Source organism: Silurus aristotelis, assembly GCF_946808225.1.
Source record: "Silurus aristotelis genome assembly, chromosome: 5".
NCBI classification, from domain to species: Eukaryota; Metazoa; Chordata; class Actinopteri; order Siluriformes; family Siluridae; genus Silurus; species Silurus aristotelis.
In genome coordinates, this window is record NC_139578.1 from 10,696,194 (window position 1) to 10,768,282 (window position 72,089).

The 72,089-nt window shown below is 36.0% G+C and overlaps 4 protein-coding genes across 5 annotated transcripts; 2 read left to right on the plus strand and 2 right to left on the minus strand.

The window, feature by feature from the left end:
• Positions 1–1,619: 1,619 nt before the first annotated feature.
• Positions 1,620–9,184, minus strand: LOC310726132 (delta-type opioid receptor-like). Its single transcript, XM_083541392.1, has 4 exons — positions 9,073–9,184; positions 8,656–8,858; positions 4,078–4,430; positions 1,620–3,493 (listed from the first exon to the last, which is right to left on the minus strand). The coding sequence occupies exons 2-4, from the start codon at positions 8,847–8,849 to the stop codon at positions 2,961–2,963; spliced, it is 1,080 nt and encodes a 359-aa protein (XP_083397518.1). The 5' UTR covers positions 8,850–8,858; positions 9,073–9,184; the 3' UTR covers positions 1,620–2,960.
• Positions 9,185–43,177: 33,993 nt separating this feature from the next.
• Positions 43,178–48,717, plus strand: LOC310725989 (regulator of G-protein signaling 20-like). Of its 2 annotated transcripts, none has more exons than XM_083541124.1 (6): positions 43,178–43,355; positions 44,462–44,649; positions 45,233–45,313; positions 46,370–46,604; positions 46,697–47,478; positions 47,614–48,717. In XM_083541124.1, exons 1-5 carry the CDS (start codon positions 43,230–43,232, stop codon positions 46,889–46,891), a joined length of 825 nt encoding a protein of 274 aa, XP_083397250.1. In that variant the 5' UTR covers positions 43,178–43,229; the 3' UTR covers positions 46,892–47,478; positions 47,614–48,717. The 2 variants fall into 2 exon arrangements, with proteins under 2 accessions (XP_083397250.1, XP_083397251.1); XM_083541125.1 differs by having other exon boundaries at positions 43,218–43,355; positions 44,462–44,574.
• Positions 48,718–49,338: 621 nt separating this feature from the next.
• lypla1 (lysophospholipase 1) lies at positions 49,339–54,008 on the minus strand. Its single transcript, XM_083541126.1, has 10 exons — positions 53,736–54,008; positions 51,867–51,898; positions 51,710–51,775; positions 51,559–51,606; positions 51,394–51,464; positions 51,245–51,318; positions 50,331–50,432; positions 50,041–50,214; positions 49,751–49,951; positions 49,339–49,481 (listed from the first exon to the last, which is right to left on the minus strand). Exons 1-9 carry the CDS (start codon positions 53,802–53,804, stop codon positions 49,898–49,900), a joined length of 690 nt encoding a protein of 229 aa, XP_083397252.1. The 5' UTR covers positions 53,805–54,008; the 3' UTR covers positions 49,339–49,481; positions 49,751–49,897.
• A 2,266-nt stretch (positions 54,009–56,274) lies between these two features.
• Positions 56,275–60,006, plus strand: mrpl15 (mitochondrial ribosomal protein L15). Its single transcript, XM_083540949.1, has 5 exons — positions 56,275–56,449; positions 57,357–57,514; positions 57,623–57,788; positions 58,553–58,676; positions 59,560–60,006. Exons 1-5 carry the CDS (start codon positions 56,345–56,347, stop codon positions 59,895–59,897), a joined length of 891 nt encoding a protein of 296 aa, XP_083397075.1. The 5' UTR covers positions 56,275–56,344; the 3' UTR covers positions 59,898–60,006.
• The last annotated feature ends 12,083 nt before the right edge of the window (positions 60,007–72,089 follow it).

Genomic DNA, 72,089 nt, shown 5'->3' on the forward strand with positions numbered 1-72,089 from the left:
CTATACAAATTTACACACATCTCAAAACAACGAAGTCAGTATAATGTTTGCTGCCTGACCTGGAATTCTCCAGCATGTCAAGACTAAGCCCTCTGCCCAATTAAAAAAAAAAGGTTTTACTGCAGGTGGAGGCAGTAATAGAGAACGGTACATAAACGCTGTGGTAAGCAGCGTAATAAAATAGCCATCATCAGGTAAACATGATTAGTAAGTTATTTTGAATAGACACATATACATGAAGAAAGGATTAAAGGGAGAACAGTAAGTTTGTGGTATAGTACAGGGTTTTACTCGTCACCAGCTTTTAGAAGTCCATTACTAATATCTGTTCAACGGTGGTCTGAAATGTGGGAATTGAAAGGATAAAACTTGCTTAGGAAGTTCTTGAGCCACCACAAGCCATTAGAACAGTTTCAGTGCACCTTGGCATAGATGATGAAAAGTCGCTGGAACAATACTTCAGCAACAAGCACCATTCATCCAAGCAAAATTCCATTAATTAGTGTTTTGTGCTGGTTTACTGTCTAATACATTGGTCCAAAGTCTTTCATAGACATTCCACAGAGTTGAGATCTGGTGATTGTAAAAGCCATAACATGTGATTTACATATGATCATTTTTATATCCATCAAAATATTTACCAAACCCTTGTGCCCTATATAGAGGCCACTACATTCCTGGAAAAGAACACACTCATCAAGAGGTTAAAATGATCAGTCAAAATAACCTGATTTGCAGTAATCAAGCCCTTTAAGCTGACCAGTGGACCCAAACTACAAAATGCCAACCATACATCAGAGCATTTTTTCCTTTGTCATTTCATGTAAAAATAATTTCTGCACAATGAGCGAAACATGCTGATACAAAAAAAATTTTAATTCAATTCAATTACTGACAAAAGAAAATATCTGGGATTCATAAATCATTTCAAAACAATTTAGGCCAAAATGGATGACAAATATGAAGAAATTACATTTGAGTGTCAATTTTCAAAAAGAGAAGGTCGTGGGAATAAAATTAAATTCAAGTGAAACAATGTGCTGAGATATTAAAACTCCTACTAGTTTATGTTATTCGTTTATACCAGTTGTGCTTGAGGTTACAGATCATATTGTGTCATTTAACGTACACAGGTAGTGCAGGAAAGAAGAAAAAGGACTATATTATACTAATTTATTATATTATCATATATTATTACTTGTAAAATGCAGTCTGATCTCAATTTATGTTAATTAAAACAGATTGTCTGCTCAAACTTTTAAACCCATAAGACAATTATACTTTTGGTGGTTTTTGGTTTGGGGTGTCCTTTTTAGTGTTGTACAACCCTGCATTTAATGGCTAGTAGAACCTTCCCTACTGGCAAAAACCAAATATTGTCTGTAGCTGTTGATCAGACCTGACCACCAGTATGGAAGTACTACCTATTTCCTGTTTCTGTTCAATAGTTCTCAGATTTCTTGAACAAAAAGTCCTCTTCAAGTCAAGTCAAGTCAATGCATGAGACCGATGCTACATTAAACCATGCATTTTCTTCCATTTTGATGGTTGTTTGGGTCACCATCGCTTTGCATTATTCAAAATGTATGAAGCATAAGAATTATGGACTGCATTGGATATTTTTCTGTAAAACTCATTGTTAACCCAGTGATTGCCAGCTGTTCGGAACCTCGAAGCAAAACAGCCAAAGAAATACTCATACTGCACCCTTCATCATGTTGAAGATCTAGAAGGTGCTTTTGTCTCTTCTGTCTGCAGGATATTGCCCCAAAGGTTTTTTATGTTGGCATTAAACATCCTGATAGACTTTTGAAATCTTAAGATGTATAGCAAGACTCCATGGATTCCTTGTATTAACACCATTCTTGCTCTGTGTGTTTGTTAGTGTGGTCACGCACACAGAGAACAGCTAGTTCTAGAGATTTTTATTGATAACATTGGATTTTCTTTTCACATTTTTTAACACTACACGCTGTACACTTGGTGTAATCTGCTGAATGGCAATGCCTTAGGAGAGAGCCAGCAGTAACGAATTTCCTCTATTTTGTAGGTAGTTTGTCTTATTGTGACAAACATCTGCAAATCACCCCTTAAATCTTATCTCGCTACTTGGAACACCCAAAGCCAATTAGCCTAGGAGAAGCCTAGGAGACGTTGTTCGCCCAGAGTTTCACATAGTTTATTGATTCAAACCTACACTGTGAACATTTATGCAGTTTAATCAGAATTAGAAGAATAAGTACCATTGAATGTTTCAAATATATTTGATTAGAATTGTGACTTAAAAGCAGACGTAACAGCATCTTATAAGTAATAATGGCAGATAATACCTGTGGTTTCTTCATGTTCTCTATTTTTTCCTGGCTATGCTTAATGAACTGTAAACTGGCTATGCTTAATTTTCCCAAGGTGTTAAATGAGTTTGTAAATGTGTGATGCCCTGTGATGAACTGATATCCCTTTCTGGGTGTATTTCCAATACTTCCAGTATTTCTATAAAAAGCTCCAAATCCCTGTGATCAATAAGGCCAAGATAAAATGGTAGTAAAATATTTTCGAACAAAATAAAGTAACTGCAGTATATCCAAATCATTAGTGTATAGAAGCTTGGGTGAGACTCTCTGAATAAAACGAGATGAGAGATCAAAGCAGCTTTTTTTTAAAAGTCAGCTAAACTAAATTAGATTTACACGTATATATCCATTTATGCCAAAGCAAAACCTTTGCTGGCAACTAATGATATAATTCTCAGCAGACTTCACATCATCACACTATATTCAGGGTCGTAATATAGCAAGTCTTGTCACAGTGCTCCATTTCTTCGAGTGTCACAGTCACACCAACATTCACACCAACTGTAAGGTGCATTATGATCAGAGCGCAGGAGAGACCTGCGTTAGTCCCATTGTGTTGGAGTCCTCCTTTCCAGATTGGGTGATGAAGGACAATTCCACGGCTAGTCATGCTGGCTTTGCTGTTCTTGGGGCACTCTCGGCAGCCTGGGGAGACTGTCTGGATGCAATCCTTCCTAGCCTGCTTCCTCCAACCCCTTTATCTCCCTTTCGCCTTGCCGGCAAACAAAAGTCCTTAAAGCACCTCTTAAAATTCTCATCGAGAAATGCGTAGAGGATGGGGTTGAGGCTGCTGTTGGTGTAACCAAGAGCAACACACAGAAAATAGGCAGCCATTAGTGGTGTGGTCTCAGGAATGGCCACTACAGCTTTTAGAAGAATGAAGATGTGTATAGGGGTCCAGCAAATGATAAAAGCCGCGACGACAACTAGGACCAAGCGGGTGATGCGGCGAAGGTTGCGGTCTTTCTCTCGAGAACCGGAGAGTATGCGAACACTACGTAGTCGCAGAAGCATGAGCGAGTAGCAGATGCTAATGATGAGGACGGGAGCAACAAAAGCAAAGACGAACACACAGATCTTCATTAGAGTGTCCCAGTACTCGTAAGGGTCAGGAAACTGCAGGGCACACTCTGTGGTGCCTGCAAGAAAAACAATGGAAATTGTTACTAAATGAAGAATGAGGATCGTTGGTTTAGAAACAGAAAGAGCAGAACATGACAAGAGTAGTCATTGGAGGTAGACTAGATGAAGTAGGACATGCTTAAAATATAAATCCACTATTGGCAACTTAGCACTTTGGAACTTCCTTTTTAAATATGTACCATGAATTTTTATGAACAGTGATGTCCATTAATACTTAATATAATTGGTAGCAACCTATTAGATTGACCATAGCTGATGCTTTCACTCAATTTAATTTGCAGCTGTTACATATAATAAAATGTAAAGATTTTTTAGTAAAAAATCTTCTGTTGGATTTGCCCAGAAAGAGAAACCAGAGAACAAAATGTTCACAATGAGCTCAGAGAATATGGAGGAGATTATTAAATGTCCTGCTGCTCACCCACTATTAGCTAGTATCGATCTGTAGTAAGAAAAGTATATTAATCTCCTATTCCATTACAGCATAATGGCACCATCATTACAGTCCAAACTTGATTTACTTGGTTGAGTTACCTGAAAGTTTAACCCTGGGTAACTGCGATCCTCGAACACAACTCACCATTATTGGTCTGTGTTCCCCCCAGCACCATGGCAGGCACTCCTGCTGCTGAGGACAGTACCCATATGCCTACATTGATGGTCTTGGCCATGACTGGTGTACGGAAGTCTAGTGCCTTTACAGGATGGCACACAGCCACGTAACGATCCACGCTCATCATGGTTAGTGTGAAAATGCTGGTAAACATGTTGTAGTAGTCAATCGAGATGAACACTTTGCATACTATTTCACCAAATGGCCAGGAGTTCAACAAGTAATCTGTGCTCTGAAATGGCATTGTAGTGGTAACCAAAGCATCAGCCAAAGCCAGGTTGAAGATGTAGATGTTGGTTGCTGTCTTCATTTTAGTGTATCTGTAGAGGATCACAGCAAAAGAAAAAAGAATACATTCAGAATAACGATAGATTCACAGGGCTTCTCAAATATAAAGTTCACAGCAACATTTTACGTCACACAGTTCTACACAATTTCCTTCTGCGTTCTCATTTCGTCGAGGTCTTTTTCACATCCTTTTCGAAAAAAGCACAAAGGGCAAAGCTTTAATCTGAAGTCTCTAAATGGATAAATATATCTCACAGCAATTATGAGACAGAGCAGAGGGTTTGAGTGTGAGAAATAGAGACTAATTGAGAAACAAGATCCCTGATTAGATCTTCAAGTGAAAGTCAAAGTGACAGATGCACCTGTTTGTGACTTCTTTTCTCTTTGCACTCATTCATTTCTCTCAAACTTGACAAAGACGTCAGTAGCAGAGCAAGGGCTTTTAGAATCTTCAGTGGGTATCATATATATTCTGGGTGGGCTTGATTATTTGATAGCAGGCAAACCAGAAAGTTACTCTTCTTACATTTTAGCTGACTGTGTCCAGCTAGGTGCAAGTGCTAGTAAGATATAGCTGTGCAAATGTACAAGATATGAAGTGTCAAGTGAGGTGTTTCTTAAATAGCCTCTCAAACCCATAGCTTCAACCTGACTATTATACTATTATTACTCTGTTATAGGGCTGAAACAATTTCTTGAATAACTTGAGTAATTTGAATATTATTTTTTGCCAATTTAAAAACTTGGATTTCACAGTAAAACAAGACCTTAGCACTTACACTGCCTCTTAACTATTCATTCAGTTTTTATCCAAATCAAGTTTTTTGACCATCAATTTTGTTGATTTAATACAAAATGGCTTATACTTTATCACCAAAAATGCACTCAAAGAATTAGACATAGACTAAATTATATCTGACGTTCCTGTCATTATGTAAATCAAAAGCCGTGGAATTTTCTTTTAAATACAGAAAATGAAATAAATAAACAAAATAATATAATTAATTCATAAAATAATGAAATGCCATTTGTGAGTGCCATTATATGTTATACTCAAGTGGCACTGGTGATTTGTTTCCAAGGTTTTATTATTGTTGGATAAAAGAAAGCGTGGATATTCACTCACATCAAGTAGCTGGAACTCGATTGTTCTTATCTTTTACTGCTGTTTTAACTATAAAATCCGAACCCTGTCCTTCATGTGTTTAATATTTCGGGCCAGTATTAAAAGTACTGTTTACAGCTATTATTTCAAATGAAACAACTCCAAATCATATTTATAATTAAAGTTTACATAGAAACTATGACAATCTTACCATATTCATTTATATATTTACTCGTTTGGTAGCTGTTTATCCAAAAATGGCTTATAATTAAGATGAGCAGATTAGATTTAATGGCTCAACAGTGCCAGTCTGAAAGACCAGGATTTGAATTTACAACCTACCAATCACTTGATACAAGCTCTAAATTCTGAGCCATCACTCTATAATTAGTTGTTTGGCAGATGATTTTTTACAGCACAACCAGGGAGGAATATATTATACAATCTAAGCATATTGTGTACATTGATACATTGCCGGTACAGCTCTGACCCAGACGTTTGCAGCAGATCGTTTAAGTACTGAGAGTTGTGTAGTGTGGCCTTCATGGATTGGACTTGTTTGTTATTCACATTGTACAGATCCTCAGATTGAGAGGAATTTAGAGACCAAGTAAAAGAAAAATGTGCAGTACGGCTGCTGTAATTAGGGAATATTTTTGCCATAAAGAACTGTCCTTGGTCTACAACAAAGTTTAGGTAGGTGGTATGTGATAATGTTACATCCACATGAATGCTAGGACCCAAACAGAACATTCCCAGCAGAACATTGCCCAGAGCATCACACTGCCAACTTGCCTTTGTCCCGTAATGCATCATGATGGCATCTCTTCCCCAGGTAAGTGACTCACATACACCCGGTCATCCACATGATGTAAAAGAACATGTGATTCATTAGACCAGGAGAGCTTCTTCCATTTTTTCACACTCACCTGTCCAATGCAGTCCTTTTAAGCTTTTAACCTGGGCACTCTGACCACTGTGACTGTGCTTCCCTATTCACTGCAATGTAATGTGTGTGCTGACACCTTCTATCATAGCCTGCATTAACTTTTTCATTAATTTCTGATGTAGTAGTTCTTTAGTTGGACTGAATCAGACATACTGGCTTTCACACACCACACACACACACACACACACACACACACACACACACACACACACACACACACACACCACACACACACACCAGTAAGCTTTGGGCTTCCATGAGCCTGTCACAGGTTTATACATTTTTAGTTCTGGAGCCAAGTCTTGCTCGGAACAATGAACCTCATAAAAGGATCACTTCACCAAAGACCTGCCACTTTGGTCTGACTCAGGCATCTAGTCAGCACATTTCAGGCATTGTCAAAGATGCTCTAATCTTTTAACATTTGCCTATTTTTCCTGATTCCAACTGACTTTTCAACTTGCTGCCATAATAGATCGCACCCCATGAAAGCTGTCACTGTAAAATGACAGTCAGTGTTGTTCACTTTAGCCGTCAGTGGTTTTGAAGTTACTTAGAACAGAGTAAGTGCTTCACAAATAACATTACATATAAGCCCAACTGTGGTGCACTTGAAGGTCTGGGAATAAAAGTTAAAACCTCCAGTTCACTAGAGCGAAAAATTCCACAAGGAGGAGTAAGATTAAGCAGCATCTGAATCTGCCCAGTTAAGACTTAAAAATAGACTTAATTTTGAGGATGAATAGGAGGAAAATAACATTCATCCCAGAGAGACAGATCAATAAAGGCCCGGTAGATGGCTTATGCCTTTAATATTGATAGGTGACGCTGGATCTATAAAGGATGAGTAACATTAGGGTGACTCGGGGGAAATCGGAAAAATAATCTCTCTCTAACCCACTTTCTCGTGGTCTGAGTGTTGATATATCTCAGCTATTACTCGTAAATAGAACTCCAGCTTCACTCTTCTGCAGCAGCGCTATTAAAAACTTCTATATCAGCATTTTGTGAACCTCAGAAGAGAACCACAGGCAGTTTAAATCACACACTCTCTTACTTTCACACATGCACAAGTTTGTCTTTCTATCCCTGTGAGGACCTTCCATTGACATAAATATTAATGAAATTTGATACGCAGCTTTACCCTAACCTTGGTAACCAATGGTTATTTAACGGAAACCATATAGTTTGTCTGATTGTAGGTGTTGCTGGTTTTTGGTAATCAAAACTAGATATTGATATGAAAAATATATTTGTTGGGTTCCCACCATAATATATAATATAATATAATATAAAACCACATACATGCTCTCTCACACACACACACACACACACACACACACACACACACACACACACACACACACACACCATTACAAATTCAGGTTCTTGCATGCCTGCTCAAAATATTCTATTAAAATTAATTAAAACTAGCCTATGGCAAAAGCTTGACTTTATTAATATGAACAAATCGATATTGAGTCATATGCAATGAGATTCCTTCCTGATTTCCGGAATTCTTCGACGATTTCCTTCATTCTGTGTAATTACAAATTGCGCAGATACTCCGAAGTGGTGGGATTTTTCACAGCTGAATAGTTTTCAAACCTTTTTACAATTGTACAAAGGTTTATTAAGTCTTCTCGTGGAGGGAATTCAAGACCGTTTCGATTTTAATGGGTGTGTGCTGCATCCACACTGTGGTACACCAACCTGGAACTATAGGTCTGTGTCGTTGTAGGATTTGGTACGGCAGAGATGAAACCCAAATGTACAGAGGACACAACATGCATTAATGTCACACATCTATGAATAAGCAAATGGGTTGAGCCCCGAGGGGCAAAAATTAGGCCTCCTGCGAGAGCTGAGACTTGCAGTAAACTGTTATGGGGAAAATCTAGAAATAGGGAAATTCAGTTATATAGTGTTTTTGTAGAAACAAGTAAAATATGATATGATATGAACAAGTCGGAAAATATCTTCTAGGGTGCTTGTTTTTAGATTACTAATTGTTTGATTAGGTGTTACACCTGATGCAACTCATCAGGGGGCCTGATACCAATCTCATCAATGCAACCCAAAATGAAGTGTGGAGATCTGCAGGATTCAATTGTAGCTTAATTCCTTGTAAAGCTTCATATTTTGCCCTGGAATACATTTTCAAAGAAAATTCATCCCTGAATGAGAAGACTGCGAATCCTACCTGATAATGACATACATCACGAGGCAGTTCCCCACCAGCCCCACCACGAACACTACGGAGTACACGGCGGTGATGACCGGAAGGAGAGGCGACATGCGCTCAGGCGGCACATTGCGCGGATCCGCAGACGCGTTAAGCTCACACTCAGACACGCATTTCTCATCCCTCAGCATGTCCACCAGGTCCAAGTCCATGTTTCCGCGCTGCCAAAGAAGACACAAAGTCAATATGGAAAACGCAAAATTAAAAATGGAAGAAAGCTTTGCCACGCGCAAAGTTGCACGGAGAAAAAGAAACCCGCAAACCTCGCTCTCTAACCTAATCACAACCCCTTCATACAATGCCGCAATAGCTCTATTTTATGCAAACTTCGCAATAAAAAGATCTCACAACTACAAAATGCACACACATCATTACCTGGATGGCAGAGGGAAAGCGGGAAGAGTGAAAATAGGGCAGGAAGATGCAGGGCTGATGCTCCTGACGCGCGCGACAGGGAAACTTTACCACTATCTGACTGCACGAGTGGAGTGTGGAGGGTTCAGTGTGCGCCTGTTCTCTCTCTCTCTCTCTCTCTTTTTCTCTCTCTCTCTCTCTCTCTCTCTCTCTCCTTTTCTCTCCCTCACCTCATCCACTCTTTCCCCCCGATCTGTGATTTTTGAAGAGTGGAAAGTCGTTTGGACCAGATGACATACCGGTAGAAGCATGAAGATGTTTAGGAGAGATGCAGTGGAGTTTTTAACCAGATTGTTTAACAAGATTTTGGAAGGTGTGAGGATGCCTGAGGAATGGAGAAGGAGTGTGCTGGTACCGGGGAATTAAGTTGATCAGTCACACCATGAAGTTATGAGAAAGAGTAGTGGAAGCCAGGCTGAGAGAAGAGGTGACCATCTGTGAGCAACAGTATGGTTTCATGCCATATTATTTGCTTTGAGAATGTTAATGGAGAATGTGGATGGAGAATAGAGAAGGTCAGAAGGAGCTGCATTGTGCATTTGTGGATTTAGAGAAAGCGTATGACAGGGTGCCGTGAGAGGAGTTGTGGTATTGTATGAGGAATTCAGGTGTGTCAGAGAAGTATGTGAGGGTGGTGCAGGACATGTATAAGGACAGTGTGACGGCAGTGAAGTGTGCAGTAGGAACGACAGACTGGTTCAAGGTGGAGGTTGGACTGCATCAAGGATCGGCTCTGAGCCCTTTCCTGTTTGCAGTGGTGATAGACAGGTTGACGGACGAGGTCAGACGGAGAAGGTGAAGGAGTTTAGGTACCTGGGGTCAACAGTGCAAACTAATGGACAGTGTGTTAGAGAAGTGAAGAAAAGAGTGAAGGCAGGGTGGAGTGGGTGGAGAAGAGTGGCAGGAGAAATTTGTGATAGAAGGGTATCTGTAAGAGTAAAAGGGAAAGTTTATAGGACTGTGGTGAGACCTGCGATGTTGTATGGTTTAGAGACAGTGGCATTAAGTAAAAGACAGGATGTGGAGCTGGAGGTAGCAGAGCTGAAGATGTTGAGTTTTTTGTTGGGAGTGACAGTTTTGGAGACAAGGTGAGGGGGGCAAGGTTGAGATGGTTTGGACATGTGCAGAGGAGGGACATGGGGTATATCGGTAGGAGAATGCTGAGAATGGAGCCACCAGGAAGGAGGAAAAAAGAAAAACCAAAGAGGAGGTTTGATGTGGTGAGGGAGGACATGCAGGTAGTTGGTTAAAAAAGAGGCAGATGTAGAGGACAGGGAGGTATGGAGACGGATGATCCGCTGTGGAGACCCCTAATGGGAGAAGCCGAACGAAGAAATAGAAGATCGAATTTCTAATCTAAATTCAACCCACTCATCTTAAATACCATTACATGCCCTCAAAAGCCCTCATAAGGTAGTTACCAATTAAGGCTGGATCTGATCAGAAATCTGCTGTAGAATTTGTATACTGTGCATTTCTCTCAGGACTGTGTTTTTTTTTTTACTGATTTTCTGATTTACAGGACAAACTATTGTTTGTCATTAAACCTTAGCAATCCTTAATCAATTTAAATACTGTTTTTCATACTGTGTACTTTTAGATTGAAATTAAGTGCTTTCTGGAAATGTATGTTATGTTATCATCTAAATTTATATGTAAAATGTTGAGTTATTGAATTAAGATATAAATGTAGATAACAGATTTTAATAACGCAAAACCTTTTCCAATTTTTTGTTCATCCAGTTGAATGCCCTATGGAATGGAATGTAAATGTCCCACTTTAGTCCCACCTTCTTGCTGTACAGTAGCTGCTTCTTGGCAGCAACCATGTAAATGAAAAAGATATTTTGATGCAAATTAAGAGTAAAATACTGCTGGCTATGTACTCCGTATTTACAGGATTACAATCATAATCAACTTTTACAGTAAAACACTGTTTTTAATAAATACAACATCCTATTGCAATGTCATGTCATTTTGCAGTTTGTAAACGATTTTGCTTACAGCAGTTCCTTTATTGTATTAATATTTATTTATTTGTAAACAGTAAAATAGTATTAAAAACAACTTGCTGTACATACATAACAAAGCTAAAAAGCACTCAGATGCCAGCTACCATCCGAGCCTGGATATACTGTATGTTTAGAAATCTGTTGTAGGGTTTTTATACAGTGCATTTCTCTCAGGAGCGTGTTTTTAGCTGGTTTCCTGATTCTCAGGACAAACAAGTGTTTGTCATTAAACCTCAGACATCCTTGATTAAATGAATTACTGCTTATCATACTGTAAACATTTAAATTGAAATTAAGTGATTTCTGGACCTTTATGTTTAATCTGATATAGTTATATCTGAAGTGTTTAATCATCTAAATTTTTATCTAAAATCAATAAAAACAATTATGACACATTCCTGTACCAGTTTTCTGTTCATACAGTGAAATTCTCTCTGGAATGTAAATGTCTCACCCTCAGTCCCACCTTCTTGATATACAGTAGCTGCTCCTTATCAGCAACCATAATATGTATGTAAGTAAATGAGAAAGACTTTTTGGTGTAAATGTAAAAGATACTGCTGGCTATGTACACTATATTTACAGGATTATAATCATAAGAAATATTTACAGTACAGACACAACATCCTATTGCAATGTCACATATTTTTGCAGTTTTAAACTGTTTAGTTCACAGCGGTTGCTTTATTAAATTTTTTTTTTTTAAAACAACTCACTGAACACAACATGGATAAAAAAAAAGCACTTACATACCAGCTACTGTACCATTCAATCCTGGATATTTAAATTGACATTTAGCAGACATCCAGATCGACGTACAAAAGTGCTTTGAGTCTCTAGGATATGGAGATGATCAGAAATCTGTTGTAGGATGTTAATGCAGTTATATGTAGTATGTTTATACAATTTATACTGTGCATTTATTTTAGTACATAGTTTTTTGCTGGGTTTTTTGTTTCAGATTGAAACTAGGGTCTGTTATTAAAACCAAGACATCATTAAGTTAATTACTGCTTTTAATGCTGTACACATTTAGATAGAAATTACAGTGTGCTTTTTAAGCCTGTACATGAGTGATCCGACAGTATATCTAGTAACAACAAATGTTAATCATCATTATATTTTAAATTAATAAAGACTTTTGATGAAACATGTACCACTCTTCTGTTCACCCAGTTAAATGCTCTCAGGAATGTTAATTTCCCATGTCCAAGGGTGTCTTCTATAGTAGCTGCTCCTTAGCAGGTATGTATTTAAGCAAATTTTACATACTAAGTGCAGGACTACAATTATGATTAACATTTACAGTATAGCAATGTTATTACCAATTACAATATTCGAATTCAATGGCATGTATTTTTAAAGGGGAATAGTTAAAACCAAATCAGTGTATATACATAACATGGCTAGCTACCACCCAAGTCTAAATATGTTCAGAAATCTGTTGTAGGATTTTTAAAATGTGCATTTTCTAAGGTAAGTCTTTTTTTTTACTGGTTTTCTGCTTGACAGGCAATTAGTGTCTGTCATTAAAAGCCGGACATACTTGATTAATGTAATTACTGGTTTTCATACTGTACACAGTTAGATTGTCATTTTGTCATTAAACATTAAAAAGCATTATCTGGCATTTTTTTTATAACAATAAAAGAAATGGAAAATGTATAGCAAACATTTCTCATTTTTAAAGAGCAGACAGCAGACAGTTTTATATATATATACACACACAGTATATATACAGTATATATATATATATATATATATATATATATATATATATATATATATATATATATATATATATATATATATATATATATATATATATACAGTATATAAAACTTAATAGTGCAATTAACAATGCAATTTTGAAAAAATACAGTGAATTGACAATGAGCAATTTATTAAAGAAATATATTTTTTTATGACCAGAAACAGAAATTAAGTGGATCTTCATCAGATAATTTATCTTGAAATGACAGAAAAGAAAAAAGAAAACAAAAGTAAAAATAATTACCCAAACATTTTCCAGAGCATGTAGTACACATTCACCAGGCTGTACAAATGATATATGGTAACTTTTGCAATAGAACATGAAGTATCAGAGCTCTCCACATCTCTGGTTAAAGAGCTGGGAACAGAGTGTTCTCTTTGCTCAGGAATACAATATTATAAATAAATTAAATTAATCATTTCCATCAGGAAACAGGTTCCAAAGCATTTGGGCTTTACATCCAGATTTAAAATACTCTGGTAAAAGCTAAAGTACTGACTATACTTTTTTTTCTCAAGTTAAAGTAAAGAAGTGTCTTGGCTCTGACATGTACTTAAGTAAAATGTTGCCATTACTACCTGTTTTAGTGTCACAGTGGTAACTGGGCCTCACGTCATATTAATGTTAGGGCTGAAAATCTGTTCTAAATGTCCCTTAAATGAATACTTTTTAGGTTTTTAATACTCTAATTAACATGGGCATGGACAAACATAGATGCTTTATGCAAATGTATGTTTATTATTAGTGAAACCCAATTCAACGTAGAGCATGAAGATAAAATATTCTTCTAAATGTTTTTAAGAAATTATAGTGTTTTCAATTACGTAAATCATCAGGACACCAAACGGAAACTTTGCTATGCTTCCACACGGACAGTTAATTAAATAATACAGGGGAAGCTGTAGATCATCTAAGTTTCATACGGGTTACATAATCAGAGAATTTTTGCTTAAAATATTCTTTTTAAGGCAAGTATTTACTGAAATTCAGGTTGTTTCATTTATATAAATAGAGAGGGCAGAGATTGCAGAGCGCACACCCAGTTTGTTTTCTTTATTTTACAAAAGCACAGTGTTGTATGTATGCATGCATGTATACATGCATGTATACAAAAAAAATTGGACCCTCTTCAGATTCAAATGATGTTTTGCTCTTATTTGTACGATCAAAAAAGACAGAGTAATTTATGTTCGTTTTTGCAAAATTCCACAAAACGCAGTGGCACGTTTGTCGACCCCAGAGGGTTTTATTGTTTGCATCATGGAGGATTTTGGTGATGATTTGAGACTTCAATACCAATTCCAATTCAATGCCAAAAAAACAATATCTACTGATTAAAAATGTATTTTCGGTGGAGTTTATTTATTGATTCATTTTTGGATATCTGAATAAAGAAAGGATGTTGTGAATAAACATGTTGCACTGAAGTCTTTAAATTGTGTTGCGCTGTCTTGTGTTGTCTTTTTGCACTGTTTGCACCAGGTTGCACACATGCACTTTATGTGGCAAGGATTTTTCTATTAGTTCTTGGCCCTGTGTTGTTTTGTTTCTGTGATTGTTGTTTTATGTTCTTGTATGTAGCATCAGGGTTCTGAAGGAACGTTGTTTCATTTCACTGTGTACTGCATCAGCTGTATTTGGTTGAAATGACAATAAAAGCTTCTTGACTTGACTTGACTTGAAATTAGCCTCTTTTATATGTATTTATTTATATTTGTTATAAAAATGGTCAAACATAAATGCGCGTGTTAAAAAAAATGTATACATTAAAATTAATTTGTGTTAATGCATTATTAATGCGTTCATTTTGGTAGCCCTAATTCATATATTAATATAAAACGAATTTCACATTTTGTTACCTATTGAAAGTATCCAGGCTGAACATCCACCATTTAGAACACAAGCAGACAAACGATGATGATCAGGTGATCAGGAATGTCTCTGTTCTCAGTATTTACATCACTGACCCCCTCTGTCTCATTTAGGTTAACCCCAGACTTCTTGTTGCCTTCTGCCTTGTTTATTGTTGGCTTTATAAACTAGTCTACGTCTGTGATGTGTGAGAGGCAGAAAATAATAAACCAGTGGTGGATTAAAAAAAGCCACGCAATGACAGGAAATAGGCTGATGGGCTTAAAATGGAACAATGAGAAGAAAGAATATTGATCATGTCACCAAATAGATTAAAACTGAAGTAACGAACCTGTTTTGAAAATGCAAGAAGTAGAAAGTACAGATATTTGTGTAAAAATGTAATCAGTTAAAGTAAAAAGTTGTCATATCTTCCACTTCTGAGCACCACCCGTATTGTATCAATCATATTATGCTGTTTACATGCTGTTCTTTTATTCTTTTATTTGTTCTGTTATTGCTGTTTTTGCACAACATCATGTTCATGTAGTTCTCTCTTTAGCACGCTGTACTGTAGAACACATTATACAGTAGATGCATTGGTCAGCGCTATTTTGTCTATATTTTGTTTTGTCTATCTGTTCTAGGAAAACAGTAAATTACAATCAAAAATTACCTACAAACATTACAGTAATGTGTGTCATGATGCACAATATTCTCTTTCAAGCCACTTGTTCTCTTTCAAAATAAATGTTCACAATCCTGAACCTGCATATTTTTAGTGTTTTCCCTGCTCTTATGTAACCTGATTTAACTAATAAGTTCATGCATGTCTTTGGGTGTGATTACATCAGGAAAAACTAAAACATCAGGGTTGGGGGGGGGGGTGTTACTCTAAGACCATGTTTGAGAAACAATGGTTGGAAATAATTTACTAGAGCATAAAGAGAGTGAAATGTGTACTAGTTTGCAGTTACAAAGAAAATGCATGTTAGCTTTAGATTGCACTTGTTGCAGTTCCATTTCTAAAATCCTACACTTGTGGCTTCATCATGGGTAGTAGTGTAGTAATAGTACCATAAATGAACACAATGTTCTTCTTCACTAATCTATATTCCTTTTTGCTGTTCTCCATATTAAGGTAGATAGCTAAGTTTAGTTTGTTTAGGCTGTTCAATGCTATTGGGTGTTTCTAATTTGTAAATCAATTACGTACTGTAACATGCCATCACTCTAACATCCTGTTTTAAAAAATGTGTCAACATACAGAATCAAATCACACCTTTTAAACTGTTATGGGGATTTTAACCTGATATGTACTGAAAATATCGTTAAATTGCTCATTTATTCTTTATCAGATTCTTTATTTCTGAGCTACAAGCCTAATAGAGAGGAATGGGTCCACTTAGATATGGCAAGTGTAGAACTAGCAAGCGTAGGCCAAGCAGTCAGGCCAAACTCTTTTGTCATCCAGGTTGAGAATTCACATCCTTAATTCTGTGCAGCTTTCAGAAATTCACTCATCTGGGTTTCAAAAGTTGTTTTTAACATATGAAACTTATGCATGAGGTTCTTTTAAATCTCTTATAAGGACAAAATCTGAAAGTCTCCTATGGAAACATGGTGGCAGAGCAGATGTTGTCAGTCCCTCATGCAGCTCTGGGTTTTATATTCCCCTGGTATGCCATTTTTGTGAACAAACTTGGTTTTGGGCTATCGATCCAAAAGTTTAAAGAGTATAAAACCCACTCACTGCAGATCCCAGAACATGGATAAGACATCACTCTGATGCCAGCTACCATCCGAGTTGGACATGATTAGAAATCTGTTGTAAGATTTTTATACCGTTTATTTCTCTCAGGACTGTGTTTTTTACTTGTTTTCTGATTGACAGGGAAGTTGTAATTGTCATCAAACCCCAGACAGCCTTGATTAATTTAATGACTATAACTCAGGGGAGCTCCTAAGTTGATATTTAATGTGCTTGTTCGGTGGTCTTTATACATGAAAGTTCTTTCTTGATAAAATTGGGTTAAATCAATGGCTGTGATTTTCTGTATAGACTCCACAGAATGAACAATAATTTCAATGCATCAGCCAAAATGGTGAAAAATGTCTAAAAAATTATTTTAAGTTATTAAGACAGACACACACTTGAAGTGAAAAGGGAGAGAGAGAGAGAGAGAGAGAGAGAGAGAGAGAGAGAGAGAGAGAGAGAGAGATGCAGCTGCATTTAATATTTCTCATTCATTTAAATGTTTCAAATTTATAATAATTTATAGCATGTATCCTTTAAATACAAAACATGGTGCACAGACAAGTTGTAACCCTCTTGTTCAAGCCAAAAACAGCTTTAACACATGGTTCTCTTGTGTAATTTATTCTTTGATTGTACAATGTGTGCATAAATTATCTACTTTTTAGTTTTTTTTTTTACTAAATAAGGTTCATGTGCATTATACCCATGGTTAAATTTCCACATGCACTTTCTTGATTACAGATGATGACATGCTTTGATTGTGCTAGTGAATTAAACTGAAATATATTAACACTAATACACATACAAGTTTATTTGTTAGCAGCTACAAATCTTGCGTGTGTGTGGGGGAGGGGGGGGGGCTGTGTTGGAGGATTTTTAAACAAAGATGCTTTATTTATTTTATATTTTGTTAAAATAGGAGATTATCCCTGCTTGGCCATTTAATCAAGCTGCCTGTGGTGTGTTCTCATATTTGCGCTGCGTGTGTGTGTGTGTGTGTGTGTGTGTGTGTGTGTGTGTGTGTGTGTGTGTGTGTGTGTGTGTGTGTGTGTGTGTGTGTGTGTGGTGTCTTTGTGCTTTTTTCACATTTGTATGTTGTCCCACTATAATGAGTAGCCATGGAAAACTCTGACATAGGACCACTAATCGAGAGATGCACACAATTTGGTAGTGTTCCTTCTATTTTGTCACTGTGTTCAACACAGGGTGTGAGTGCAAAGAACAAGCAGCTATGTACATATTACAGCACAGTAAAATCCTTCTCTTTGCATATTGCAGCTTGTTGGCAAGCTGGGGTCAGAACACAAGGTCAGTTATGATACAGCAACTCTGTAGGGAGTGCAGTTAAAGGTCTTGCTTAAGGGCCCAACAATAGCAGTTTGGTTGTGCTGGGGTTTGACCCCCTCAGCCTGATGAGTAACCCAGAGCCTTAACCAGTGAGCCACCAAATGCTATATATTTCTAATATGTAAAAGTGTTCAATAAATGATGCTGCATACTGTAGCTGAGCAAAAATATAATTTTATACAAAATCAGCTGGAATCATAGCCAAATTCAAGATGCAAAACTATATTGATTTTATATATATATATATATATATATATATATATATATATATATATATATATATATATATATATATATATATATATATATATAGGGTTAGGGTTAGGGTTAGGGTATATATATACTGTATGTAATCAATATAGGTTTGCATCTAGACTTTGGCTATGATTCCAGCTATAAAGAAGTTTTAGGAAAAACACATGAGCTCATTATTTCCAAAGGTTAAGGTGTGTAACTTCCTAAAAGGGTTCTAGTTTGAAAGTTTGGCAAATTCACTTTTGTAAGCGTCAGCACAAAACTCTTTAGGAAATAATATTAACAAATACAAACAAAAACAGGCATTGAAAAAAACAAAGGGATAGACAGGGATATGCTGTAAAGCTTAAACATTTTGCAAGGGCAAACGATGGAGGGTATAGGGACTGATTAAAATTAAACAAGGCATAGTTGAAACCAGTGGTGGGCGGTCAGGGACAGCAAAGCCTTCTCTGCTGGCCTAAACAGCCGGCCTATCAGAAGCACTGACCTACATTTACAACCTAAATTCTAATATTTGTTCCATGAAATTGTATCAATTTATTCCCAACAGTCTTCAGTCATCAGTCCCAATATTCATTTTATAGCGTAACTCTTGGCTGCACTGCTTCCAGTACGTGTATGTGGCTGTTAGATTTTTTGTCCAATCAGATTTCAGCCTCTATGTGCTGCCATGTCAATCTAATCTGCCCAGGGCTTTTAAAGTCTAATTATGAGTCTGCATCTCTGGTGAGTAGGTTGTATTTTATTTAAAATTGTAATGTTTTTGCCATGTTATTAGACACACATTGATTCTAAACTGCTCCAGATGATGTAGGTGCACAGTTGCAGTTGTAGTGTAGAGGTTTGGAGTTGTCTTAATTGGGTATAGTCTAAAATGGTATTCACCCTCCACATGTGAACTGCCTCTCTCTTTGTAATGCCACGCGTTGTTATACTGCGTTTTTGTATAGTATCGATGGTTAGTAGGATCGTTTCTATAATTGTGACGTGATAGTGGTGGTATTAAGAGGTGGATTAAGTCAGGTAAGTCCCCACTGAAGGCCCAGGTACCAGATGCACGGCCCGCCACAGGTTGAAACAGGAACTAAGAACAGAGGAACAGAAAGCTTCGATTACACCAAATTCTAAATAACAGTGGAATTACAAATCAGCAAATACAGCTAGAAACATGCAAAGCGTGGATTACTGGCAAGGTTCTAAAATTAAATTAGTTAAAATGCCCCCAAGAATTATTGGCACCCTTACATGAAAATGAGCAAAGAAATGATAGGAAATGAAGCAACACATGCAAGTGGGTAGAAAAAGTTGTTTGAATTTATTTATTAAATTTTCTTAAGGTTGTTAATAATTGTTGCACATGTATATTTTTGACAGAAAATTTTTCTTTGACCAAAAGTTTCTTATTAGTTACTTTCTAATGACTATTATTTAGGTGGAACGCATTATATTGAGTCTGATGTCAATGCCATAATGTAATTTCTTTTTAATAAACGGATAATGTAATGTAATGTAATTTGGTATTTTGAAATAAACGGATGCTAACACATTTAAATAGCAGTTTGTATGTTTGTTATTTGTATTGATTAATTCATGAGTGCAAAATTGTGCATGCCTGTGTTTATTTATATAGATTACATACAATGGTAGGGACCAAATGTCATAAGGATATTAATATCTGTACGTGTGTCTGTACTTCATGTCATTCATAACATATCTTCCAGGCACACTCATCTTTCATTCATCATAGAGTCTCTCAATCACATTTCACTCCCTCAATCACACACCCATACATGACTCAATTTTTTGTCACACATGTTAATATATATGTAAATTAGGGTGGTGGAAAGGATGGGTGATGTCCGCAGGTGTGTGTGTGTGTGTGTGTGTGTGTGTGTGTGTTTGGGTGAGAGTGAAAGAGAGATACATTCTACATTCCATGCTTGTAAATGTAAATTCTTAAAGCAATAATTCTTAATGGATAACATTTTCTATAGGCCTTTGGACATCTCTCTTCCTTCTCTCTCTCTCTCTCTCTCTCTCTCTCTCTCTCTCTCTCTCTCTCTCTCTCTCTCTCTCTCTCTCTCTCTCTCAGAGTAATTTAGGTACGCTTGACTAGTCTCACATGCTTTAATGAACTCTGTATGTAGTCTTAGTGTTTGTGTGCTACACAGAATCCATGCTGCTTGAAACACTGTTTTTTATGAGCACACAAGAAGACTTTGGATTTCTCCCTCTTGTTGCAAGATTTATCTTTTTCTACCGGCAATAACCTGGCAACGTTTCCAGGCTAGTGCTGTAGCTGTCGAAATTGCACCACCATTCTGTGATTAAATTCACATCCCTCTTTCGTGATTTCTGTTAACCTCTGCAGGAGAGAAATTTATGATAACATTTATAGGCATATAGTGTACAACAATGTGCCGAAAGTCTTATAAATGTTCGATGTGCTTCAGGCTTTTACAGTGAGGTGACAGTGTGGAGTATCCAGAGATAAACTGCATGCGAAAGTGTGTGTGCATACATTATGGATAAAAGAAAGTTTTCTAGGTGGATCTTTCATAACATCATGAGTAAATCATAAAACACACTTATACTGTATATTCAGTGGCATGTGTGGTGTGTTGTGATGAGACGTCCTGTGATGGTCCATGCTATACGCGTTTTGACTGTGATGATATCCTCCTTTGATCGTACTGTATAAATCTGCTCTAAGAGAACCGATTTGCATTTCCATAAAATATATAAAGAAATCTTATGTATATGGTTGACTCAAGACTTCTGCTTGTGTACTGCTGACTTTGCAAGTGATAGAAAAAAAGGGAAATACTGGATGTTGATTTATGTTATGAAATGATTTATAGAACTGCTGTGAAACTTAAGTGAAGCAGTGGAAATGAAAGAAAACAGACTGAGGGATCTTTCATCCTTCTGAGTGAATGATGCCTGACCCTGAGGACTTGGATCGAACGTCTTCAGCTGAGGAGTAGAGCGGCTAAGACTTTGGCATCACAACGCACATCAGCAATATAAAAACTACACACACACACACACACACACACACACACACACACACACACACACACACACACACACACACACACACACACACAGGTAATAATGCTCAAATTACTGATTAGCCAGATTAATTATGGGAGTGGTAGCTCAGTGGTTAATGATCAGAAGGTCGGTGGTTCAAGCCCCGGTATTGCCAAGCTACCTATCTTGGGCCCTTGAGCAAGGCCCTTAACAATTTGTGTTCCAGGGGTGCCGTATCATGTTTGACCCCAGCTTCTGAGCAAGCTGGGATATCCGACGAAGAATGAATTTCGCTGTAATGTTTATGTGACAAATAAAGTCTATTCTTCTTCTGATTAATAAATGTGTACCAGGAGTTAAAATAAATCATACTGACATTGTTTGTAAGTTAAATGGAGCATGTGAATCTTTCAGCTTGAAACAATGTTCTATAGGTACTCAAATTTTGTATTTGATTTTCTATATTTCGACCTGGCTGGCAGTATATAACAGTATATAACCCATTAAGAGTCATGCAGATGTGTGATTTGGGAGTCAATCTGAATTATGTATCACACAACTAAAATTATGTACATTAGAAACACTGAGAAACACTGACCTCAGCAATGAGCTACCGAAAAAAGGCTTGGCACCCTTTTTGAATTCACATAGTATAGATCAACAACATATGGCATGTCATTTTTTATTTTTTCTAAATGCTCTTGATTAACTGATCATGCCAAAGTTTTAACAGTTTGCTGGTCTGGAGAATTCAGGTTGATGTCAACACAACACCAAGGAAGAAAGACATTAGCAATGATCTGCTGCTCATCAATTCAATAAGGGTTATGAAACCATTTTTAAGCAATTTGAAGAGCAAAGAACATTGTTTATGTGGAAAACATTCAACACAGTTGCCAACGATCAGTTGCCTAGATTTTCTCGCAAATTCAACCAAAGATCAGACATTGCAATCTTGCACTGCACAGAGAAAGTGACAGCAAAAACTACCAAGATATATATATACATACAGCTCATTACTTTCAACTAATCTACTCTCAACTCAATATGTTCTTCGTCTTTGTAGGTCTGAAAGTCTATTGTGTATTTCTGTGCTACTGTGTTAATGCATCAGCCTCACAGTCTGCCGTCTTTTCCCTTTTATATGCGCTGTGTGCACATGCTCCAGTGTCATACAGCATGAACACAATAGAAATTTATTATAGCTTTTCTTGTACCGTTGAGTATAGTCAGACATTTTATTGACCTGAAATGTCATCAGCAGTGACAGAGCTTAGATTTAATAGAAAAGGGACTCTATTCAGTCGTTGCTCGAATGTTTGTCAGGACTGTGAGCATTAATCATAAGATTTGCACAATTTTGCACAATGACAGCTGTTAGCACATAAACAACACCACCTTTCATTATTATTACTGTACACTACATTAGTGTATACTGACATCCCAGTCCTGGCAACATACTGGCAGACAGAAGGCACACTTTTTACGGGTTCAGGCAAAAACGCAGTAACAGATGGAGATCTGGCATTTAGCATCTCCCACAAACCTAAAAAACACACCACTATAACAGAACTGCTCTGACTCACTGTTTTGCTCTCATTGTGAGTGTGCATGTGTTGTTACGGAGGGTAGAGGAGAGCATATATTCAAACAACAAGAGCAAAAATTTATTATTTATGCACAAATGGATGAATTGAGACCTAGATATTTATACTTCTAAATCAACCTATAAGAGATTGATTATAAAAAACCAAAGCTTTTACAAGCAGAAGCAGCAGCAGTAATAGTAAAATAATAGTTTTTCACAGCAAAACAATTACAATTACAAAAACAATTATTTTGTCTGCACATTGCCATGGCAACATGCAGCACTGTCAATTTGGACATAATGTGTCTGACATGTCAGTTACTTAATGTTTATTTCTCAATATTAATTTCTTCCCTGCTTGTCTAATCAGGTCTAATCACCTAAATGTTCTTCAAGATGCTTAGTTTGTGTAATCCATTTATTAAAGATTGAATTTGGTGTTTGTTTAATTTTAATAGATAGAATTACATAAGAATAATATGAACTTGCATTGTTCATTGTCAGTTGTTATGTACCAGTGATTACAGTGTGTGATGAACAGTTGCATTCTTTTTTTTCTAGCAGCATCCTAGAACCCATTTCTCTAAGTTTGTATTAATTTTCCTATCTTTCTCTGCTAAAATAATGCAAGACCTCTCTCATAAATCAATCCTCATTTAAGAGATTTTTCTTAAACAAAGCCTTTAGACAGCAGTGCTCATCCTGCAATATATAATATTTATCAACACATATCACTGCCTCCTTTCCATGCCAAAATGATGATTATGTAAAAGTCAATTGAGAATGGCCAAAATGCTAAAATGATGTCTATGGAAGTTGCAATCAAGCCTTTTATGTGTATAATGAAATCTGTTTTGGTATCTCCTTATAACTTATATACTATATATACTATTTCATTAGTTTGATGTTGAAAAGCAAAATTTGTAAAGCGCCTTTTTTAATGGGTTTTGTGGAACTTCATGCTGTAAGACAAATAAAGTAACTATTTTAAAAGAGTATGATGTTTTTCTATAGGATATACTGTATATATATATATATATATATATATATATATATATATATATATATATATATATATATATATATATATATATATATATGGCACAAATTTAATTAATGCAGAAAGCATTTATTTTCTGCCTTTTTTAGTAAAGAATATATATATATAAATAAATATAAAAGAGGTGAAATTAAAACTTTCAACACACCACACATTTAAGATGCACACATCTGCCACACATCTGCCACACATTTAAGATGCGCCAAACATAAAATATGCACACATCTGCCAATAAACTGTCTGTGTGGAAACATAGCAAAAGTTCTGTTTGGTGTCCTGATGATTTACATAATTTTAAACTATTTGCCCATGTTGATTAGAGTATTACAAATTTGGAAAGTGTTTATTCAATGTACATTTAAAACAGAAAATAAAATGCGATTAAGTTGCGACATGATGACAATCATGCGATTAATCGCAATTAAATGTTTTAATCATTTGACAGCCCTAATAATAATAATTATATATATATTTATTTATTTATTTATTTATTTATTTATTTATTTCATTTTTTATTTTTATTTTTTTTTCCGGACAGTTAATTGCCAGATGCGTGCATCATGGAGGTTTTTCGTATTTGATTGGTGCTTGATCACAGATTTTGACGGATCAGGATTTTTTTTTATATACGTGTAAATAAAGGATGTCATGATCCTTTATCATGTGTGGTGCATTGAAAATTTTTATTTAATCTCTTTTATATTTATTGATATATATTTTATAGACTTTAAGTTATATTGAAAAGGTAAGAAATCATGTTCAAATAATTTCTGAATGTCTATATGTCAAAAGATATTTACGTTTATAAAGACGTTTATTCATTAAATGTTAATTAAACTGTTAATACTCTTTTCGGATAAAGGTAGGAGCCTTTTGCACACTAATGCATGCAGATGCCTGATTTTACATTAAAGAAGCTTTTTGAAATATTTTGCTGTTGGAGCAGTACTAATGCTTATTCATTATTCAATGTCATGAAATCACGAGATAAGTCAGAATTGCCTGTCATAATGGCCTGTGATTTAATGCTGTCCTAAAAGCTGTGTTGTAAGTATAAAGAGAGAGCAATTGGAAAACTTTATCACACGAATCACAAAGAGCTTTGGTACTGAAAGAACAAATGAAAAAGAATGGCTTATTTCTCCATGTTCTTTTCATTCCTCATGTTGAGGGTGTTATAACCTTTATTTTTTGCAACTAGAAAGCTGTTTGAAAATTGACTAAATAGAATGTAAAAAAATAAGTGTGCAACTGACTGTTCATTTTTTATAGTGAAGTACCCTGCCCCCAAACCACATATTACTGTATAACATTATAATGTAAATATAAATGTAGTACACTAAAAGATAATATGAGTTTTGGGGCAAAACCTGTTTGATAATTGAGTTGTTTGTTAGCTTCAGCTGTAGTCCAATTGCAGAAAATGATTTCAATGAATTACACTTGTTTTTGTCACTATTATGACTGTGTTATATTTAGATTTTATATTTCCTCGATTTTGCTTTTACAAAATTACAAACCCCACAGACAGATGCATAAACACACAAAAGGAAAGCAGTTTTCACAATAGAGGCCCCTTAAAAGCCATTTAATTAGTGAGAGCTTTTTTATGTATGCATCTCATTTTCAGTTCTCAGCTAGAGTGAGCATTTGTTTGCTGTGTTTCAATAGCCTTCATTTAAAATCTGTGTGCAGACAGTACTTCAGTCACAGGTCAAAGCCATGACAGCAGGCATTTGTCTTCCTAATGAACTCTGTCGGACCGGAAAAGCACACACTATGGTATCTTTTGAGAAAACAAGAAATAGGTGTCACGCTAGGTGTTATTTTGCATTCCAGTCTATCTAGTCTATCTTTGGTTAGCAAAAAAAAAAAGGACAAATTACACCCCCTACTGAAAGATTCAATGGGACATTTTGTTTGAGTTTTTTTTTTTTTTTTTTTTAAACAAGAGCCATAAAATGAGAGAACCCAATGAACCGTAGACGACAAGGTTAAGAAAAGTTTTATTTTCTGAAATACAATTCATCATCCCTCACAAAACTTGCAACTGCATTTGAGACAGTCTAAGATAAGCCTCAGTACAAGTTGCTCTTAACCCTTTCATGCATAGTGCACACACATTCTGAATATTTCTTTTTCTCACTTGAGAATATTTCTGTATCTCACCTGAGATTTGACTTGTAATTGAATAATCGTGATCCTGATTTCTTTTGCTCTCCAGGCTATATGCAGTGCAGCATGTGTCTGACTCTACACACTTGCAAAAAAAAATAAAATTAAATTAAAAAAGCATAAATCCAGAAAAGATAAGACATTTTTTATTACATCAAGGATATTGATAGATTTTCTTCAAAAAAATATTTTTGAGAATTTGAGTCAAATTTCACATCTGAATATTAACATTGTTTATAAACATATTGGAAGAATTAGTTTTTCTTTTCTTTTTAATTCATTGTGTACTTCTTCTTTTGGCTTCTCCCTTTAGGGGTCGCCACAGCGGATCATCTGTCTCCATACCCCCTGTCCTCTACATTTGTCTCTTTTAAATTAACTACCTGCATGTCTTCCCTCACCACATCCATAAACCTCCACTTTGGCCTTCCTCTTTTCCTCCTTCCTGGCAGCTCCATCCTCAGCATTATTCTGCCATAAGTTTCTTTTTTAATATAAGGGACACAGAGAAAAATTAATATGGCATTCAACTATAAAACACTTCTAAAGAAACTGGATATGTTTTAAATATTTTATGCATTGAAAAGTATACTGATCATTTCAAAACTGTCAAATAAATTATGTTTCAGCTCAATATAATATTCATCATAGTCATAGGGATACATAAGGGATAGAGCATAAAGCTCACCTCGGGATTTTCTTCTGGGTTTGTAAATGTGACAGATGAAAAAGCTAAAATCTTATATCTAGCAGTAGCACGACAATATAAGTTTTAGGTTTGCACAATGCACTTGTGGTCTCATTGATAACATAGAAAGAATTTCATGACAAAATATTACACACATACACTTGAGAGATTCTTATTGTATGAGTGAAGTGTGCTTAAAAATATCCTCACAAATGGAGAGAAAATTGAGGGGGTGTTTCACCATGTATCTAATCGCTCTCACTGATGGGCAGCAGCACTTTACAGCAGTGGTCTCCAACATGAAGCTCGCGGGCACCTGGTAGCCTGAATGAAGTCTGTGAGTCGCCTGCCAGGCACAAGGCACAGTCTAGAAATAGCCTAAATGTAAATCATTAATATATATATATTTTTTTTTTAAATGCTTACATAACATAAGAAAAAGAACTACTTTAAAATTTCATATAACATTAAAGCATTATTATGCATTATAAATGATATATATTTATATATTATATAATCATTATACCTATTTTATATACAGTATATCATAATAATAATAATAATAATAATAATAATAATAATAATAATAATAATAATAAACTGCTACCACAAAGTTAAAGGCGCATAATTGTACAGTATAGGATGTATCTGGATGCAGTAGCATAAAATTTTCCCTTCACTTTAACTAGTAGACTTGAACCTGTTCAAGCATGACATTGCCCCTGTGCACACAGTAAGCTCCAAAGAAATATGGTTTACATGGTTTTGGAGTGGAAGATCTTGACATCATTGACCTGCTATAGAGCTTTGACCTCAACCCTGCTGAACCTCTTTGGGATGAATTGGAATGCTAACTGTACCCCAGGCCTCCTCACGATACATCAGTAGTTGACCTTACTAAGATTCTTCGAGCTGAATAAGCACATAATAAGGATTGATTGTTGAATAAAAATATCTTTGCTAGAAATCATTAATATTTATTAAACCATTATATGAGGATATTTCATTTTTGCTTTGCAGGATGCTGCATTTCTTTGCTGTGTTGTGTACCGTTTTTAATGCAAATACATAATGATTTAATACATATTACATACGGGTTCCTCTCTAGATGATTTTATCGCTTCAGTAAGCCCTCATTTACACATCTACTGTGTGAATTAGAAAAAAAAATAATTTTCTCAGTCTTTCTGTGTGTTTTACATCCAAATACTTGACTTTAAGGTCACAATTTTTATAGATCTTTTTAAATTGGTGTTATATTCATGTTACTGGGATTTTTCTTTACCTTAAATAAACATAGATTTGAGAAAGACCCATAGAAATATTTCATGCTGGCTTCATGCAGCTCGAATCCCTATGCCTCTCCTCACATACTTACGTCCTGGCAGTAATCAACACATACACACACCTGCATATCTCTGGTTGACTTGGTGTAAGTGTGTATCAGTAATACCTTCCTGAAGCAGCAAGGTATGACTGATAGACTGTCTGGATGGAATTCATCCTCTTATTACCTTCAGATGGAAGGTAGCACCTACATTTTTCTCTCTTTCTGTCAACACTACCAAGCCAAAAGATACTTTTGGCTTATTTTTTGTCAAATTTAATGACAGTTCTGTCACATTAAATAAGGGTTCTTAAGCATGTGTAATTATTCAAACCTGGGTCGATTAAGCTTTTATATGTTAAGCTTTTGTTAAAAGTTCACAACTACACAGATCAGGCATAACGTTTTGGCCCCCGATCAGGCATATGACCATTATCATGCTTATTAGCATTATGACCACCTACCTAATTTTGTGTTGGTCCCCCTTTTGCTGCCAATACAGTCCAAACCCTTCTAGCATTAACAGCATTAACTTCTTCAGCAATTTGTGCTACAGTAGCTTGTCTTTCAAACTAGACCACACAGGTCAGCCTTCACTCCCCACGTGCATCACTGAGCCTTGGCCGCCCATGACCCTGTCGCTGGTTCACCACTTTTCCTTCCTTGGACCACCTTTGAAAGATTCTGAGCACTGCAGCCTGGGAACAACCCACAAGTGCTGCAGTTTTGGAGATTCTCTGACCCAGTCGTCTAGACATCACAATTTAGCCCTTGTCAAACTCAAATCCTTATGCGTGCCAATTTTGAAGACAAATTGTTTACTTGCTGCTTAATATATCCCATCCACAAACATGTGCCATGATGAAGAGTTAATCAGTGTTATATACTCACCAGTCATAATGGTAAAATGGCATAATATTATGCCTGATCAGTGTATATTGCAGTTACTCTGATGTATTTTATTACTAATAATTTTATTTGCTTTTGTAAAAGATTTATATACAGTACATAAGGTTTTGGTTTCAAGTCTCAGCAAACAAACAACTCCATCTCCCAGAGAACACTATCTTCTTCTTCTTTTTCTTCTTCTTTTGGCTTCTCCCATTAGGGGTCATGACAGCGGATAATCTGTCTCCATACCCCCCAGTCCTCTACATCTGCCTCTTTCAAACTAACTACCTGCATGTCTTCCCTCACCACATCCATGAACCTCCTCCTTGGTCTTCCTCTTTTCCTCCTTCCTAGTGGTTCCATTCTCAGCATGCTCCTACCGATATACCCCATGTCAAGCTGCACATGTCCAAACCATCTTAATCGAGCCTCTCTCATATTTTCTCCAAAACGTCCCACATTTACTGTCCCCCTAATAAACTCATTTCTGAACCTGTCCATCCTTGTCACTCCCAACGAAAATCTCAACATCTTCAGCTCTGCTACCTCCAGCTCCACCTCTTGTCTTTTACTCAATGCCACTGTCTCTAACCCATACAACATCGCATGTCTCACCACAGTCCTATAAACTTTCCCTTTCATTCTTGCAGATACTTTTCTATCACAAATCACTCCTGCCACTCTTCTCCACCCTGTCTGCACTCTTTTCTTCACTCCTCTAACACACTGTCCATTAGTTTGCACTGTTGACCTTCAGGTACCTAAACTCCTCCACCTTCTCCACTTCTTCTCCCTGCAACCGCACCACTCCAGTGCCCTCCCTCTCATTCACACACATGTACTCTGTCTTACTCCTACTGACTTCCCCTTCTCTCCAGCACATACCTCCACCTCTCCAGGCTCTTCTCAACCTGCTCCCTACTCTCACCACAAATCACAATATCATCCGCAAACATCATAGTCCACAAAGACTTCTGTCTAACCTCGTCCGTCAACCTGTCCATCACCACTGCAAACAACAAAGGGCTCAGAGCCGATCCTTTATGCAGTCCAACCTCCACCTTGATCCAGTCTGTCGTTCCTATTGCTGTCACACTGTCCTCATACATGTCCTGCACGACCCTTACATACTTCTTTGACACACCTGACTTCCTCATACAATACCACAACTCCTCTCTCGGCACCCTATCGTATGCTTTCTCTAAATCCACAATGAAACTCCTTCTGACCTTCTCGATATTTCTTCATCAACATTCTCAAAGCAAATAATTCTCTGTGGTGCTCTTTCTCGACATGAAATCATACTGTTGCTCACAGATGGTCACCTCTTCTCTCAGCCTGGCTTCCACTACTCTTAACCATAACTTCATGGTGTGACTGATCAACTTTATTCCCCTGTAGTTACTGCAGGTCTGCACATATCCTTTATTCTTATAGATTGGTACCAACACACTCCTTCTCCATTCCTCAGGCATCTTCTTCCAAGATCTTGTTGAACCACCTAACAATCTTGTTGAAATTTCCCACAGAACACTATAACAATTTTTAATGGTTGCCACTAACCAGGTTTCCCTTCTTTTCACTCTGCAGTGCTCAACAAGTTTCTGATTGAGCAGAAAGACAGAGCACACCTAAACAGAACACACCTGTCCAACACAGCCTGAGGGGGTTGCTATATTGCAGCGTTTACATTTTGCCCTATATCTACATGATAAGATAAACATGAGCAATCCACTCTTGCTGTTGTTTCTGTTTATTTATTTGCATCAACCTCAGACAACCCATTATCTTGAATTAATTAAAATTAATTTTATACTCTAATGACTGCTTTCATTTTATTGGTTCACTGCTGCAACATCGGAATCCATTGGTGTGTTTAATGTACATGTATATGTAAATGTGTGTCTTGCCCCCACACAGCTGAAGCTAATCATTTGCCCTCAAATCTCTTTCAGATTTAATGTTGTACTACATTTCTGATTCAGGATTCACATTCCGTTAATTCACTCATTCATCTTTGAAGTTCATGTCTGCACTCAGTTCTGCTCAACTTTGACAAATAAAGACTACTTTACCAAAACTGAAAATGGATGTGTTAGTTTTTAACTTTAACATCATTTTATCATATTAATCATTTTTATTCACAGTGTGAACATTACAGAACAACCCGAACAGATATGAACAAAGAAAGTGAAAAGTGCTCACTGAGCCAGTGTGGCTAAAAGCTCAAAAGCATGTAGTTAATTTGACTGGGTAAAATGCACCCTGAACAAGTACAGAGTCTGGTTTGAGCTCCGAAACTAGACTTAATTAATTCACTATTATAAGCAGCATTCAGGAACATTGTGAAAGCTACACTGGACTAGCGAAAGTAGCCCATGTTTATGTTTATTTTTTGTGTTTACTAAGATATAAATTTGATACATATTTTAGAGACCATTAATAATGAAAAGTAATGAAATAATTGCAGACTACCCGCAAACTGTGGTAAAAAAAATTATTTACTAAATACTGTGGCTTGGAATTAAGGAGAATAAAAGAACACCACAATAGCACATATTCTTATAACCTGTTGTTATGCCTGAACAAATGAATTGGCAGATATGTCCTAATGTGAAATACCCTGCTATATACAAAATATGGTACATATTCATATAATGTTTAGTAGCTAAAAAGCCAATTGAAACTCTCTGAGCCAACAACTGTAAGCTTTCTTGAGGTACAGTCTGTTTGCTTATTTCTAATACTTTTGAAAAAGAATATAGAAAAATATTTGTGATAAAAATACCACAGCTGTTAATATTCCCTATGGTCCAATAGAAAGATAAAATTTTTCAGTGTAATCTTTTATTATTATCTCAGTCAATGACATTTGTCATCAGTTTCAACCGTTTGTAATATAGATATATTCTCTGTGTGTGTGTGTGTGTGTGTGTGTGTGTGTGTGTGTGTGTGTGTGTGTGTGTGTGTGTGTGTGTGTGTGTGTGTGTGTGTGCATGTGTTCAGGGATTTTGTAGGATCAGAGTCAGGTGTATGATTAACCAATTATACCAAGCAGGTGCTAAAGATCTTAAATTTCATATAAAGGTTGAAACTCAGTTGTTAACTAAAGGAGGCCTAAAACTGTTTGCTAATCAACTAAACTCTGTTACTCACTATGGTGAGACTGTGGAATACAGTTTTATGTTACTAGCCATGCACCTTGGCAAGACTAAGCAACATGATACAAGGTAGGAATACTGCATCAGCAAGATCTTTCCCAGACAAAGATTTGAAAGCAGACTGGGGTTAGCAGGATGTGCTGTTCAAGCTATTTTTAAGAAGCCCAAATAAACAAGCAATGTTGAGGACCATAGACCGACAGGAAAGTGGTCAGCCAAGGCAACAAATGGAATAGATATCATGCTTAATTCTCTTTGACATTGGAAAATGCCCTGCAGTTCCATTGGTAACAGATTTGAGGAAATCGGTGGGACACAGGTACACCCATCTACTATCTGAATTAATCTGGCCAAAAGTGGTCTTCATGGAAGAATTGTGACCAAAAAGCCATACCTCTGACATAAAAAAAAGGTTGAAATGACTCAACTATGCATGAAATCATAAGAACTAGGGTGCAAAAAAAAGGCAGCAGGTGCTGTGGAATGATGAGTTTTTAAATATTAGGCTGAAGCATTAAACAAGTTGTTTGCTGAAGGGCTAGAAAGCATAAAGAGAGTGCAAGCAAGAGTGAAGCATGAGGTTTCATGCAAGTTTGGGGCTGCATTTTTGTAAATGGAGTTGGTCAAGATTAATGGTGTGCTCGATGCTGAGAAATACAGGTAGATACTAATCAATCATGCAATACCACTCAGGGAGGTGTCTGATTATCCCCAAATTGAGTCTGCTGCAGGACAATGACCCCAAACATACAGCTAATATCAACATTATCTTTAGCATAAAGTAGAAAGTTTGGCCCCCACAGAGCCCTGATCTTAATGCCATCGAGTCTTTCTGGGATAACATAAAGAAACAGAAGGATTTGAAGCAGCCTACATCCTTAGAAGATCTATGGTTAGTTCTTGAAGATTTTTGGAACAATATACACATCAAGTTCCTTAAAAAACTGTACCTAGAAGAACTGATGCTGCTTTGCAAACAAAGGATGGTCTTCTGTTCATTTGCGTTTGAATTTTGTTAATTAAAAAAAAGTTCATTAGGAACACATGTATTTTAAAGCATTCTTACTTTACAGCGTTTTTCATCAACTTGAATATTTATATAGTTGTTATATTTTCATTGAGATATCCATCCATATTGCATGGCACCCCAACACACATACACCAATAATGCATAACCATTCCACCCACTAGCATGTTTTGGACACCAGCACAAAACCCACATAGGCATTTATAGAACATGCAAAGAAACTACACAAACAGTGGTGTAAACTCAAGATTGATTTACGGACCTTGAAGCTGTGAGTCAACAAATAGAAAAAACAAGATAATACAGCTTTAGCAAAGACAAACTGCTAGTTCCTCTTAAAAAGGGGTGGGGTTTGGGGTCAGAGCTCAGTCCACTGAGGTTCATCCACACCAGCCTTTGATAACAATGTCTGTATGGACATTACATTATGTTTAAGGGAATGGACATCCTGGATTAGGTTTGGGCCCTTGAGCTTATGTAAAGGGAAATCAAAGACATACAAAGACTACATACAAACACTACAAACACATTTTAATGCGTGCTTCCAACTTGATCGGAGAAGAACCATATACGGGTTTGATGGGCAGGTCATAAATTGTGTTTATTTTTGTGTTTCAGGTTTTTGTTCTTGAAAAAAAAGTAGATTTAAAAAATGACTTCCAAATTTTTTGTATGCCTTGAAAGGATGGTGATAAATGCACAGCATACACCTAAAATCTAATATTCCCTCATACATATTCAGTGTACATTTGAAATAAAATAAAATTCTATTAAGTTTTTGCTTGACTTTTATTAGATAAAAGCCTAGTTTTTATATATTCAAGACATATAACAGCCAGCATAAAAAAGTATGACAACTAACCTACAGTAGCGTCCCCAACATCAACATGATTTATATTTATATTTTCCCAAAATGAAAGTTTAAAATGTAGAAAAATAACTTCATTACAGATCCTTGTGTAGCATGTTTATAACCTATCAGTTCTTTCCATTTAATTTACGCTGGCTTCACTGACAGATGAAACAAAATGGCGTTTAAATCAAGGCAAAGAATACATATGCATTTTTTGCATGCTCCCTTCTATCCTATTATGTTGGCCAGATAAATCTAGACCAGAACTCTACATCACTCATTTGCTTTCTGGCTGTCCTGCATTGATAAAAAAAAAAAGAAAAAGCTGCTCTGCCATCCAGCTCTTGAACAGCAGTGATCTGATTGCCCTATTCATGAGCATTTGTCATGTTTCAATATGGCTCAGCCAAAATAGCTCAGCCATTTTTATTCTTTTTTAGCTTCAACATTCCTAAGTAAAAAGAGTTTCTTAGGGTTATTATCTTACTGCAAATGGCTTTACTTGGAACCCTATCTGATTGGGAAGACATTTAGCCTGTATAACTGCACTAATAGCTGTAATAATTTTAACACTTGATCAAAAATAGGTTTTATGGAAGTTATAGACAATAGCAAACATAACACAAACTATTCCTTGGCACCCTTAAAGTATTTTCTATTAACCTACTTCTAGATGACTTTGACATCTAAATGAGCAATTCTATTTAATTATTATAGCTATATAATGTCTTATTTAAGGACAAGAATCATCCACAGTAAGGAATTTGGAGATATGGCGTAGTCAAATGCCATAGACAAATATCTAAAGGCAGACTTTTGTTAACCATCGGTAATTAAAATGCTTTTGCTGTTTCAAGGGAAGGTGTATTTGTATAAAAGGCTTTAATAAAAAGAGAAAACACCAAAGAGACACACAGGCTTTTGTAAATGCAGTTTCTCTAGTAATGAAACTACTAGCTAATCAAATTACACTGTGACACCCAAAGACTCTTGGGAATTGCCCTGACATAAACACTGTGACAGAATCAGGAACAGTGAGCTGATGCTGAGCATTGAGGGGATTTGAAGCGAGATTCAGGTTTCATTTTAACAACAATGAAACTAATCATCTGTCACATCATCATAGCCTTAATGCCCCTGAGGTTGTATAGTTAGATGGCTTGTGTGCTCATTTATAAAACCTTATGCCATTATGGCTCACATCTTGCAGTGGTCTTGTTTCTGAAATACAATAGTGTCTGTTTTTCTTTTAATGAGAGTTTTAATTAACCTACCAGTCAGGTGCCAAACTGCTGTTTCTTGTGGCGTTCACTGGTCATAGTTTAATGTGAATAAAAATTTTTCCTCTTGTTGGATGTTTAAACAAATAGAGAGATCATGTTTTCTAATTAAAATCTAATATGAAAGCAGAGTGATTGTTATATCTGAGTGATAGATTAAGTTTGACTGAGTGTTTTACGGCTGATGTTTTACTCTTATTATTAGCACTCACTCCAACTCTTTTGTCTCCTCCTGTTCTTTGTATGTGATTTTGAATATGGTAGAAACACATAAAAATGTATAGAAGCTTTTGGTGAGTTTTTTTTTTTAGATTGCAATCTAAGTCATAAGTTATGTTCTATGTAATTACTGCGTAGTATTAACTAAAAAACAACTTGTGTTACAATAGCTCTTCTATGGGATTGGACCAAATAGCCTTCTTTCCCCACACACAACAATGAGCCTTGAGCCCCACTACCTCCACTATTGCAGGTTCACCACTTATCCTTCCTTGGACCACTTTTGTCTGCCTAACAAGATGCCCCACAAGACCTGCTGTTTTGGAAATGTTCTAAGCCAATAAACCATCACTATTTGGCCCTTGTCAATGTCACAAATATCCTTACTCTTTGCCCATTTTCCTGCTTTTGAATACTCACCTTGAAGAATTTAGCTTTTACTTGCTAGCTAATATATTCCACCCTTTGAGAGTAGCCATTGCAATGAGTCATATAGTAGAAATGGTTTTAATATCATGGTTGATTAATGTAGAGTATTTGATACAATTACTAGAATATTTTTTGTCCAAAGTTATAACTTATATATAAGTTATATATATGTAAATAATAAGATGGCAAAATCAGGGGGACTAAATATTTAGCTGAAAAACAAATATAATAAAAACCAACATGTGAATTCATATATAGATTTAATAGATTTAATCCAAGTATCAATAAACATAAACTGATAGTTACTAAACTGCATTCAATGCATGCAAGAGCAAAACAACAGGTTGTGGCAAAGCTGATTTAGTGTTGCAAATGGCACGAGTAAACAGATTTTATCTATCAGCAGATAATGGAATTCAACAGTGCCTACAAACAGAAAGAGTGAGACAAGAGCGGGATGCTGATTTATGCTGCTCAGCACTGTGACATACATCTGTGGTGTAAAGTGGACATGATAATAATACGCTAAATCTTAATTCTGTCAAATTAAATAGCCTACTTCATTTTCTCTCACGTGTTTCAATGACACTGCGCATCCAAAACATGGCTCACAAATAAAAATGAAGTATTGTATATATATCATTCCAAGACATGTATTTTAGGGACATTTTTAATGTGGCATTCATTCCAATTTGCCAAAAAAAAAAAGGGACTCACAATGACAACAATTTTCAACTTGTAAGAAGGTCACCAGTTAAATTGCATCTTGGTTTATTTCAGCTTTCAATTAGTTTTTAAATCTATGACTGCTTTAATTTACTACAAACATTATGTGTGATGCAAATGTCTACAAATGACCTTTCAGTTATTTAACTATCTGCTATATTTACTGGCAGTGAAATTGTCACTAATGAATCAGACTGAAAGAGGAAATGCCTTGGCATGGCCTCCTAAAAGAGAACAATACACCTTCTAGCACAGTTCATTGAATAGTACATGGGATCAGATACACAGCAGCACACAAACAACAGTTTTAAACATTTATAGAGTTGTAGGGCTGCTGGGTAGAAATCCAGTCATCCTAGCTGTAGTGCATATTTTTTGTTAGCTTTTATTTTTCTTCAATCCAGTGCTCTCTATATGGGCAGACAAATCGCCAATATGTCTGGCAACTGTATTTTTCTGAAAGAGATATTTTTTTCTCATTCTTTTTCAGCATCCTGACCTAAAGTGTGGCTTTGAATGCAGGCAAGATTAATAATACATTGTATAAGTTGCAAATATATATACTATAAATATATAGTAGTGTTGATTGTTTTAAACGGTTGTTAATAGCAATTTAAAGAATAATAACACCCAAGCCATTCATTTTACAATAATGTTTCTTGTTGTGTACTTCCAACCTTGAGGATTGCATACGAATTGAGCATTATTGTGCAGGATACTATCTTGAACTTGTTATCAATTCTGAAATCTGGTCCCATATGATAGGGAGCAACTGAAAACTGTCTTCTGTGGACGACCAGCCTTCTTGGCGGACTTGAATGAGTTTGTAATGTTGTAAAGATTCAGTATTCTTGAAATCACAGATTTGGAACGACCAACTTGTCTTGCTATGGCTGATAGGGTCATCCCTTTGGCCTTCATCTGGACAACCTGCTGCCTGAGGCTTTCAGTCACTTTAGAACGGCCCACCATCTTGCAGAGTCAGTGAAACTGGAAGTTAGGCTGCCAGTTAAATAGGGGTTGACAGATAATCAAGGATTGATTAGCACCAGGTGCCAGATTAACACCAATAACTGGGAGGTATCTGAAAGCTTTCTCAAATTTTGATCAGTGTGTTTTCTGCAAAATAATGTTTTTTTTTTTTTTTTTAATGCCTTAGTTAATTTGTGGAAAAAGTGTTCTGGTAGCATGGTATAGACAGGACAAAAACACCTTCAACAATTAAGCAGTGAAGATGACATTATTTCAGAATTGTTCAATTGTTTATAAATTGTTCTCTAATTTTGATCGCCAGTATATGTATATATATGTATATATATATATATATATATATATATATATATATATATATATATATATATATATATATATATATATATATATATATATATATATATATATATATTCTTTCAAAGGCAAAGATCTTTCTTGTATTGACAGAGAACAGAGTTTGGAAATGAATAAACTGAAATGTTCCCCTGCCCCAACCCCAAAAAACACACACACACAACCTTCATTGTATATTTATCACTTTTAATTTACATCTGTACAGCTGTTTGTATATGAGACTGATGTATATCTTTCCCCAAGTTCTTTTATGATTGCATTTTTATTTTGTACTAAATGCAACGTACTCAGACTGATCTTAATGCATGTCCTTGAGAGGCTTCAGTGTCAGACTGTGTGCATTCATTCTATCAGGCTCTATTATATCTTAAGTTATTATCTCTTTTATAAATCTGATACTGTGCAGTCTCAACCTATTATAGATTTAAATTTAATGTCATAATGACATACACATGTCCTGCTTTTCTCCATGCTTCGAGGTGGTTGGGATTTTTTTGTGGGGTGTTTTGTTACAATGCATTATGACATTGTCTTCCTTTTGTTTCACATTGGTTATTTTGCACTTTATATCTGAGTTCATCCTTGAATATACAGAATTCAGTTACATGTAAAACAAATGTCATGTTTTCCATACAGTTCACACATGTGCAAACAAAAAAAATCATAATCAGCAAGTTATGACTGTCATTTCATGTTAACAACTGGCATCATCACCTTCTGAACAAGTATTGATACAATGGTGGTGCGGTGATTGTCTATTTAGAGCATTGTGCAATGAGGTACAGGTAGAATAAATAAAAACAAAAAATAAAGGAAATCCTATCAATAAAATGAATATTAAATGTGACTGAATAAATAACTTACTCCAATAGTGGCAGAACCGCCTAAAACTCTTATCACTGCAGGAAAACTTTGGCTGTCATCGCAGTTGACCCTCGGGAGCAGCCTTGTAGGTGCCTACAACCAGTAAGCCTGGATGTTATGATCACAATGTGTTGGATTGCTCTCCTTCACTGGCAAAAAGAGCACCATGACAGAGAGAGAAAACAGAGAGAAGAGATCTGACAGGTCATTAGTACAGTTTCAGTGTTTCTCCCCATGTTCTCACTCACTCTGTGCATGTTCCTGTCTGGAGAGCACAGCAGAGCCCAGAGACTTCGTCATGGTTCCTCTGCTGCAGAGCTGATTAGGTAAAGTAGCTATTAATGAGCTTTCAGAAAGCTTCAGCAGACTGCCAGAGTACACTTACCCACTGAGGGTCCATTAAAAGTGCACATTCATAACGCTAAGGTGGTTTACTACATTGAGTGTCATAACTAAACATCAAGGATGCCTTTGTGTAGTCCTACAATAAAAAACATTTCATACTGAAGATTACATCTGTTCAGTCTTTCCGTGTTGCTGTTCATAGGTCTATCTAAATGCTAATGACTCTACTTTTTCTTGTTTCTCTGCTTATAATGGGATACAAAAACATGAAAAGCCTCACGAACCTTTGAAACTAAAAGTGTTTTTATTTTATGACACCTGGGTTCACCCCAAAGAGCATAAGATGTATATAAGATGAGCAGGTCATTCAAGGCATCAATAGAAGCTATGCACTGACAGAGATTGCTCTCTTCAGGGCTCTGACCCATGGAAAATAAATCTTCCATTAAAGTGACAGCCAAGGAATGAGCACACTGTAATGTCACTGTACTTGCATTCCACTGCAGCATTTTTGGCACTCTTGGTAAAGATGCGTATAAATGGGATTATGCCATAATGTTTTTTGTGGTTAGTTAGGTTAATCCCTCAATAAGATTATAAAAGATATGTATTTATTTGAACAAAACCATATATTAGAAATATTAACATCTCCCAGTTTAATATGTTGTGCAACTTCACTCTTCCAATGTAACAGCACTGAGCGTTCTCTTACAATGCTTAATAAGAGTCAAGAATACAGAGAAGAGAGTCTGATACTCTGAAAACACAATCTCGCCAAACCCTCCAGGTTCTTATGACTTTAGTTCAAGCCACATGATTTCAGTGTGGTCAGGAGACAGTAATGACCATGTGATCAGGCTTGCAACTATAAATGTGTGAATCGGTTGTACTATATGTTATGAGTTATTGCTCTTTTTGATAAAATGTAAAACCATGACCCATATTGTGCCTATTGCTAGAGGCAGACAGATTCATTTCAAGTCTCCTGTTACCTCATGGAATCTGCAACGCAAAGTTGCCAAAAGCAGACCCACACTACAAATACTTAATTTTGTTCTTGTATAACCGTAAAACCTGTTTTCAATCTCTGATACAATTTATGAAATATGTGCTTGTGTTTGTGGATTTTCAAAAAAATGCGCCTTTAACCATCAATGTGTCTTTGGAGAAAATACATGAGCATTTTGTTTCAGAGAGTTTAATTATTGTTCTGGTTGTTTTACACATTTTAATTCTTGCCTCATAGCTACGTACATACGGTCGATTAGCCATTGCTTGAAAAGCAAAACAGATGTGTATGATTTTGATATTAATCTGATTGTGAGGAAAGATATTTTTTCTTCTGTGTATTTATATGCTATTAGAACAGGAATTTATAAATGGCTGCTTAGTAGAACCTAAACACTAAGATGCGTCTAATGTACATCATGAGAAAATCTTTACTCTAAAAAGCAAACTGCATTGCTCATGTTTTAGGTAAAACCCTTTTGATGTATTTTTTTAATATTAGGTCATAGCAAATGGTGGATAAAAATATTTTCTTATTTAACTACATTGCAAAGGTGATGAAAGTCCCTTCCACTGGCTGGACATTGCTGTTAAAATTGGCGATGAAGAGGGAAAAAAAATATCAAGCCAGAAAAGCCTACCATTAGAAGGGCTACTTTACATTTCTTGCACCTCTCCAACGTCTTTGTTAAATCTCTACCGTGACAACTCTAGAGAAGTATCTAGCTTTGCTTTACAAAAGAGAAAATGCTAAATGGGCTCTGTAAGAGCTGCAAAGTGTCTATTGTTCCCTCCTGAAGGATTTCAATAGAGATACATAGCAATTCTGTGTGATCTGGCTGCACGCCATTAGCACTTCAACATTTTTAAAGTTGTGTACCATCTGGTGTTCTCTAACGGTCCCAAAACATCTCATGTGGTCAGTTTGCATCTTACCGCACATTTAATCGAATGTACTAAGTAAGATGTTTTATATGTCATTCTTTAATGGTTGAGAAAAATTAAAAAATTTGATTTTGTTTTTAACACTTAGTGGGTCAACAAATAATAGTGTTTTAAATATTGAAACATTTGTATGTAATATTGAAAATGACTAAAAGGTGAGAGGTAGATTTTGACAAAAAAGTCTAGCATAAACTTTTTGTTTAAAAAAAGGTCATTTGTTCTATCGACATTGGCAAAATCATTTACAATTACATATTTTAAATATGAAGGACTTGTAAATGAAAACAAACACTGACCAAGAAACACCAGCAACTGACTAGTCAGTATAATTTAGAGTAAAATGAAGAAAAACAAGTGAGAAACAGCAGGAAGGTTTATTTCAGACATCAGTAGAGGCACAATCTGTTCAAAACAGAATCATCAGACATGGTTAGAGAGAGAAAAGAGAGAGAGAGAGAGAGAGAGAGAGAGAGAGAGAGAGAGAGAGAGAGAGAGAGAGAGAGAGAGAGAGAGAGAGAGAGTAAAGCAGTGGAAACCATTTATCAACTGTAAGAGCAAGGAAACTGCAAAATAACATGCAGAGAAATACAGCAGCATCCGGAAAACTGCCTTATCTTCAGATGAATCCAAATGTAACCTCCAGGTATGTGTTTGTGTGGTGAACGCCAAAAGAGAAATTCCTATCAAACAGCAGGTGGATATGTCAAAGCCTGGGGCTGTATCTCCTGCAGTTTGTGTTGGTGAACTTGTGTTCATTAATAGCATTATGAACTGAAGTGCAAGGAGGCAGTCACAGAGGTCACAGAAATCAGCGAAGAAATTAAGCGAGCAACAGACGCGTTTTCTTCAGCAGGATAATGATCCAAAGCATACCAGCTGCCCCATCTTTGCCAAAAAGAAATTTAGACTTAGATTACCCCAATTCACCCTCACCCTCTCCTAAAGTGCAGTGGATAAAACTGAGCAGATTGTTGATGCACTAGTATGGATGAGCTGACTGTTTTGTTGGTTGAAACTTGGAGATTTTTTTCAACAACCCTATTACAGAGAGTAGCTGAAGCATGTAGAAGCCATGTCAGTTCAGAGTAAAACAAAGGATAGAAAACTAAACACTCATACACCATAACTGATCTTAAATGAAGCCATAATTGATCACAGACTGTTTAAAAACGATAGTTTTGTCTCATCGTTAGAAGAGTAGATATTATTTGGATTTTTTTTAACATGTTTTTAAACAGAAACGTTTGCCTGAAAGGGTTCTTGTAGCTTGTTTCCTAAATGTATGTTCCGTTCAGTGTATGTACACTTTCAAAGGCTATTTAAGCATGTCTGTACATCTAAGCATTCATCAGACAGTCATGGCCAGAATGGTTCAAGCTTAAAAAGAAGAAGTGCTCAAGAGACAGAGACAGAGAGAGAGAGAGAGAGAGAGAGAGAGAGAGAGAGAGAGAGAGAGAGAGAGAGAGAGAGAGAGAGAGAGAGAGAAAGGCAGGCACATTTCCTCTCGGTTTAGATGTTCTCTCTGATTGTGTTTCCTAATCTTTATAGAAACAGTGCTAGTGCCCCCTTGTGTTAATGACCTGTCATTGCACGGAATCCCTGGACCTGTATCATTCTTTCACAGTCACGGGGACAGTTTAGGGCGGCGATCCCCAAACCTTTAATGGTTGTTGGGTTTTTTTTTTTGTTGTTGTTTTTTTACTCGACAATTTTTAAAAACAATTTGGCATATTATTTACGTTATATGATTTAATTTTAAATGTAATTACCTATATAATGAAAATGTAACTTACCATAATGCAGAATCATTGGGAGCTTAATTTATTAATACATATAAAAAACAATTCAACAAGTTTATAAACTTAAACTTAAAAATATTTTATTTTATTTTCTATATTTTTTTATTTTATTTTATATATATTTTTTTTTATATATTATTTTTTTTCATAAAACACGCTGCAGACCGTGAAATTCAATACAATTCTAATAAAATACGTTTTTATTTCATATAATAAATTTTTTTTTTATTTTACTGATACTTTAAAAGCTTTATTTCAACCAGCGTTAGAGAATATTGCTCGTCGTCACGCGCCCGTCAGAAGAGCGCGCGCTCTCGTACGCGCGGAAGAAGGACGGAACTGCGCGCGCATGCGCACTGGGGCGGGAGCGCGCAGACCGGAGCGCAGCGCAGCGCGGAGAGCCGAAGATGGGCGTGTGAGCAGCAGCGCCGCCGCGATTATTTATCCACGCCAGGGGGGGACCAGCGGTAATGCGGTAAGCAGAGCTCGAGTGGACACGATTCACGCGTTTAAACCGTTCGGATTGCTCTTTTCGGACGTGTGCCGGAATTGTGCTTGGATGTAACACGTTTGGCGTGAATAGACCTGCGTGTCGATGACGCTCGCGCTTGGACAGATTGCTCCAGCTGTGCGGGGATGTGAGGATGCACTGGTGGAGGAGAGAAAAAGTGACGCGACGCTCTTCGGTGTCTGTATATGTGCAATGTTCGCTTTACAATAATCAAATACTGTGCATTGCATTTTATTTCAATTGCATTAGAAAACAAAAGCAAAATCGGCAGGAATAGTTTCACACACAGCTTTACAAGCTTACACAGAGGGCCATTTAGTATATATATATATATATATATATATATATATATATATATATATATATATATATATATATATATATATATATATATATATATATATATATGCTGGTGTCCTAGAAACGTAGGCCCTACATCCTATACATCCTCAATGCAATTTCTACTTCAAGCATTTAATTTATACTTGTATACTTTATAATGTGGAATTAAAAATACTACTACTACTATTACTCCTAATAATAATAATAATAATAACAGCAACAATAATGGTAATAATAACATGCAGCTCATTCAGTCACAAAACTATAATTGTATAATTTGCTTTTTTTTTTTTATCTTGGATAATAACATGCCATTATTTTATGGAAATCACTGTAAGAGCCATGCATATGTATGTGTATGTTGTGGTGGTGCTCAGGTGTTGTGCTGTAATTGATCTCAGTGGATTTTCATTATTTGCTAAATGCCTGCTGTGTATTCTGGCATGCAGGCTTTTTTTCCGGACTAGTCCCAGTGGACAGCTGCTTAAATGAATTAAGAGTGTTACAGCTTGCAGAGATTCTCCCTCACGTTATTGTGTTTTCATTGCAGTGCATTCGCCTGCACAGTCAGACTCTAGCCTACCACCGAAGTCTGATTACACGTTCTGATTATATTCAGTAAGGTGATGTCTGATTTAATCAGATGAAAAGATTGAATGTATCTTTCTTTTCTTTTCTTTTTTTTTTTTTTTTTTTGATACCATGTGTGTGATGTTATGATGTTGTAGCGAATGGGGTCTGAGCGGGCGGAGATGGGGAAATGTCCAGAACAGGACACTGGAAATTCTGTCCAGACGCATATCACTCCTTCCAGCAAAGATTTACAGGACAATGTAAACAGGTACACTCTTGGCTGGCTGAACGCTCCACCAAATGCTTGCTGCTTCTGCTGGTGCTGTTGCTGTAGCTGCTCCTGGTAAGAAACTTAATCATTCTAAATGTACTCTACATAACAAGACATGCTGGGCATGCATACATAAAAATCTGTTGTGGTTGTGCATTGAACCTGCACTCGAATCAGCTCACTTCTTAAAACTTCAAAGCATCCAGACAATCATCTTTTTTGCTTAATCCTGCATAGATTGCAGCTAGCCGAATAAATATTTGTGCATATTGTAATGCGTGAGCTTTTGCCACTGTTTTTGTTTTGAAGTCATAATAATTGTTGGTCTCTGGGGGTTTTTTTTTGTCTAATATGTAGACCAGTTTACCTAATTTACTGTATACCCTATTGTGAACAATGTTTTTATTTGTGTGTGTGTGTGTGTGTGTGTGTGTGTGTATGTGTGAGTGCTAGGGAGTGAGTCAGAATTAGGTCCAGGTGTGCTGGGAGCCTTTATTACGCTTATTGGAAGGGGTATTTGTTTACATGATATTCCCAGTGGACATGTGCATGCACAAACCCGTATACACAGCGGAATACTGCGTATACTAATGTATTGTACAGTGTAGAAAAAAGAGGAAAAAAGCAAGTTGTTACATCGTATGCATGTACATAGTCTTACAGTAAGAGCTTCGAAAGCAGAGAAGATTCAAGAGACGATACAAGAAAAGCAAAACGAAGCTACAGCTGAGGAACCGTAAGTACTATTGCATTATACATGTATGAATGTATAATATATATGTGTGCATGATTGCAATATAGCTTCGTTTGACCTACATTTTAGCTCTAATGCTTAAACATTGTGCATACAGTATATAAGGGTTTAACACTTTCAACCTACAGTGGGTACCGGATTTTTGATGGAGAGAAATTAAAGCCAATATAAAACATGGCAGAATTTTTTTTTTAGCCTCGATGTGAAATTATTACATATTAAAAAAAATGAAGTGGAAAAAACTGTGAAATTGACAGAAATGTTTTAAGGGGGAAAAGGAAAAGAAAAGAAAATTAACTTTGGATCTTTTGATTTTATTATACAGTTCAGCCCTTTTGGATAAGAGTCAGTGTGGCACATCTTTACAATATTTTTCTATTTTTCTTTGCTAATCAGTTAATGGAAATCAGTGTAGCAGATCATCAGGAAATCATTTTATTAATGAAAGCTGTATGATAATTACTAATGGACATGAGATTATTGTTTTAGTCCAGAGTTTAATTCATTTTTATACAGTACTCTTTAAATAAAGGGTTCTGACATGCTTTCTCAAATCACAAAAAAACGTGCTATTTCAACAGGAGACATATTATAGACATTTTATTTTAACAGTATGCAATTTCCTACATGGACAAATAATTACTAGTGCCAAAATAGAACCAAATTCTATTTACTCTAGACCTGTTATCTAAAAGATCACATCTATATGGCGTTGTTTCCATACGAAATCCGATACATTTCTGTTTACTTCTGTATAAATACATTAATTCCTTAGCAAATGTAGTCTCATCTCAGACAAAGATTAAGTGTATATTCAGCTTTGTGTACTACACAAATAGGTGATAAAATTCTTGACCCTTACAAACAAAAAAATACTATAAATATGATGAATAGAGAGTGATATTGGTGAAAATCACCAGGTTATACATTTAGTGAGTATATACACATACCAGAATTCTTAATAGAATGTAAAATAATAAAAGATTAATGCCTTGGCTGAACAGAGCTGTAATAATTGATGAATATTTGCCTGCACAGAGCTGGTCTGACACTAGAGGAGGCCACTTCGTGGGCAAAATCATTCGAGCACTTGATTAAGAGCCCGAATGGCCGGTCTAATTTCCGCCAATTCCTCAAGAGTGAGTTCAGTGAGGAGAACCTGTTGTTCTGGCTGGCCTGTGAGGAGCTGAAGAAGGAGACCAACAGAACTGTGGTGGAACAGACTGTTAAGCAAATATATGAGGATTATGTCTCTGTGCTGTCACCTAGAGAGGTAAGTTTACACCCAATAATACACACACAAAACAGTTTTATGAATGGCATGAATGGCTTTTATGTTTTGCATCCTGTTGTGTTTTTAACCAGGTGAGTTTGGATTCCCGTGCACGCGAGGTGATTAGCAAGAACATGATGGATCCGTCTTCGCAAACCTTTGATGAGGCACAGCAGCAAATATATACACTCATGCAACGAGACTCATACCCACGTTACATGAACTCCATCGTTTATGCAGACCTTATTGTAAGTTTGGAATCAACTAAAACAGCGGAGGAGTCCTAACACACATACAGACTTACATACATGATCAATCAATCTATCTATCTATCTATCTATCTATCTATCTATCTATCTATCTATCTATCTATCTATCTATCTATCTATCTATCTATCTATCTATCTATCTATCTATCTATCTATCACAAACTGTACAATTTAGGGACTTCTGAAACGTACAGTAAGATGACTTTCTCAAACACAGGTACAGTCCTTACTGAAAGCACTGGAATGACAAGGCCTGTTCTCTTGTTTTTGCTCCACACTAAAGACATTTGGGCTTGAGACCAAAAGATACAAGAATAAGATGATAAGACAGAAACATCAGCTTTAACGTCCTGATATTTAAATCTATTTTAGATGTGTTAAATAGCGTAAAGAAAATTACCATTTTTTCAAATCTGTCGTTTCTTCTAGTGATCGGAATTATTGTAACAAGTGACTGACAGGTGTTTCCTAATGTACCCTGTTGGATTGATTGTTTAAACAATTAATAGCTATGTCTGTCTTCCGTTTGTTTGAGATTTGGGCATGAACAGTTTAGGATTAACCTGTAGGGTAAATCTAAATGAAGTGTAGTCTGTGGGGAAAGAGTCAAGTCAAGTCAAGTCAAGTTTATTTCTATAGCGCTTTTCACAACAGACATTGTCTCAAAGCAGCTTTACACAAATCAACAGTTAAGGTGAATGGTGTGCATTTGACCCTGATGAGCAGCCGTGGCGACTGAGCAAGCCATTTTAAAGCTGAAGAAATAAGGGAATGACCAAGAATGGTGATCTAAAAGCACAAAGTGTAGAGAAAGAAAGGATTTAAACATGATCCAAAACATGGAAGCTCAATGTTTAAGTACAATGGACGTAAAATGACTTTTTTTGAAACAGGCTCACTTATCCTTAATGATGCATTTTGTGAGGGTAGCAGCTGAATTAAATCAGTAGGTCAGTGGCTTTAAACAACTATTGCAAGCAAAGGATATGCCACCAAATATTCAGTATTACTTTAAGTGTATCTGTTTGAATATTTAAAATATTTCAAATCTGGGTGGTCTTCTATCTTCTAAATCCATGTTCTAAATATCATGTCTAGTTTTATTCATCTTTTGATCTTAAAATCCAAATGTCTTCAGTATCGAGCAAACAAAAGAACTGGCCTTGCTGTTTCTATACTTTCAGAGAGAAACTGTAAATCATCCAGCAGCACACAACCTTATCCAATGACTTAAACAGATTTTTGCATACCTCTCTGTCAGGTTACATTTCTACACCTTGTGCACTGCCCTCTGACCACCCTGACTTTCCAGTGTCCTGATGTACTGTTACATTCGTACAGATTTTATAACACCGCAACTTATTAGTTAGTGGTTATAAGGGAAAATGCTATTATCCTGCTTTGGTCTTAGGGTTCCAAGAAGGAAATAAAGATTTTATTTAAATATTTCTCCGCCTTAGTTGTGCAAAGGGCACTGAAACGGCAGATGAATACTTGTGCCTTGCTATACATACAGAAGAGCTATATGAGGATATATAACTACATAATATAAAGTTAATTACAAATCAAGGTGCTTTCAGTGATAGTAGAACAGCAAAATTAATGACTACATATAAATTGTATCTATAATATATATATATTATATTTCTCTCTCACACACACACACACCTATGGACATCTGAAATTGTACTTGGACCAACAAAGCTCGGATTTGTGATCTTACAATTATTTCTACATGCATGTTTTTGACGTACAGAGGATGCATTTGATATATTCACTTGTGTATACCGGGATAAACTGTATAAAGAGATATAAATCAGTAGTAAAGCACAATTATTTGTCAATTTGTCTCTCTTCTATCTTCCACGGAATACAAATCAGCTCAAAACTTTTTTGAACTTGAAATATTTTAAGACTGTATTCAAAACATGCCTAAGGGCACATTAGTAGACCAGGCTTGGTCCAAATGAAGGTGTATTCCTAAATATTTTATTAATTCCTGCATGCAGTGCACACCTTTTATGTGGTGGAATTATAAAAGAAAGGTATTTATATATAAACATTATTCAAAAATGAGATTTTTTTAGATGAGAAAAAAGGCCAGTGGGGAGGCTAATGCAAAAATGATCACTCATTACACCTGTGATGAGCAGAAAAGCATGTTGCAACACACAACATATCAAACCTCAGATGGTTTAGACTAGAGCAACAGAAGCTCAAGAGTAGACAAGGACATGAATCCTTAGCTACAATGGGCATATGATTTAAGATGGTGTTTTATTCATTTTGTTTGATGAACATAATCAAAGCTATGTTTTAATGCATAGTGATGCTGCTAAATGATTGGAGGTTTTGGATAATTGAATGATAAGGTTTGTAGGTGTTCCTATGAAAGTGGCTGGTGTGTAATAATAAAGTGTTATGCAACGTTTATGCATCTTCCACATACAAAGTCAAAATCGATATGTTTAAATTTATGTCTTTTATTGCGTATCATTTTGTCATTATTAACCCTTTGTCAGCATCATGTCCTATTTCATTAGCTAGAGTTTTATAGCCAATTTAAAAAAAAACATGTACATTGAACAAGTGGTGTATCCCATGTGAGCTCAGTGTAAGAAAAAAAAAAGGTCACAAGGTCAAAGGTTAATATAGCAATATTTGTCCTGGCCGTGTCTGTGTTTGGCGCTTGCAGGAGTCCTGTTATCTATAACATATCTACAACCCAGTGAGGGAGAATTCAGAATGCACGTTATTGTTTTCCATTCATTAACACACAGCAAATCATGGAGGATCGTTTGATTTGATCGCATGGAAAAGCAAGAAAAACATTTCAACCAGTCTTGCATATTTTTAATCAGAACAAAGATTGAGAACCTCTGCTGTGTGGTTCCAGTTCGGTTTAGTACCGAGCTTGAAATCAGAAACAAGTTTTTCTGTTGTCAGTTCAGTCAGATGATGAGAGCAGCTGAAGAGAGCTTGTGAACCACTGATCAGCACAAAAGATCATTAAGGCCATATTGATTAGTCTATCGGAGGCAGCTGCTTCTCAATGAATTGTTTTATATCCATCATTTCCTGTCGAACAGAAAAAAGAATGAATTCACTAAGGGTGATTCTTTCTGTTAATTACATATCATCATGTGTATTAACTTAACAAAGCAAACCTCTGGGCAAGCGCTGTGGGGCATCCCGGGATATGTTTTGAAAGTGATGCTGTTGGGATTCAGTATTGTCTTGAGTTTTTCCACCGTAAGACACCCAAATATCAGTGGAACCAGAGGATCTGCCTCACCATGACACTGTAGCACTGGTATTTCCCTATTAGCACCAATCACTGACTATATAGATACAAAGGGGGAGAAAGTAAACAAATGTAAATAACTAAGTTTGGGATGGTTTCATTCATGCAAATTGGACAGAAAAAAAACTAAAAATTGGAAAATGTACTGTATACCTTCGAGAGGGAGTTCCTGAGAGGCAACCAACAGCTCAGAGCAACAACCCCTGCAAGCATCCGCTGACTTTTTAGAGCTGTATAAAGAGACAGTGCACCACCCTAAACACACACATACAAAGAGATTAAATCCATAACATACTGCAAGTTAACAGGTTTGTAAAACGCAGACGGATGCAAGCGCGGACCGTGTTTATTTAGTTATGTCCTGGCCAAACCAACATTACAATAGAAAAGTAAACATGAACAAAACATACAAAGCAAAGAATTTACAATTATGAGCTATATCATGACACACACACCACAAAGCAATTTGGGGGCTTTGATAATACAATTTAAGTCCGAAACAAAGCACGGTTCACAATTAGCTTTGTAAAAGCTGTCACGCGGAGCTGGAACAAAACCACGGTACCGGACCCTTGACAAACTATAGGAAGTGGAGTTTGGTTGCATTCGATCTTTGCCATGATTCCCAGAAACATGAACATACTCGGGTCGGCGCTTGTTCAGGAACTGTGTGTTTTAACCAGTGACAACATCTTTACATTATCATCATAATGTTATATTATTATCATTGTACATTTTACATATACATAAGAAATTCTGCTGTGTTTAACATGTTCACTTGTGATTCTGTAAGATAAACAATAGCAAATACACTGGAGTTTGATCAAATCAAGAGTCTGAAACCAAATCAAAGCCGTGTGGGGGGTGTGTGAGTGTGATCAGTGTGGCATGTGACAGAGCCATGTGATGTACTGAGTTTGGTATAATCATTACTCCAGTACTCTGTGTGTAATTGCAAATTTAATTATAGCAAACTAATTAATTCAGTATGCTCATAATAGGGACTCAAACCAGTCACAGAAAGAAAATCTTTTACGGTAATTTCATTTCACTGCATAGTTTCTTACCTGAGAAAAGCCACCTAATACAATGCGATGAGATGGAATGCCATTCTTTACTTCCTGATCAATCAAAGCATTGACTGTAACAGAAAATAGAACTTAGGCGCACAGAAGAAACAATTTTTTTCAATATTAAACATTAAAGAAGCACATACTGCTTTCTGCAGCTTTTTTTATCCCAGTCTCATCCTCCTCTGCATTCGGACCCAACCCAATGATATCAAACCTGTGAATCAGGACACAAATTACAGGGATGATCAAGAAAAAAAGAAAACTGCATCAGAAAACTGCCTTATTGAGGTCAAATTCGAAAGCATTACCAAGAAGGCATTGCCATGTTCATGTTGAGGGTAACTGGCATGACTGGTCTGGGAAAATCCATGTAAGAAAGAAAGAGAGTAAGCAAAATTAATGACCTAACCTGGGACATTATTTTTTCTTGTATTTGATTATTTGGTTCATCATACGTACGCATGGGGGCAAATATACTTGACATGAGGTGTCCGGATTCCAGCCATAGCTTCAGCCCAGCCATGCCTATGGTAAATAAATGATTAATAATAATGATGTAATTGGGGCAATTCAATTTTGTTAGCTCATGTTTAAGTCAGGGGTGTGTTCTCCTTACCCGGTATCTCCTAGGCCATGGAGAAAGATTACCTGGAAATGTAAGCAAAAATCCATGTCACTGCTAATAACTATGTGGCACATTTATAATAATTGCACGGTTTATAGTCAAACCGACAAGATATTTCTTCAGAGTATTTTTCAGGAATACAACACAGTACAGCCATTGGGCATTTTATCTGATAAACCAATCATATAGTAGTATAATGTGCAATTACTGACTATAGCATATTTCCGGCTACGCAAAAATTCTCAGCCTAATTCTAACTTTTCATCAGGGGCGTGTCTAAAGTGGGGAATACAACCTATATCGTATACCTAATCATAATTAATGTGATAATTAGTTAATGTATAAGTATTAAATCATAATTATAAGCCCATATGTATGTTGAAACTCTTCCCCTCTATGTTGAACGCCCCTGCATAGGATCAATGCTGACACATTATGATTTCGGTACGTGTGTGTGTGTGTGCGCTGCTGGAACAAAGTGGATTATCATCATGATTTTTAAACAGTGCACAATTAATGGGCACATGGTACTGTATTCCCAGGAGTTACAACACATCCTGCTGGGATACCTCAGAGAATACAGTGTCTCAGTGGCAGCCCAAGCATTTCACACCTAGGCCTACCTGAATCAATCCACCTCTTAATACCATCTTTATTACGCCACAGTATAGAAACCATCAATATTAACCTCGTAAAATGACTCTGGGTTTTCCATTCATTTTTTACTTATTAGTTTTTTCTGGTGATTTGAAATGAAGGCAAGTTGTATGTTCATTTTTTTTATTCTGCAGGACATAAAACATATAAATAGTTCTTGAAAAGCTTAATAAACATTTCGAAATGTTTTGCCTGACCTTTCCGAACGACGTCCAGCTTTTCTTGTAAAGTCTGTCTTGACAATGGCCTTGTAAATATATATGCGACCAAATCAGTTTATTTTCCTCTCAGCCATTGTATATTTTAGCTTGTGCAGTTAGCTACAGATGTGTTTCGCGAACTCAGGAGTATAGTGCGCTCTCTGACCATCCAATCACAGTGACGTAAAAATGCCAACGTTATTGTGTGCCTGCAAGATGGCTTTATTGTAGCCAACTTGAAATTTGATAGGTTAAAGAAACATGTGATATACCGCTGCAGGGGACCACACTGTTGACTCTGTAGGCAAAGGGCAGATAAATTTGACTCTGGCAACATGAAATGTGATAGCTGAAACATGATTGGATAGAAACTACAATATAAACATACAGAGAAAATATAAGAAAATAGACTACTGGGAATAATTGATTACATATTCATGGAGATTTAAGCAGGTGATTCTGAAAGTGTTTAGGCCAGCAGAGAAGCTCTTGCTGTCCCTGATGACCCACTACGGCAGTGTCAGAAATGAAGAGGTCCTAGTGTTTGGAGTTGCTCCCAAAGGTGTTCAGTGGGGGTTGAGGTCAGGGCATTTTTTTTCACTCCAACCTTGGCAAACCATGTCTTTGTGGTGTTTACTTTGTCATGCTGAAACATGTTTCGGTGAAAGAAAATCAGGCTACAACAAACAAACATCTTAATCTACTTGGAAACAGTTTGGGGAAGAATCACAGGTGGGTGTGATGCTCAGGTCTGCTGCTATATATTTATATCAAGGAAATTCATTTGGATTCATGTCACTGCACAATCTGTACACATTTTCCATTGGGATGAATAAAGTATATATCTAATATATAGCAGATTAGTATACAGGTATGTAGATACTGTATATCTCTGCCTCTTCCTGTGTGTGTGTGTGTGTGTGTGTGTGTGTGTGTGTGTGTGTGTGTGTGTGTGTGTGTGTGTGTGTGTGTGTGTGTGTGTGTGTGTGTGTGTGTGTCTTACCGCCGCTGTAGCTTTGCGGGCGGCTGGCACTATGGCAGGGAGCGGCGCGGACATGTTATTACCGCACATACACCAGAGATCAGGATGACATTAAGTAGGAGAATAAGCCTGCAAGCTGCCACTCCAGTTGTGTCGCCTGTAAATGAGGACTGAGGTTTTCTAACGCGAAAAAAGACCAAATCAAATAAACCAATTCAGTAATATAATTCAATAAACTTCAACTTGGCCTCGAAGCCGTGCAGATCCTACTCTGAGCTGAGTGTAAACCTCTCACTCTCAGTCTGATAACAGATGTCCGGTCAGTTCTAACCATACATGGTGACGTCTTAAATACGTTGCATGAATGAAAAGCCTGATCCTGGATCAGCACTCTGTGTTGTGGGCGGTCCATACCAACAACATACATACCCACGCGCCACACTGACACGGGAAGTCCCGCCTTTTAAAAAGCGCCGTCTTTCTGTCTTCTGATTGGTGGAGTTGTAAAGCTATGAAAAATTCGCGTTTGCTATTGGTTCCTGAAGAACCAATAACAATCTGATAAAGTGGTGGGTGGTGTAGAGGCGGTGTTCTACCGGCATTGGCATTTTTATGTTTTGTCGTTCAGAATGCATAGAAGCCTGCATTTATTATTATTATTATTATTATTATTATTATTATTATTATTATTATTATTATTATTATTATTATTATTAATTATTGTTGTTGTTGTTGTTGTTGTTGTTGTTGTTGTTGTTGATGATGATTAATCAAATAATGAATGGAATTCATGGAATGGAATTTTCTCCTAATTTTTACTTACTAGGTAAAAATAAAATCCTACATTTTCATATTTATTTTAATGAAACAAAAGAAATAAAGAAAGAAAGAAAGAAAGAAAGAAAGAAAGAAAGAAAGAAAGAAATATAAATGTATTTATTTATTGATTTATTTTAATTCATACATGCATTTAAATAGAATAATTAATTAATCACGTATTTAGTTATTGCCCTGAAATTATTATTATTATATATATATATATATATATATATATATATATATATATATATATATATATATATATATATATATATATATATATATATATAGAGAGAGAGATTTTTTTTTACTTTACCCAATGTAACCAAAAATTAAGAAAAAAGTCGACTCAGCTATAAACATTTTGAAATACTCTTTTCCCCTCAAGGATTGATTGTTTCGTAGATGATATTTTTAATTACAATTTTTTTTTTTTTATTAAAATGTTTGCTTTAGAATATTACACATTTTGTCAAGGAATGCACTTCTTTAAAAATTCTTCTGAAAAGGTACTTTGGCTGGTGGCTATTTATTAAGATAAAACTGAATATCTCCTCATGGTGTCATTGACAAAACCACTTAATTAATTTATATGAGCAGACGGGTTGCCAGATTCATTCTACATTGTTCATGTATTTGTAGATATATACAGAAAAGCAGAAATCAACACAAAATATAATTCTGTTTTTTTTTCCCCTTTCAATTCTTAAAATTGTCAGTTAATTCATCTTTCTAGGTTTCTGTATTCATATACAGGATTATGATACTAAATAATTCTAAAATAATTTTTCCCTGTGAGAGTATTATACTATATGTTGGTCCACATCTCAAATGTTGCACTATTTTATGAGTTGCTCAGTAGCTCCTCAAATGACTGTATAAGACTGTAGAAAGGACATTACTAATAATCTTACATTCCAGTGCTCATGTTAGTTCTCACTCTCCAGTGCTCTGTATTGTTTCAAAGATTTATAATCACACTCTTGATGTCACCCAAATGTGGATGGGTTTCCTTTTGAGTCTGGTTCCTCTCAAGGTTTCTTCCTCATAACATCTAAGGGAGTTTTTAGTTGCCACAGTCGCCCAGGCTGCTCATCAGGAATAAATTCACACCATTCACCTTAACTCTTAAATTTTGTGAAGCTGCTGAGACAATGTCTGTTGTCTGACTTGACATCAGACCATAATTTTCCTAAAAATACACATTAAGTGGCGTTTTATTTTTGCACATATATATATATAAATAGTTGTTATTATATAATTTTTGACCCTATTTTCATGCTTTTTAGTTATGCTATACTTTTAATTAACTAAAAAAAAAAAAAACATTTTCTTTTAATTCGTAAATAAGCATTCCGCCACATGTCGTATTCTGTATGTTGACAAATACAATTGGAAATTTGTATTTATATCCCATAAAGCAATAGCAGAATTTCGCTGCATCTAATGTTATTAGGCCTTGATTAGGTGCGGTTTGTACTGGGGATGTAGCTCAGTGGTAGAGCGCATGCTTTGCATGTATGAGGCCCCGGGTTCAATCCCCGGCATCTCCACATGGTTGAAACCTTTTATCAAATACTTCCTCATCATTTATGTATATAAATACACGTAAATAAATATAAATTATGATCTGTTATTTATCTGTTTTAAGCTTCAACGTCTATACAACTTGAATTGTGTACAGAGATTTGACACTTCTCTGCACTTCCTTATCCTGCTCCATGTTTTTCCGGTGCTCTATACCACGTGCTTGTCCGCCATGACACTTGCCCTTGAATATTAGGTTGACTAGCAAATGTGCAGCAAGAGAAATGTCTGCATCCAAGACAACCGGTGGGAAAAGTATAGACATTGTGAGAAATTTACCACGGATAACGCTAGCTAACCTCCGGCCCAATCCCGGTGCAAAGAAAAATGTAAGTAACAATTCTTTAGCAGTGTATTATCATTTGCTAGCAGGTTTAGCTTGTTAGCATGTGCCTTCAGAGTTACTTTGCTAGCTTTAAAAACAGATGCAAAATGTTGAAGCATAGAAATCGTGTCTCTTTATCAGACTCAGACTTAGTCACTGAAGTTACAAAGTCATTTTTTATACTTATACTTAAATTTGCAATAAACAACCACCAGCTTGTTAAACTGCATGTATGTGCAAATACAGTGGATTTCTATAAAGAATATAGTAATAAAATCTCCTGGAAATGTAGTTTAACTATAGTTTAGTACGTTTGCTTTTCTTTAGCTAACCTCAAATATTTCTTTAAAAAGTCCTCGTTCTCCATGTTCCTTTCAGTCAGTAAGGTAAATAAGGAGATACATTCCTATATTGGGATTAAGGGGTTACCCCCTGTTACAAACTAAGAAGTTATGATGTACAGAATGAGGTGTAAAAAATACGTTATATAATGATTTTTATTAATCCATGATTCTTCGTTAATTACTGTATATACTTTTATTCCATCACTGATCTCAGATTGAGCATCATACTCCATTTCGCTAATAATAGCTGGCAAGCAGACCTGCAGATCTTTTAGTACTAGGAACATTGGAAATTGAACTTGTATCTGAAACATATGTATGATAACCAGGATTTATTTTGTGTCCTGCATACATACATTTATGCATACTGAATGCCCTGGAAGGATGTTCAAAAACATCATTATAATGGACAGATTGAGCACAAAATTCTGAAATAGGGGTCTAAGTCTTAAGGGACTTAGTCCCGGTGTTAAGACCCGTATCAGCTTTAAATCTTTTTTTTTTTTTTGGAGGGGGAAGTGTATTGGAGTTCAAGGTTGTACAGCTTAAATCAACGCTTGTCTACAGGAGAAGCGTCGCGGAAGGGGGATGCATGGTGGAAATAAGAGCGGTCGGGGTCATAAAGGTGAACGGCAGCGAGGGAATCGCCCCCGTCTGGGTTTTGAAGGAGGCCAGACGCCCTTCTACCTGCTTATTCCTAAATATGGCTACAATGAGGGGCACAGGTGATCAGACTACACTACTTATGTTCTCTCTTTCTTATCTGATGTTATTAGAATTATACATCTTTTTCATAGTGATTCAAACCGGGCGTTATGTGTATTTGTCTACAGTCGTCGCCAACAGTACCCACCACTCACTCTGCGGAGGCTGCAATATTTAATAGATCTCGGCCGTGTGGATCCTGCTCAGCCCATAGACCTCACGCAGCTCGTCAATGGGAGAGGAGTCACGATCCAGCCACTCAAGCGTGACTACGGGGTCTGTCTTGTGGAAGAGGTTTGTCCGGTATCATTATTATGCATGCATGATATAAAGAATTCCTATACTTAAGAAATCATTTTCACTGGGTAGGGAAATGCAGTGAGAATTTGCCATTACTTTTCATAAATGCAATTTAGAAATAACGAATGCAAAACAATTCAATCTTGATTATATTGCTTTCTGGTTGCAGGAAATCCTGAGTGGAAAGTCATTGCTTTAATTTAGAAGTTATAACAATCTTTATTGCAATTTAATTGTATACGCCTGTTTATTGTCGTATGATACAGTGAAAACTTTTTTTTTTTTTTTTTTTTTTTTTTTTTTTTTTTTTATATGGAAAAAATGTGTAAAGGTATGGTCAGGAACAAGTTCTTTTGTGTGCACATCTCTACATTTACAGCCACAAAGAAACTTCTGCTACATCGAATGTGGTCTTCTTTCTTGTACAGTTTTTACAGCTAATTGTGTGATTTAAAAGCTATTGTAATTTACTGAAGATGCCACACAATGCATGAAATGCTGTGCTGTGGTTAGCATTTGGTTCTCCCACATTTACTACACAGCAAAATGGAGTGCATCCAAGCTGAGATAATTCGGGTTTTTTTTATGATCTCGTACTGAATTTTTATTTTTCATAATGATTGTATTTACCTTTTGCATAAATGCCTTACAACAAAATTAAGTTGAAGTTCATCAAATTGTCCAGATGGGGGCAGCAGTCAGTCATTTTTCAGGTTTATGCATTAAGAGCCAACTAACTGTTCTTGTGTCTGTTCAAGGGAGCTGACATATTCTGTGCTAAGGTGAATTTGGAGGTTCAGCGTGCTTCTGAAGGTGCCATCGCTGCAGTAGAACGCAATGGGGGTGTAATCTCGACCAGCTACTATGACCCTCGCAGCTTAGGTGAGTCACACAGTGTGCATAAACGGAGCTAATGGACTATACAGTAGGCATAGCACAAACAACGGTTGTTTGCAAACTATACAAGGCAAGAAATTATAACAAAATCGTTTAACTGTCAAGAAATCACCCAAAGAGTTTAGCAAAACCATAAAAACGCACAAATAGAGTTTTTGTGTGCCAGAAACAGGGCGAAAATATGACACCCTTTGTAAATCAAAAATAGCTGTTCAATAAAGTCAACATTTTATAAACAAACATAAATACCAATCGAACTCTAAAAAACAAGCATTTCAAACAGCCAATCAGCTTAACCTCTTCATGACTTTGGCTGCACACATGCTGATATTCAAAAACCCCGAATTTTAGCTTATTTTAAAAAGTCCAGTTCTCATACTGTTTTCAGTATTAACATTTTCTCTGTTACAACTTTTTGTTACAGATTTATTGTATGTGGGTTTTTTTTTTTTTTTTTTTTTTTTTTTTCCTTTCAGTAAAATGCTCACTTTAGAATAATGGACGTTTTGTCAATGAATGCACTTATGAATTATTAAGCTAGTAGTTATTATTTTACTTGGCGATTGTTTTTTTCTTTCTTTCTTTCTTTCTTTCTTTCTTTCTTTCTTTCTTTCTTTCTTTCTTTCTTTCTTTCTTTCTTTCTTTCTTTCTTCAGAGATCTATTTCAACAAGTTTGGTTGATCCTTAATCAGAAATAAAATTGAAAAACCGTGATGTAAATCATTTTGCTAATATTATGGATGATGTCAGTATTGTAGAATTTAGTCTAACCTGCTTTTGTGTGTGTGTGTGTGTGTGTGTGTGTGTGTGTGTGTGTGTGTGTGTGTGTGTGTGTGTGTGTGTGTGGGGCGTGTGTGTTTTACTGCAGAAATCCTTGTCAAACCAGTGCCATTCTTCATGACCGGCCAGCCCATTCCAAAGCGTATGCTCCCTGGAGAAGATCTCCTTCCATATTACATAGATGCAAATAACCGCGGTTATCTCGCTGATCCAGAGCAGGTCCAGGCCGCCCGGGTTGCGCTGGCAAAGAAATACGGCTACAGATTACCAGACATATCAAAGGAAACAATGTGCAAAATGTTAGCAGAGAGGAAGGACCCACGACAAATCTTTTTTGGTTTGGCCTCAGGCTGGGTCGTAAATTTGGCAGAGAAGAAGATCCTTAAACCAACTGACATGGATGTACTGAAGTACTACAATTCATAATATTTATTGCAGCTTACTGACACTCAAAAGCCTGCAAAATCTGATTGATGTTTGTGTAAATATGTATCATGTTTTTGTTAATCAGTAATAAATTGTCACCATGCTTTAAGCTTGACTCAAAGTAGACTTGTGTTTGTGTGCCTGCATTAGATGACTACTAATAGCAAGATTTCTCACGTGTTTTAATCACGGTTGTCATTAAGAAGACAAATGTATTACTAACATGTCTTTATGTCTCAATAAGGACACCTGACCACAAGATGTGCTTTTTTTTCTTAAACATCCAATTCCACATTAAGTCCCCGTTTCTCTTCTAATAATGTGCACTCTTCTGAGATGTTCCACTAGATTTTGGTCTGTGGTTGTGGAGATTTGTGTTCATTCAGTCGCAAGGGTGTTAATACTGTCAGGCACTGATTGAAAGGTGAGGAGATCTGGGGTTCAGTCAACCCAATTCATCCCAAAGCTGTTCAGTAGGGTTCAAGTCAGTGCTCTATAGCAGGAGATCTTCTACTCCAGCCCCTGTGAAGGATATCTTCATGAAGCTTGGAACAGGTTTGGATCTTCTGCGCAAGGGAAAGTTTAATGCTTCTGCATACAAAGACATCCTAGATAATTCCATAACTCCAACTTTGTGTTCAAAGTTTGGAGAAGAACCACGTATAGATGTGAAAATCAGGTGTCCATATTAGTCATTGCCGTTCCTTATTTTAAGATTTTAGAGAGAGAGTGTGTGTGTGTGTGTGTGTCAGGAACTTTACAGTAGTATGATCCACACATATTGGCAGTAAGTACAAAGTAGAATACATTTCTACTTCTCTTACTGTTGAAAGAAGCTTACTGTATTGCGAGACACCACAATAATCATCAACCTATCGTCCTCATATAATCTTGTTTTAAACATCTGCCACTAAAAGACAAGCCTCTTAATGGACCATCCTGGAAAATTACTTACTTACTTACTTAGTCTGACCAAACTACAGACCAAGATAGTAGGTGATCTTCTGTCAAGGATAAAGCTCCTAAATTACTGCAAAAAATGTATGGTAAAATAAATGTATTTAAGTAATGTATAAGTCAGAAAATATTTTACCAGCTGGCAAAGATGTTTTACATTCTAAGAAATAAAGGGACCCCCCTGTACTTTTCCTTAGAGAGACACTATTGAGAGCATACTGAGCAGCTGCATCACTGCCTTGGATCACAAAACTCTACAGAGTGTAGTGAGAAGATCATCAGAGTCTCTCATCCCTCTTTATGTAGCCAGAACAACTTAAGTTTAGTCCTTAGCTTTGTGTTTTGTGATGTTGCTCTATGTTGTTTTATGTAGCACCAGGGTTCTGGAGGAACGTTGTCTCATTTTACTGTGTACTGCTTCAGCTATATATATAGTTGAAATGACAATAAAAGCGTCTTGACTTGACATGTTAATGAGGTAATACTCAAGCCTAGGTCTTTTGCAATTTATGTCTTCTTATACACCATGTCTACTAGTAGGTGGACGCCTGACTCTCACATCTAATTGCTGAATGACCCTTCCCAAAACCATTAGCATTAACATGGAGTTGGTCCATTCTTTTAAGAAGCCTTTTAATAGATTTTGGAATATGACTGAGGGAATTCGTACTTATTCACCACAGGATCGTTAAAAACCAGTTGGAATTCCATTCAAAAGGTGTTCAATGTGCTTCCACACCAGTATTAGGAAACCATGATTGTTGCCTTGTGTACAGACTCAATGTCATTTTGAAACAGGAATTCTTGTGAAGAAAAATGTTTATGCTACAGTACAGCCTTTTATCTTAACAATTTGCAATTCTCATTAATACATCTGAACAATTGGGTTTTTTTCTTCTTCAAGGGACCAGCAGTGGCAGAACTTTTACTTTTTACACTCACAATCTTCTGAAAGCCAACGTCTTTATGAGTCGTCAGGCATTTTAGACCCTTCTGTGCTTTCACATTTGTAGCAGCAGTAACCGCATTCATACATCCAGACATATACTAAGGAAGACAAATTATATATAGTTATGAAAATATAACAAAAATGTACAGTTTAGAGTTTCTTTAATTTTTGAGAGTGTACCAAAGGCATTTCTGAAGTGAAGAAATTAGGATCAAGTGGAGCAGGTGAGCGGGAAACGCTGGAAAAACACAAGGCTTTGGGATGTGAAAACAGGAACCAGCTGCATTTCTCCAGCCTCTGTTTTGTGTGTATGTAAATGGCAACCAGGCTAAGCGGCTGTGAACGTGGTGTTACTCACAAACAGCTGTATCCTGACTGAGGTGTTGATTCTCCACCAGCATTGCTGGAGGGAAAAAAATTTGATTAGGTATTAGAGATGAAGTCTGATACAAGAGGAAAACCTTTTGGTCTTTGCAATGACATCAAAGGTGCGAAGATATTTCCTGTATACTTTCCAAAGCTTAGTGATGATCGTGTTATAATATGTCCTGAGGTGAAGGGTCCTCATTTACCAGACACATTCCTGACATTCTGACTGAATTCTGGAAGAAATGTGGCTAATGAAGAAAATACAGATCAAATAATGGCATTATCGACTGTTGCACAATAGGCAAATATTTCACCCATGAGCACTGATAGGTTATGATTGGAAGCTGGGTATTGATAGTCTATAGGTTTTATCGTCTAGTTGAGTCTCAATACGTTTTAATAAGTATTTTATCAATAAGAAATTAATAAGTAATTTGTTAAGTAATTTAAATAAAATTTTACTGCCTTGACTTTCTTACTTCATGGGTGTTACGTAAAGACAATATTTCAACACAAACTGGCACACGAGTTTAGGACATATTTCAACAAAGTATATGAGATCACTTGACCCTTTTCAGCCATTTTTTCCCCTGAGCTTTGCAAACAGGGGTTACTACAGTCTATTTATAGCACAGGCTTACAGATATTGTCACAAGGCAGCCTGAGTCTCCTTTGGCTTTATCGAAGGAAGCACATGTTTGTGTTGACTTTGGTGTGTGTGTGTGTGTGTGTGTGTGTGTGTGTGTGTGTGTGTGTGTGTGAATAAGAAAAAGAGAGATATGTGCTCAGTTTGCTTAAATCATGTTTTCTTTCATACAAGATTCAATAAAGCATTTATTTATTTTCAATTTATTAGCATTTGATTTTGCTATTAAAAATAATAAATTGTTCACTTTTTCAATACGCTGAGCTGGAGAATAGCTCATGCTATTATGTAGGGCAGTTCATAGTTGATTAGGTCCTGCATTGTCTTGTTGGTCATTTATCACCCTCGTCCTGGAGTTGCTGTAAACTGAACTTCGTCTTGGAGCATTTTAATATCTTTTTCCATCCAAGTCCCAGTAGGCTAGTCTTTTGGGCTGATCTGTCCACACTGGGCCTTGAGGTGAACCGAGGGTGGCGCATGTGTATGATGGAGTGTTTTCCTGCCGCCAATAATAAAGCGAGATTTACATGGCCAGAAAAGGGCAGGAAGAGAGGTCCGACTGCTCTCAGCGCAACTCTCTAAATAAATCAAAATCTCAGGAAAGCGAGGCCACAATCAGTGTTTATGAACGAACACCAGTGCTTATCTTCAAAGCAGCAGAGAGCCAGTGTTCAGCACACACTGAACACCAAACCCACTGAGTGTGTACATGTGTGTTTGTGTGTGTGTGTGTGTGTGTGTGTGTGTGTGTGTGTGTGTGTGTGTGTGTGTGTGTGTGTGTCAAAAAGTGAAAGAGAATGACAGATACAAATTCAGTAAAATTCTCTCGAATGCATTAACTGTGGACTCAAGTATAACTTTTTAATATTTAGGTAAATGGATTACATGTTTTTTTTAGATTTTCTTTCTAGAGTTAAAAATGTTCCTGCGAGAAAACAATCTGTTTTAGGGTCCTTTTGCATGTACTCAGTGCTCAGTTCAAATGAGAGCAAATACTTTCATGTCCAAAGATTTCAGCTACCAAATGTAGCTTTGTGTGAACTTCACTGATCCATTAATTCTGGGTGGTGAGTAAATTGAGTAAACTCGAGGTCTTTTTCAGGTCCCTAAATTTGAATTTCACAAAAAAACTAAAATGTCACACATCAACACATAGATCATGCAGATGTTCATGTAACACTATGTAATTTAGTTATTAGTAATTGGATGACATAGCTGTCTTTTGAGGTTCTAAAGAACTTTCACTTTTACTAATAACCATGACCTGCCTGTGTGTTCCCCACGCAGGAAAAAACATTTCTTGTTGTGTCTCTGTTTTCTAATGAAAACAGACACAAGACCTACTTCAGTTATTAAACACTGGCTATTCTCTACTTTTTTATTTTTGTTTTGTAAATGCTTTATTCAGTGTAAAACATTCTTGTTTTTACATGGTTAACATCTTAAACTGAGGAGTAGTACAATAATAATTAGAGTAAAATGCTATGCCATTATAACCATAATAATATTCTGGAATATAATTTAGAAGAGTAGTGAATGATTTCAAAAATTGCCACGATTAAACATGTCACATCCCTATTACTCACGATTTATAAGACCGCCCACAGTTTTCATTAGTCATTAAGATTGAGCACAATAAATGCTACTCAAATGATAAGCATAAAATGATGTGAAGTCTTGGATATATATATAAATGACACATGCATATTAAATGTATACATACACTGTATGGATAAAAGTATTAGGACATGTTTTTTCGTCTATATGTGGTTCTTCCCTGAACTGTTACCACAAAGTTTGAGGCACATACTGTAAATGTTAAGCATGTCTTTGGATGCAATAGCACTATTCATTTTCACTTGAACAAGAAGACTCAATCCTGTTTCAGCATTACAATGCCCCTGTGCACAAAGTGAGCTCCAGGGAGATATGTTTCAGTCGGTTTATGGTGTAAAATCTTGAGTGGCCTATTATAGAGCTCTATCCTCAACCCTATTGAATACCTTTAGAATGATTTGGAAAGCTGTTTACACTCTACATCAGCACCTAATTCTACTAATGTCTTTGTAGCCGTATAAGCATAAATCTAAAGCAAAATAAAGCTAAAATAAAGCACACTACTGATTCGAGTGAAACATTATTAAAACACCAAATTGGGAATAAATGTGTACTGCCAAAGCTCAATAACCCCCAGCTTATTTATGAATGAAATGTTAATTAATTGAAAAGGCTATATAGGAATGAAACAGATAATAAGATATTAATAATCAATTGTATTGAAATTGAGGTCATTTGTATAATACATCTGTATTACATAATACTGAATTTTCAGGAAGTTTTCAGCTGCTTCACACAAAGATTTGTTTAAATTTATTTACACTTTATACTATACTATACTATACTATACTATACTATACTATACTATACTATACTATACTATACAGGTAGTCGTCGACTTGGAACCACGATTGGTTCCGACAGGCCCGGTCGTAACACGATTTGGTCGTAAGTAGAGTAGGCTATATGTACAGTATTGTGAAATGATGTTATGAAAATCTCTAAGTAGTATTTGTTCATTTTATGCCATTTGTATCATCTCTACACCATTTTGATTCACGAATTCTTTCTTTATCTTTCAAAGTCGTGGAGATGGTAGTGCTGCCGGAAGCTGGTACGCACTGTCGTACCCCGCGGCTTGTGGTCGTAAAGTCGAATGGTTGTAAGTTGACTACCTGTACTATACTATACTATACTATACTATACTATACTATACTATACTATACTATACTATACTATACTCTATTCTATACGATACTATACTGTAATGTAATATACTGTACTGTACTGTATTCTATACTATACTGTAATGTAATATACTGTACTGTATTTTATACTATAATATACTGTAAGATAATATACTGTACTGTACCCTATTCTATATTATACTATACTGTAATGTATTCCATACTATACTATATTTTAATATAATATACTGTACTGTATACTATACTATACTATACTATACTATTCTATACTATATTTTAATATACTATACTATACTATACTATACTATACTATACTATTCTATACTATACTATACTATACTATACTATACTATACTATACTATACTCTATTCTATACGATACTATACTGTAATGTAATATACTGTACTGTACTGTATTCTATACTATACTGTAATGTAATATACTGTACTGTATTTTATACTATAATATACTGTAAGATAATATACTGTACTGTACCCTATTCTATATTATACTATACTGTAATGTATTCTATACTATACTATATTTTAATATAATATACTGTACTGTATACTATACTATACTATACTATTCTATACTATACTATACTATATTTTAATATACTATACTATACTATACTATACTATTCTATACTATACTATTCTATACTATACTATACTATACTATACTATACTATACTATACTCTATTCTATACGATACTATACTGTAATGTAATATACTGTACTGTACTGTATTCTATACTATACTGTAATGTAATATACTGTACTGTATTTTATACTATAATATACTGTAAGATAATATACTGTACTGTACCCTATTCTATATTATACTATACTGTAATGTATTCTATACTATACTATATTTTAATATAATATACTGTACTGTATACTATACTATACTATACTATACTATTCTATACTATACTATACTATATTTTACAATATACTATACTATAATATACTATACTATTCTATACTATACTATACTATACTATACTATACTATACTATACTATACTATACTATACTATACTATACTAAAGGAACCAGAATAAATCCTTTGCTAATATTAACTTACATGTGCATTATGTAAGGTTAGTATTAGGTTGCCTAGACAATAAACAGCAATTCTGTATAAATTGCACTTTGGAAACCCCCTTGTAAAAAAGTGTGTGCGTGTGTATGTGTGTGAACTGGAATGCCTCTTTGTATGCGTGTGTGTTAGGTTCAGAGCTGAATACAGTGCAGTAGCCTGCTGTGACATACAGTAGTTGATCACAGCTGCTTGAGAGGTGAACAATAGTTTCAGGGGGGCCAGGGGCTGATAATGCCGTCTTATCACATACACCAACTGGAATACAATTCAGCATTAGCACTGAATGCTAGTGTGCTATAAATCCTTTAACACACACACACAAACACACACACACACATACATACACTTACTCTTACTCTTACTCTTACTCTCTCTTTCTCTCTCTCTCTCTCTCTCTCTCTCTCTCTCTCTCTCTCTCTCTCTCTCTCTCTCTCTCTCTCTCTCTCTCTCTCACTCTTTCTCTTCAAAGGCTCATGTGTTCCAAGTGCACCTTTGACATGACTAGGATTGGACTGGTGTTAGGGGTCAACAATGTGTGGTCACAAATTTAATCGATATAAAACTCTAAATAATTAGTCAGAGCTTTAGCATTTTGAATATGATGTATTTTCAATTTAATGTTATTTGTACAATAACTACACTCACGTTATGCTGCTGTGGTTTCAGTGGCAAAAAAAACTGCTCAAAAACATGTGTAGGTCATCAGTTTTATATTACAATTCCAAATACACAATATAAAATGCAGTTTCACAGTGAATATAGAAACTAGAAACTATAAAATGTATATATATATATATATTACTGTCTTACAAAAGTCACATCTTGTGTTGATCATATTGGAATTGCTCAATTCAACTTTAATAAAACTTGAAAAAGCACTTAATATTGCAAATTATAAAAAGATGTACATATAAAAAGATTATTCTGTGTGTGTGTGTGTGTGTGTGTGTGTGTGTGTGTGTGTGTGTGTGTGTGTGTGTGTGTGTGTGTGTGTGTGTGTGTGTGTGTGTGGCGGGTGCGTGCAAATGCATGTGTTTGTGTATTATCTACTCTGAGAGGTGGGGTGTCATTGTGTTTCACTAATGAGGCCTCTGTAAGCACAGTGCCCCAGGGGTCTTGTAATCCTCTGTGGGTGTGTGTTTGTGTGTTGTCTTACAGGCCCCAGACCCCTGTTTGAGGAGGGGGTGTGGGGCAATACACTCAGACTGTACTCATACTCACCTGCTTATCTGCTGGAGAAACAGAGGGTGAAAGGATGAGGTCTGTACACCTATCTGATTCCACTGGCAGCTGACACAATGCAGTTTGATACTAAAACAATGCCCATTTAATGCAGCTCTGTAGGGAAGAGCCTCTTGCTCTCACACTCTCTTTCACCCACTCTCTTGCACACACATACACACACACGCACACTCAAATGTTATGTGATAAAGATCTTCGAAACATAGTTGCCCTTCTGCTTTTGTCATGTTTGTCTCTACCAAAAACAAAATCGTTCTCAGATAGAGAACCTTTCCTCATAACTGTCATTAAATAAAATTTCACATGCAAAGTATAGAAAGTTAGTACATAAAGGGATTCAATATGCACACATTTCTGCAAAATCCCAAAACGTATTATGTAAAACAGCCAAAAAAAAAAAGAAATGAAAAGCTTCATCAGACTTTTAGTAGTCAGAAGAAACACTTAGTCCATGTAGCCCTTAGCCCACCCAGTCCAAGTATGCAGTCCAAAGCAGCCCAATGTTTTGCGCTGCCGTATCCAGCAGGTAAATCCAACCAGTTCTACATGACCCAATATTTCCAAGAAGTATATCCCAGCATAACATGATCTGGACATGGGGAAAGAGGTGCAAATTCTCCAGAGTTCCTCACACTTACTGGCTCTGCTCTGTTCTGACACTGTTCTGCTCAGTCTCATATATGTCTGCTGTCCAATACAATGGAACATTGTGTTCAAGACAATCCCCATTCACACAGCACAGAGGTCATTCAATTGCACACAATCTAGCTGTGGATTACCACATTCCAGATGATCTGCGCCAACATTTAACACACGCCCACACACAACTCTATATACAGGTACATATAAAGGTGAAATAAAATTTTCTAAACAGTATTCCAAAGAGAATCTTATATATTATTTTAATTCTTTTATATTTATATTCATGTATCACTCTCTGGGTGGTGTATTCTGCATTATTATTTCAAATAGCATTTTTTTTTTAAATTTGTATTTCTTCACTTGTAAAACTATTTTGATATGAGTAAAAATGAATATGTAGATATTATTAGTGTGCACTGCAATGGACACGCATCCATTGCAGTATAGCATAGGATAGCATTTTACTTTATAGGTGTTAAAATAATAATTGTATTAATAATAATAATGATAACAAAGTAATTATTATTATTATTATTATTATTATTATTATTATTATTGTTATTATTATTATTAATAATATTAATATTATTATAATTACTGCCATTATTTTCGGTTAAAGAAGTCCTCAGTTAGAGATGCTGACTTCCCACTTTCATGTTTATTCAAATCTTGTACCAAATGTTTCCTGTAAACGCTCCCTGATAAATGATTAAGTGAATGGATGAATGAATGGATGAATGGATGAATGAATGAATGAATGAATGAATGAATACATGCCCTTTGGGTTTATTAGGCAGGTTAAATTTTCTTTGCATTCAAATAGGAATACCCCGCCAAATCAGCCTACAATCTCTGGAAAAAAACAACAACTTTTTTTTAATTAACATTTATTTGAAAAGGGATCGTGTACAATTTTAACATAGAATTTTACATTTGATGCATTGTACCGAATTTGGACGATAGCTAGTTTTCATCCACGTTCCCTTGGGAGGTAGTAATAATAAACAAACAATACAATTATTCAGCAGTTTCAAAGTACAAATGCTTGGGTGTTGGTGTTGCCCTCAAATACCTTATAGATACCTTATAGATAAGTCCTGAATGATTGTCCTCTCAGTTAAAGTAATATAATTGAGAAGGAATATTATTAGGGTACATAATTGCATTGTACTTTTACTTCTCAGATTAAAAATGTATTAGATTGAAATAATGTAAGTTTATTTGACTGTGTGTCTGTTACATGCAAATGTCTGTATATATAAATATAAAAAAAAATTGTTCAACATATATCAATAGATCTTAAAAGACTATTGTTGTAGATACTTTATACTACATACACATTTTGCAAGAAAAATATACACACTTAAGATGCAAATTATGCAATGACAACGAAATATGGCATTGGCCAGTGAAAAAAAAAAATATATATATATATATATATATATTTTTTTTTTTTTTTTTTTTTTAACTGTATATTGTAACCTACTCACTGGCCAATGTGATTTTACATTTAATTAAATATGATTTGCACCATATATATTTCCTGTCATGGTGCAAATGTCAACCGAAACTACTAACATTATTGTATTCACGCTGAGTCGCGCGCTGTCATTAACTAACCCCGTTAGCGGCCTGCGCTCGCGTTCACGCGCACATGTGGATTCGGCACTTCTGCTCTACAGCGCAGCTTTTACCCAGAAAAAAGGAATCACTTATTAGTGTAAACACACATTAAGCCACCAGAGAAATGTGTATTGGTGTGCTGTCATTTCGCTCCTTTTGTATGCAAATCGATACATCATAAGAAGTGTATTCACATTTGGGAAGTGTACAAGCTTAGAAGGTGGATATGTTTTGTGGATTGCATTATCGATACGACACTGCACTTCGACTCCTATTCCTGCAGCTGCTATCATATTTATTTGTACATTTATTTCATTTTCATTTTTCCGAATAAATTCCACCAATCTATCAATTGCACTGTCGAACTACATTCTTAAGCAAGAAAGCAATGTTTTTATTGCATATTACCAATATAATAAATTGCGCAATTATTAATTGTATGCACCCTTTATTAAATGCATGCATATCCTTCTAAAGGCAAAATGATCATTTGAAGTTATAGATGATAGATGGAAGCTTTTGGTTTTGGATTTTTTTCAATGCAATAAAAAACCAACTCAATGCTTTTGATCATCCCGAACATCATCTTGTTGTTGTGACGGCTTTTGTAATGTTGTTACTTGGTCTTATGGAGCATTTTCCTTCATCGCATCATCTCAAGATCAAATTAGTCTCTAATTAACAAATACTTAATCATCCTGGTTCTCGTGACCTCAGTGATGAGAATAAAGCACAACCCAAAATAAATAGCACGAGGCGCTTCACTTCCAATTTGATTACCCGCAGTATCATTAGACTGTCTAACATGTGTGTTATACCTGAAGTGTATCGATTAACGGACGCATCGTCTCTGCTTTGTGATGAGGGGAAACAAGTTTCAGTGCAGCCGGCCGGCGCGCAGACATGAGCTAGACCATCCAGATAAAAATCTAAACCTTGATCATTGGCCTCATTGAATTAACTGCGAGGCCAGTTCTGAATGGATGACTGTGTGTTTGATCAAGGTGTCAACGCGATTCTGTCCATGATTATATTATGGCTGCTGAGGTATTAACAGGGAATTGGAGTCTCTCTCTCTCTCTCTCTCTCTCTCTCTCTCTCTCTCTCTCTCTCTAACACACACACACACACACGCACGCACGCCACCACCACCACCACCAGCAGCAGCAGCAGGTGCATTAATCCAACCAGAACTCCCCTCCACCATTAGTGCTCCTGTGTGTATTAGAACTGCAAGATAAAACTCTCTCCATCAAAACTCCAATGTATACTCAGTTTTTCAAACACACATAACTGCAGTATGCACCATTTCTAATTCATTTTGGTCATTCTTGCATAGAAGAGACATTAAAAGAACAAAATTGTACACAAAGGGGCATAACAATCAGCAGGGGAATTTTCTCCTGAATAGAAACAATGCGTCAGATTGAACTTTCTTTTTTTATTTTCAATTCTGTGAAGAATGTAATGGAATGAACTTTCAGCATTTAGCAAACTCACTTATGTCTTTATCATGTACATGTCCTCGTGCTATTGCAGTCATGTGAGGAAGAATACTACCAAGCTTAATCCATGACAGAGTGTGGTTTCATTATAGACTGAGGGTGAGAGTTTGTTTGTTTTTTTATTATGACATAAAGGAAGTTCACTACATTAAGTAATGGAGTGAAGTAAAGAACGATTGATTTATCTGTTGTAAAATGTACATTAAATTAATCCTTTTCATGTTTTAATACTCTAATCAACATGGGCATGAACAAATATGAATGCTTTATGCAAATGTATGTTCAAACCATATTCAACATAGAGCATGAAGACAAAACAATCTTGTAAATGTTTTAAAGTAATTATGATGTTTTAAATTACATAAATCATTAGGAAACCA

What these genes read in the sequence shown, in the direction of transcription:
- LOC310726132 (XM_083541392.1), bottom strand. Translation starts at nt 8,849, where the DNA reads ATGGACTTGGACCTGGTGGACATGCTGAGGGATGAGAAATGCGTGTCT. An exon ending in GTGATGTATGTCATTATCAG is followed by an intron (nt 4,431 to 8,655) that starts GTAGGATTCGCA and finishes GATCCTCTACAG; the next exon opens with ATACACTAAAATGAAGACAG. An exon ending in GGGAACACAGACCAATAATG is followed by an intron (nt 3,494 to 4,077) that starts GTGAGTTGTGTT and finishes TTTTTCTTGCAG; the next exon opens with GCACCACAGAGTGTGCCCTG.
- LOC310725989 (XM_083541124.1), top strand. Translation starts at nt 43,230, where the DNA reads ATGCGCACTGGGGCGGGAGCGCGCAGACCGGAGCGCAGCGCAGCGCGG. An exon ending in TGTTGCTGTAGCTGCTCCTG is followed by an intron (nt 44,650 to 45,232) that starts GTAAGAAACTTA and finishes GCATGTACATAG; the next exon opens with TCTTACAGTAAGAGCTTCGA. An exon ending in CTGTGCTGTCACCTAGAGAG is followed by an intron (nt 46,605 to 46,696) that starts GTAAGTTTACAC and finishes GTTTTTAACCAG; the next exon opens with GTGAGTTTGGATTCCCGTGC.
- lypla1 (XM_083541126.1), bottom strand. Translation starts at nt 53,804, where the DNA reads ATGTGCGGTAATAACATGTCCGCGCCGCTCCCTGCCATAGTGCCAGCC. An exon ending in AAAAAAAGCTGCAGAAAGCA is followed by an intron (nt 51,319 to 51,393) that starts GTATGTGCTTCT and finishes TTTCTGTTACAG; the next exon opens with TCAATGCTTTGATTGATCAG. An exon ending in TATTAGGTGGCTTTTCTCAG is followed by an intron (nt 50,433 to 51,244) that starts GTAAGAAACTAT and finishes GTGTGTGTTTAG; the next exon opens with GGTGGTGCACTGTCTCTTTA.
- mrpl15 (XM_083540949.1), top strand. Translation starts at nt 56,345, where the DNA reads ATGTCTGCATCCAAGACAACCGGTGGGAAAAGTATAGACATTGTGAGA. An exon ending in GGCTACAATGAGGGGCACAG is followed by an intron (nt 57,515 to 57,622) that starts GTGATCAGACTA and finishes ATTTGTCTACAG; the next exon opens with TCGTCGCCAACAGTACCCAC. An exon ending in GGGTCTGTCTTGTGGAAGAG is followed by an intron (nt 57,789 to 58,552) that starts GTTTGTCCGGTA and finishes TGTCTGTTCAAG; the next exon opens with GGAGCTGACATATTCTGTGC.